We start from the raw sequence: 72,089 nt of genomic DNA, 5'->3' as shown, positions 1-72,089 counted from the left end.
TGACAAAATTCAACACTCATTTATGATTAAAACTCTCCAAAAAGCAGGAATAGAAGGAACATACCTCAACAAAATAAAAGCTATATATGACAAACCCACAGCAAGCATCACCCTCAATGGTGAAAAATTGAAGGCATTTCCCCTGAAATCAGGAACAAGACAAGGGTGCCCACTCTCACCATTACTATTCAACATAGTGTTGGAAGTTTTGGCCACAGCAATCAGAGCAGAAAAAGAAGTAAAAGGAATCCAGATAGGAAAAGAAGAAGTGAAACTCTCGCTGTTTGCAGATGACATGATCCTCTACATAGAAAACCCTAAAGACTCTAACAGAAAATTACTAGAGCTAATCAATGAATATAGTAAAGTTGCAGGATATAAAATTAACACACAGAAATCCCTTGCATTCCTATATACTAACAATGAAAAAACAGAAAGAGAAATTAAGGAAACAATACCATTCACCTTTGCAACAAAAAGAATAAAATACTTAGGAGTATATCTACCTAAAGAAACAAAAGACCTATACATAGAAAACTATAAAACACTGATGAAAGAAATCAAAGAGGACACAAACAGATGGAGAAACATACCGTGTTCATGGATTGGAAGAATCAATATTGTCAAATGGCTATTCTACCCAAAGCAATCTATAGATTCAATGCAATCCCTATCAAGCTACCAACGGTATTTTTCACAGAACTAGACAAAGAATTTCACAATTTGTATGGAAATACAAAAAACCTCGAATAGCCAAAGTAATCTTGAGAAAGAAGAATGGAACTGGAGGAATCAACCTGCCTGACTTCAGACTCTTACTACAAAGCCACAGTCATCAAGACAGTATGGTACGGGCACAAAGACAGAAATATAGATCAATGGAACAGAATAGAAAGCCCAGAGATAAATCCACGAACCTATGGACACCTTATCTTTGACAAAGGAGGCAAGAATATACAATGGAAAAAGACAACCTCTTTAACAAGTGGTGCTGGGAAAACTGGTCAACCACTTGTAAAAGATGAAACTAGAACGTCTTCTAACACCATACACAAAAATAAGCTCGAAATGGGTTAAAGATCTAAATGTAAGACCAGAAACTATAAAACTCCTAGAGGAGAACATAGGCAAAACACTCTCCGACATAAATCACAGCAGAATCCTCTATGACCCACCTCCCAGAATATTGGAAATAAAAGCAAAAATAAACAAATGGGACCTAATTAAACTTAAAAGCTTTTGCACAACAAAGGAAACTATAAGCAAGGTGAAAAGACAGCCCTCAGATTGGGAGAAAATAAATAGGCAAATGAAAGAAACAGACCAAAAGGATTAATCTCAAAAAATATACTAAGCACGTCCCTGCAGCTCATTCCAAAAAATTAATGAACCCAATCAAAAATGGGCCAAAGAACTAAACAGACCATTTCTTCTTCCAAAGAAGACATATCAGATGGCTAACAAAACACATGAAAAAGATGCTCAACCATCACTCAATTATCAGAGAAATGCAAATCAAAACCACAATGAGGTACCACCACACGCCAGTCAGGATGGCTGCTATCCAAAAGTCCACAAGCAATAAATGCTGGAGAGGGTGTGGAGAAAAGGGGACCCTCTTACACTGTTGGTGGGAATGCAAACTAGTACAGCCACTATGGAGAACAGCGTGGAGATTCCTTAAAAACTGGAAACAGAACTGCCATGTGACCCAGCAATCCCACTCCTGGGCATACACACTGAGGAAACCAGATCTGAAAGAGACACGTGCACTCCAATGTTCATCGCAGCACTGTTTATAATAGCCAGGACATGGAAGCAACCTAGATGCCCATCAGCAGATGAATGGATAAGGAAGCTGTGGTACATATACACCATGGAATATTACTCAGCCATTAAAAAGAATTCATTTGAATCAGTTCTAATGAGATGGATGAAACTGGAGCCCATTATACAGAGTGAAGTACAAAAGCCAGAAAAGATAAAGAACATTACAGCATACTAACACATATATATGGAATTTAGAAAGATGGTAACGACAACCCTATATGCAAAACAGAAAAAGAGACACAGAAGTACTGAACAGACTTTTGAACTCTGTGGGAGAAGGTGAGGGTGGGATGTTTAGAAAGAACAGCATGTATACTATCTATGGTGAAACAGATCACCAGCCCAGGTGGGATGCATGAGACAAGTGCTCGGGCCTGGTGCACTGGGAAGACCCAGAGGAATCGGGTGGAGAGGGAGGTGGGAGGGGGGATCGGGATTGGGAATACATGTAAATCCATGGCTGATTCATATCAATGTATGACAAAACCCACTGGAAAAAAAAATAATAATAATAAAAAAAAAAAAAGAATAGATGTCTCATCAATAGCACATTTCTTACTATGGTCAGCAGTCAATTTCATTGGTAAATATATAATGCTACTTTAGACATACAAAATCTAATTCTTTCAACAGAGTAAACCTCCTATAAGGGAGAAATTGCATTTGACATGAAAAATCAATTTTCAGATTATATCACAGATGTGCTGATTGTGAGGCTGACACACAAAATGAGTCTTCTTTATACTTTTTCTACAGTGTTTTGAATTGGAGAAAATGGTGTCAGTAATGGTAGTGAATAATTTATTTGGCATTATTAATATTTGCATAAATACCAACAATTTGTTTTCCTTGAAGAACTTCACAATCTCTTCAGTAACTTCAGAAACTCTTATACACTGATTTTTGTTCATGCATCATTTGCCTACAAAATTAATTTCACTTAAAATATTGTTTGTGCAAACCAAATGTTTAAAGCAAATTTTTAAAATATACCTACTTTTCTTTACAGAATCTTTATAAATACATCAACAATTTCTAAAAGGCCGGTAGAAGAGTATCCTCTAAAGAGTATTCTGTGGCACAAAGGCATCAAGTCAACTTTCTCATTGCTGCTTTGACAATGGCTGCAGACTCATGCAGACAAATATATATTTTAGGATACTTTCATATATGTTCACCCTAAAAAGTATTTTAAATGTGTCAGAACCACTATAGGTTTTTACCTTACCAAATTTAGACAATGCACAGAACAAGAAGTGTAAAATATATTTATGTATTTTGTGTGTCTCCTATACATTCTCTTTTCCAAGTGTATGTGCAGTGTTTTTGTATCTCTTACACCTCAATTTTTTATGCCTAGATTTAGGTTGTCTTTTTTTTCCCTTAAGAACTCTTCCAAAAATATGTATGATTGTTCTTTGACTATGTGTTTTGCTAGATTAAAAAATCAAACAGAACAAAATATAACAAAAAGCCTCAAAACATTCATTTTTATATAGTTTCTGCAATAGCAAAATATCCCATGATAGATCATAGAGTTTCTTGGATTATCCTCTGAGCACTAGCTATTGCCTTGGCAAAATCTAACATAATTCACTCAACAAAATCTTGCCCATATTTTCTTGTGTTCATTTTTAATCTCTGTTTGGAAAGCTTCAATAGTTTATCAAATTTCAATTTTGAACACAATTCTATTTACTCTTTCATTTTTGTCAAGAGTATTTGATAAATGTTGTCTATATTGTGCCCCTTCTCATTCTTCAGTTGAACATTTTACACCCCTACCTAATTTGCGAGATAGAAAAAGATATATAGAATCCTTTGGTTTTTAATGAAATAAGTATCTAGTATAATGTTAGCAGTTTGGAAGACTTCTGAATTCTGTTCTGTCATTTGGTAATCTTCAAAATTTCCATTGTTTAATATTCAGATTACATCATCAAGTATCCAGATCTCCAGAAAACATATTTTGTTTATTGAATCTTTATATACATTTTATCCCAGCTTTTCTTGAAATTTATCAATTTTGGTTGACATGGAAGTAGAAGCTAAGTTCATATGCTTCTTCATTAATGACATATTAGTACTACACTATACTAAGACTGTTAGCTCTGAAGTCTTCTCCTTTTTATAGCATTATGTCTATTTTCTCTAAAAATGTATCTAAGTAATGCAAAATATTTTCTTTTATTTATGTCTCTGATGGCTTTCCATTTTGTTTTCTAAAACCTATATTTTTATCCTGACATGTGGGAAAAATAATAGCAAAATAACTTAGAAATTATTTTTAAATGTGTAACAGTTTGAAATAATATGAACATGATAAGCCCATAAAATTTTAACAGCAGATAATTTTTACATTGACAACATTTTCATGACAGTACAACATTTGCTCAAAAATAATTGGCCAATTAGCTGATAATTATAAGTACTTATAATTTGTATCTATGCAATGTTTATTTTGTGATTTAAGTATATTAGTCAGGGGTCTCCAGAGAAATGGATGCAAAGAATATACACAAAAAGACTTAGTATAACATATTGGTTCAAGTAATGACGGAAGCTGAGCAGGCCTGTGATGTGCAGTCTCCGAGCTGGAGACCCGGGAAGGTCAATGACAGAGTTAGTAGGCCTGAGAGCTAGAGAATGGTGTAGATTTCAGTCCAAGTCTGAAGGCCTGAGAACAAGAAATGCCAAGAGCAGGACTTAATGAATGCCCACGCTCAGCAGTCAGGTAGAGCATGAGGGAAAGAAAGAGAGAGCCAGAGAGAGAAAGACGTCCTTTCCTCCATCTTCCTGTTCTCTTCAGGCCCTCAACCCACTGGATGAAGCCTGGGTCATTTGCCCCCACTCAGTCCATGGATCCAAATGCTTAACCTCTTCTGGAAACACCCACACAGACACACCCAGAAGTAATGTTTAACTATATATCTGGCAGCCCACGATCCAGTCAAATTGACACATAAAATTAACTATCACAATAAGTGATAATTAGTTATTACAGAGTGGTTCATGTAATAATGAAGATACTTGTACATTTATATTGTGAATTCAGCTGTATCATCTTTGTTCTACAAATATATGGCAGATGATATAAAGGAAAATACTATATATCAGCTTAACTAATCTGCTTACAATGCAGAATCTTTTTTCTTTTAATTTCAAAAAATAAACAATAAGATCACCACATTGAAACAAAGTTAATTTTAAATTCTGCTGGATCAACAAGCTCTTTTAGTTATCAAACTCATTCCTCTTTCATAAATCAAAGGAGAATGATATGTTAATACATAAATTCTGCACCCCCCTCACTGTTACCTGCTTTTCTTTCTCTGGAAATATTTATAAAATCAACTTTTGTTATCAAGAAACAGTATAAAATTTAAAGGGCAAATTTCAGCAAAATAAAACACTTTACTTCCATCTTTGGGAAAGTGACTATAAAATAATGAACAGTTGACTGCCCGAGATGTTAGAAGTGCCTGTTTAAATCAGCACAGCTAGAGTTTGCTATCTCTTTACTTTTCACAGATTGAATGCCTGCATCTGTTGCTGCTTTTCTGTCCAGATTATTGCCCAGATATTTCCAGTTCTCCCCAAATGATTGCCCAGAAGCTCTTGATATATCCATACACTATAGGGGCCATAGTGTAAACCTGTTAACTGCTAATTGTTTTCCCTATCAGGATACATATAAGACCCCTCACCAAGGGAAACTCTCATAGTTGTTGCCCAGAGTGCTTTCTTTTCTGTTGTCATCTCTGATGACAACTTGGCTTAGGATAAACAATTGGATTTATCCTCACTTTAACTAAGGTGCACCTTCTGTAGCCTTGTGATGAATGTCTATTTCCTAAGGTAAGGAAAAATCCACTTCTGTCATAAGTCTTTGGTTCCTTCCTAAAAATGCCGCTTTAGAGGCATGAGATCCACCCAACAAGCTATATTAATTCTGATTGTGGCAGCTGGCTATTCAGTTCAGATCCTAACACCACATAAGTTTTCTCTCCACAAACTTCCCAGGTATCAGTCTGTGAATCCCTAATGGGTCCTTAAAACACAGGTTTAATTCAATCTTTGCATTTTACTCTGTAGAAAAAGGTCTCAATGGAATTCAATAAATTTATCCAATTTACAAAAGCATTTAGTAGTTAAACTGTTCTAGAGTAGTCAGTGTGGCCTCACACTTCTTGTTATGGTGAAATTATGAACTTGTAACTCATAATTATCAGCATTATTGATATTTGTAAAGAAGGCCATTTTGTTTGAACCAGACTACTACGTATCTGAATGATGAGTTAATTTCCAACTTATCCAATTCTCCCCAGAACCCAAAATGTCCTCTCTAAAATTCTAGACCTTCATCTCAATATTATTCCTAATGGTCTGTTACATTTTTAAAAGTATGCCAGTGGCCTTAACACATTACTACTGCGTCATCCAATCCCCCTTGCTAGAGATAGGTTTGACTATATGAAATCTTCTGGATAAAAAATAAAACATTCTTATTTTAAAAATGCTAGCAGCATAAAAAGTTATGTCATAAATGAAAGAAATATAGTATTTAATGCAAGATAATGAATTAAGGCAATTCTACCATGTGGCATAAATTCTACTGCTGAGTTCTTATTTCCTATTTTGCTTTCACATTATATTCTGAGTAAGATGCATCAGATTTCATTTTTCAAAATCCTCCATTGTAATAAAAATGTACTAAAAAGCCCCAATATTTTCAGGCTTGTTAGCACAATTTCAAAGATAGCATTAGATGTACAGCCCCAAGTGGGAATATTAAAACAACATACATATCAAGCTATAGGACTTGGAAGGAAAATAAGTTTGTGGTATGTTTTTATTTGCCCTGATTTACAGTTAGAACATAACTTTCAGTCATGCATTATTAACTGGAGACAGGACAGGAAAAGGGTTTTATGGTCCCAAGATTAATTAATGGCCCTTCTTCAGTAAACATTTGCTTCAGAGGCAGAGTTAGCTAGAATAATTTCCTCTCCTATTTTGGGGAACTTGCTACTCAATACCTGATAACTCAACTTCATAGAATTCTAATACCCCAAGGAAAAGTAAAAAATACCCACGACAAAGCTAAAACTACCACAGAAGACAAGCCAGAGTTTAACTCAAAGGAGCAGTCTGTTTGCTGGCTTTTGGTCTGATGGGAAAGCCTCTCACAGTTCAGGCTCCTTTTGAACCTTAAAAGTGCAGATAGACACTTCCTCACTCTGTCCCCAAATAACCAGTTACATGGGGCAAATTTACCTATGACTTCTTCAAAGGCATTTGCTTGAATTTTGGTAGTAAGAGACAGTAATTTTGGTAGACAGAGACTCATAAATTAATATACATGTATTAAAGCCCTACTCTATGTCAGGCACTGTTTAAGTGGGGGAAAATAGGAATAGAAGTGAACAAAATGCTAATCCTGGTGAGTTTACCTTATCTCAGCTTCTCCTCACAACCTTGAGAAAAGAAAAAAATAACAGGCCCCTGCCTGTGTTATAGAAAAAGAAGAGCATCTGGAAGATCATTTTTATTAGAAATACTTCCTGGATCCAGGTTGCACCTTATTAGCAGAGATCAGTCACTTGAGTTAATCCTCTCTCTTTTAAATATATTCAATATTTCATTAAATAAAGGGGATTCCCTGGTGGCTGAGATGGTAAAGAATCTATCTACGATGCAGGAGACCCAGGTTCAATCCGTGGGTCAGGAAGATCCCCTGGAGAAGGGAATGTCAACCCAACCTAGGATTCTCACCTGGAGAATTCCATGGATAGAGGAGACTGGTGAGCTTTGAATGACATAATAAGTAACAAAAGCTTTCCAGTGAATCTACCTGGCAGATGCCTTTCTTTGAGTTTGAAGAGTAGTGATATTTAGAGGATGAAAGAGTGCTTAAGGACAGAAAAACCTACACAGATAGAGGACAAAATAAAGAAGCACTCCCCACTTCAAAATTTCACTTCAGGCATCAACACATGTCATGATAAGTATGCATTTAGATGTACAAAACATTAAGTAAAAACCTTATCAAAAGTTACAATTTCACCCTAGTATATTTAGATGATGAGCTCATTTTCCAACCATTACACTACAGACCTTCCTTGGTTTAGGGTGGGGTTATGTCCCAGTAAGTCCATCATAAGTTGAAAACATCATTGTCAAAAATGCATTTAATACACCTAACCTACTGAACATCATAGTTGAGCATAGCCTACCACGAATGTGCTCAGAACACTTACATTAGCTCTGCATTAGCCTATAATTGGGCAAAATCACCTAACACAACGCCTATCCTATAATAAAGTACTGAATGCCTCATCTAATTTATGGAATATAGTACTGATCGTTTGAAACATAATGGTTGTATGAATACAGAATGCTTTAAGCACGCCAGTTGTTTACCCTCGTGATCCTGCAGCTGACTGGGAGCTGAAGTTTGCTGTCACTGCCCACTTCATGAGAGAATATCATACTGTACATCTCTAGCTCCCAGAAAAGATAAAATTTGAAAATTCTTAGTACAGTTTCTACTGAACTGAATCACTTTCACACTACTGTAAAGTAGTAAATCAAACTATCACAAGTAGGGGACCATTCTATGTCAAATAAAACTAACTTTATGTGATGCAGGTCAATTCTGTATGTATGATCGATCAACCTCACATTACCCCCTTTCTCAACATCTGAAACAAATACTCTTGAATCTTAGTTCAAGGAAATGTTTCTCCCCTCCTCCATGCCTGCCTTGGAATTGCTGGAATTGTTAAATTCAGTAGGTAAAGAGATTATACATGTAAATAATGGGATGTGACATGGGAGATTTCAAATCTGGGGCTTCCCAGGGGGGTGCTGGTAGTAAAGATCCCGTCTGCTAATGCAAGAGATGACTAAAAGGACAGGGGTATGCAGGTTCTATCCCTGGGTTGGGAAGATTCCCCCGAAGCAGGAAATGGCAACCCACTCTAGTATTATTATCTGGAGAATTCCATGGACAGAGCAGCCTAGTGGGCTACGGTCCATGTGGTCACAGAGTCGGACATGACTGAACGACTGAGCACCATTCAGTTTGCTGTTTCCCTCCTGTTTCTGTCAGAGGAAATGGTGTGAAAAAACCGTATTGTCTCCTATCAGCAGTCAGAGCCCTAGGCTAGGACTTTTATTCAAATTTAAAGAGCCCACAAAGCTGTTTAAAGCCATTCTCAGAAACTGAATGCTTCATATAAAAATTCCAAAGTGGTATTTATATAAGGTGAGCTTGTATTCTTAATTATTAAATCTCTTATCTTCCTAATGGGAAAATATAATAGCCATTATTTCTTTGAATTTGCAGAATTTTATGTACTTATGTATTTATCATCTCTCCCATTCATTATGATAAAAATTACAAGTGAATACTGTAAATACTGAAAATTAATCATTTCTGTCTGAACTGGTTAAACAATGTCTGAACTTCTGTTAGCTATATATGTATAGAGATTAATAGAAATTTTAGCCTCTAACACTTAAATCTTATTTAGTCCATGACCCTCATTTTACAGAAGAGAAAACTGAAACCTACAAAGGTTATGGAAATCCACTGCTGACATAGAAAAACAACTCAAGTGTACTGTCCCTTGAAGATGGGTCAGCATTGTCAGCCTTATATAGACAGCTACTAAGCACAATGCTTTTAAATTAAAGAATTGGGTTGCATTTTAACATCAGATCTAAATGGAATGAATGGGTTTTGAATTAGTTCTAAAGATAGATAGCAAATAAAAATTAACAAGGGTCAAAATCTATTTTTTGACATACTAGTTAAAATTTCCACTGAGTATAGTTAATTACACTTATCAATGCAGGGCCAGTAGCCCAACCAAGCCATTACTAAGGGAAGCAAATAGTTTATTTGTTAAGTAAAGGAAGCAAATATTTTTATTCTGTTTTGAAAATGGGTTTACTTCTGTTCAATTAGTTATCCTGAGGGAGGGTAAAAACTAATTCAGGGCTTGTTTATCTATTCAGAGGGATGCATTCTCATTCTGCCTGCACTGCAGAAATTTGAAGAAACTCGGGTCCAAGGCACTAATGCTGAAACTTTAAATCTGTTCATTGACTCCTTACAGGATTAACTTTCTAAGTATGCTTAAGTTCTGAGGCATTTGTTTGCCATGGAAGTCAGACTCCTTAAGCCTAATCAGGAGCTGTTGCTGCAGTTTATTTATAGTTCAGAAGGTCAAACTGATTCATTTAATTGGAAAACACTACTTCGCAGCCTGTGTGCCTATTGATGTACTGTACATTTGAAGCGATTCCTTACCAGGGTGAGATTCTAATATGACCTTGGTTAATAAGGTGCATTCTCCATAATGGGCTGTCTGCAGTTTCTAAGAGCAGTTTACATGATGTGCTTGGTAATCAGTTACACAGTGCAACTCCCATGGTAGAGAGAAAGATCCACTTTAATTGGAATAGTGCAGAAGACTCACATCTGAGAAAATTTTCGTAGGCTGAGACTGATTTCTTACAGAGTTCCACATATGCTTTTAAAATGGAAAAGGCATGCTTCTACAACTATCCTGACATCATGCACTTTCCATTTGGAAAGTTGCAGTAAAGGATATGAAAACAACACGAGGGGAAGAGTACATGCTAACAGAATGGAAAATTATTCGCCCATTTAGACAAATACTGCTCATAGCATCACCATCCCTCATTCACTCTGCAGCACAGAACACACGTGTGTGTGGGCGCGTGCACACACACACGATAGTGGTACTTTAAGAGTTCTTAGAATTTCTATTTAAAAGAGAACTACCATCAAATCATCTGACTAAACTGATTTTAAAGAATACCATTTGTGGATTTTCTCATGGGGAATAGAAGGCAAGAGTGTCCATTTTAAAGAAAAACAAAAAAGTACACTCTTCCAAGTGAGTAGTCAGTTCCTTGGAAATGAAGCCAGGCAGCCTGAAATCTGTGTTGGATTTACCACCTATTTGCTGTGTGACTTTGGTCAAGTTAATTAGCCTCTTTGAGGCTCTGTTCATTTTTCTATTAAATGAGAAAAAAATGGGTCTCTCATAGGTGTATTGGAGAAGGCAATGGCAAGCCATTCCAGTACTCTTGCCTGGAAAATCCCATGGACGGAGGAGCCTGGTGGGCTGCAGTCCATGGGGTCGCGAAGAGTCAGACACGAGTGAGCAACTTCACTTTCACTTTTCACTCTCATGCATTGGAGAAGGAAATGGCAACCCACTCAAGTGCTCTTGCCTGGAGAATCCCAGGAATGACGAGCCTGCCATCTATGGGGTCGCACAGAGTCAGACACAACTGAAGCGACTTAGCAGCAGCAGCAATATAGGTGTATGAGTATTAAAGAAACGAGTACACAGCCTTCTCTGCTATAGTATGTTTCTCAGAGAATTCAAATCAAAATACTCATATAATAGTTTTATTATGTTTATGTTCTAATAAAACTAGTTTAAAAAGAAAGAGTTAAGGACAAGGGAACTTTGGGTCAGAAAAAAATGCTATTTTTACAGCAATAGTTAAAATATAAAAATGCTTTTATGACCACAAAAGCTGTAAACACTAAACATCTGATCTGAAAGCTAAACATTCCTATATCACCCAAATTTAAGTTTCTTTCATTTACTCAAGAGCAATAGCTGCTCTTTTCTCACTACCAGAGTGCTTCTTCAGTTCAGTTCAGTCACGTCCGACTCTCTACGACCCCATGGACTGCACCATCCCAGGCTTCCCTGTCCATCACCAACTCCCGGAGCCTACTCAACTCATGTCCATCACGGCGGTGATGCCATCCAACCATCTCATCCTCTGTCATCCCCTTCTCCTCCTGCCTTCAATCTTCCCCAGCATCAAGGTCTTTCCCAGAGTCGGTTCTTTGCATCCGGTAGCCAAAGTACTGGAGTTTCAGCTTCAGCATCAGTTCTTCCAATGAATATTCAGGACTGATCTTCTTTAGGATGGACTAGTTGGATCTCCTTGCAGTCCAAGGGACTCTCAAGAGTCTTCTCCAACACCACAGTTCAAAGGCATCAATTCTTCGGCGCCCAGCTTTCTTTATAGTCCAACACTCACATAATACATGACTGCTGGAAAAACCGTAGCTTTGACTAGATGGGCCTTTGTTGCTAAAGTAATGTCTCTGCTTTTTAATATGCTGTCTAGTTTGGTCATAACCCGCAGTCATATTCCAATAAACACAAAGTCATTAAAATAAAATATCTCTGCTGCAAAACACTACCTTATTTTTTCATAATCCAGTTACTATCAAAAGTGGCCTGTTTAGTGCAGATGTTCCCACACCTACATGATTCCAAGAATCACTTGGTAAGATTCTTAAGAATCTAGATTTCAGAACCCATAAGAGACTTTCTGCATCAGCTCCTCTCTTATGGGGCCAAAGAATCTGCATTTCAATACGTATTTCTTTGTTTAACCCAAAACAAAAGCCTCCAGCAACAATAATACTTAAGAAGCAAATCTGAATCATGTTGACATTGCCTATGAATTTTAAGCTTTATCTTGAGAACTGGGGTTTCTGAGGTGGTTAAGCAGTAAAGAAGCTGCCTGCCAATTCAGGAGATGAGAGAGATGTGGGTTCAAATCCCTGGTTTGGGAAGATCCCCTGGAGAAGGAAATGGCAGCCCACTCCAGTATTCTGGAAAATTCCATGCCTAGAAAATTCCATGGACAGGGAAGTATGGTGAGCTACAGCATATGGGGTTGCACAGTGTTGGACAGGACTGAGCCACAGAACAGTCACACAAATCCTGAAAATTAATGATGGCATGAGAGTTGGATAAGATTTTAGAATCTTAGAATTTTTAAAACAAAACTGTAAGAGGAAATATCAGTTACTTGGGCATAACTAATAATTTATCTTAGTAGTTATGTGGCAAAAATATGCAACGAAATAGGTGCAAGTCTCACAAGTCCTCTGTGCTATTACCTGCAGATACAGAACTTGATGTGATTTCTAGACTCTTTTTATTTTCCTGGTTTTCACAATCATCTCACAAAACCTTTTTTTTTAAGATGTTGTATTTGTCATTTTATTTGATAGACTAACAGATGCTTCATGCCTCGTGTTTCCTCACCCTCTGTGCTAAGTGTATATTGCTTCCACCTCTATTTTTTTATCATGTGTAACACTGAAACATTTCTTTATGTGTAAAACTAAATTATAAGCCAACTTTTGTAAAAATTGTTTGGTTTTGGTTTTTTCACAGAATCTGCAGAGCAAGACGCCTCTCCATTTTTCTTTAATTGAACATTCACATGTTTTCAGAATGGAGCAAACAGATTTCAAGATTTGAGAGCAGAGCCATGCTGACACATATTAATAGCTGGCCAAGTACCAGAAGGCCTCATTATGAGTGACGGCATCAGCCACTGCACACACCCTGGAGCTGGCTCCATTCCTCTGGTAGCACAGTAAGACAAAGGATATATGTGTGTTGGTGACCGAATAGAGATGGAAAGCTTTGGTAATCAACCTTCTGTGATATTTCTGTAACCTTGTGAAAAATCTCTACAATTAACATATTAGAATGAGACACTGAAGTTACAAAAGTGGATATAATAATGTGGTAGGATTACAGAAAGAAGACAGTCTTTAAAATCAGAGTACAGGATTTAGTTTCATCCATGGTACTTGCAAAATGGTGACCATAAATAGTAATGTGCTTCCTCTAGATCTTTGTGTTCTTAGCTTTAAATTGAAAACCATAGCAGAGTTAACCATGGTGGGTGGGAGGAATGTGCAAGATAAAGTATGTGAGAAGAAATCAATTAATAGTCCTAGTTTCCAGTATAAAAAGCCCAGAAATAAACCCATGTGTATATGATTGATTAATTTATCACAGAGGAGTCAAGAATATACAAGGGAGAAAGGACAGTTTCTTCAGTAAGTGGTGATGGGAAAATTGGACAGGTAAAAAGTTTGCAGGCAAAAGAATGAAACTGGACTCTTCACTTACACCATATACAAAAATTAATTCAAACTGGATTAATAATTTGAATGTAAGATCTGATACCATAAAACTCTTAGAAAAAATATAGGCAGGAAGCTCCTGGACATAGGTCTTAACAGTATTTTTTTTAATCTGACAGTATATGCAAAAGCAACAAAAGCAAAAATAAAATGTGGAGCTATATCATGCTTAAAAGCTTCTGCACAGCAAAGGAAACTGTCAATAAAATGAAAAGGCAACTTACTGAATGGGAGAAAATATTTGTAAATTTTATATCTAAAAAGGGGATATATTCAAAATATATTTAAAAATTCATACAACTCAATAGTAAGAAAACAAACAATCTGGTTAAAAATGGGCAGAATATCTGAACAGACATATTCTTAGAAAAGATATACATTTGGTTAGCAGGTACATGAAAAGATGCTCAACATCACTCATCATCAGAGAAATGCAAATAAAAACCAGAATGGGGTATCCCCTCACACCAGTAAGAATGGCTATTATAAAGAAGAATATGTTGGTGTAGATGTACAGAAAAGGAAACCAAGATAGACTGTTGGTGGGAATGTAAATTAATACAGCCACTCTGGAAAATTGTACAATAAGTCCCCTGCCTATGAACCTTCAAGTTTCAAACATTCAAAGATTTGAATGTGCATTCTATCAATGTGAAACACGGGTGAAACTGCAGCCTGCCCTCCTTCTATCGCTGATGATCCTTCAGCTCTACAATCTCCCACCCCCTCCCTCCCCAAGTCAGTAACTCTTTTTACCTGCTCACTCGATGCCAGCAAGCAAGCTGTTGTACTGTACTACTGTACATTTTTTTATTTGATCTTAATTTCATTGAAGCAGCTTTAAATTCTTTCTCTACTCACAAAGACTTATTATAAAAGGTTTCATTCTTCTGATATAAAGACCTGGCAATTCATATAATGGTCCTCTGTTGATTTGGAAGCAAAGACAGCTTTACCCTATAGTCTGTTCATCGATAGTATATGTTTTAACAGAAAGGAAGTGCATTACTTTTCTTATTGGAATTATTTTTCCTGTTTGAGGGTTTTGTCCACTTTTTTTCAGACTCTGAATTTCTTCTAAATCTACACTGAACCAATGACATGCTTGGGTACATTTCTTCTGAGGTCCAGTCTCTGATGAGAAAGTTCAGTTCCAACTGGAGAAAGGAGGTATACCTGAACCCAAGCCTTTTCAGCCAAACATTACACCTATTGCCTAGAAAAACAAATCAAATACCCAAGAACCCATCTTGGGTCAAAGGGAAAAAGTTATTTATGCTCTTACAAAAAGCAGAGCTATAAGAATGTGAAACACCATAAACTCAGATGGAGCTGCATAAAGCATTTTCACTTCTTCTTCCTAGGAGAAAGGAGCAATATGGAAACTTTCCTCCTTTTTTTTCCCACTCCTCTGTGTTCATAGTTGAGGCAGGTCATACTGGAAGGTCCATCACATCCTCTGAACAGAAAATCCACTTGTGCCACTTCTCTTCCAGCCTTAACAGCATGTAAAACCAAGTCTCAAGTGCTATATGCTGCCGCTGCTAAGTCACATCAGCCGTGTCCAACTCTGTGTGACCCCATAGACGGCAGCCCACCAGGCTCCCCCGTCCCTGGGATTCTCCAGGCAAAAACACTGGAGTGGGTTGCCATTTCCTTCTCCAATGCATGAAAGTGAATATTGAAAGTGAAGTCGCTCAGTCGTGTCCAACACTTCGAGACCCCACGAACTGTAGCCTACCAGGCTTCTCTGTCCATGGGATTTTCCTGGCAAGAGTACTGGAGTGGGTTGCCATTTCTTTCTCCACAAGTGCTATATAAGACTCCACAAAAAAGAATGAAGCAATTTATAATACAGTAGGTCTCTCATGCTACCGAGGTGAAGAGGGTTCCATCACCAGAGTCAAAACTGCTGTTTCCTTTTTACCAATATTTCACTAAACCCAAGTATGCATTCATAGGGTTAGCATCTTCACAATGTGGTCATTCCTTAGATGAATGAAAAAAGCATTTAAAAATACCAAATATCCAAAGATTTCTGAGAATGAAGTCAACCACAGCTTCCTTCTTCAGGAGAAAAATTCCTCTTATTATCCCAAACTGTGGACTTACATATGTAAAAATAGGTATTTATATGTTTGTGATGGCTTATTCACATATGAAAGTAACCTTGTGATATCTTGTCTTTTTGCTTCTTTATCACATCAAAGGTTTTATTGCAAAATGGGACCTTTGTTCTTATCTAGTAAATTCATGTCAAAGGATGAGCCAGGATTTAGATACATATGTCACTTTTAAAGCATCTCTTTCACTTCAAATTAGAACATATATCTGGAATTTATTGCTGCAAGTCTCAAATGTGCTTGTCATGATAGTGGTTAAAACTGGAAGATGTTAAAAAAAAAACCAAAACCCTGATGTCATACCGATATCTGCTATTTATATTTAGTCTTCTTGTTTGGAACAAAAGGTAAAGAAGTCACAAATATCACCATCAAAGCATCTGTTTCAAACCAGACATCTGCCTTCAGCTTTTGAAATAGTTCTTTCGTGATTAAGCAAACAGCAGTTGAAGATACATGTCAATTGCTTCTTTCTTCCAAGGGAAGTTGGCAGGATGACTGCACCCCAGAAGCTTCTCTGTGTTGAATCTGAGTGGTGAAACAAACAATCAAACAAAAAAGCAGCCTTTTCCAATCCAAATCATGGAGGTAAAGTGTCGAGAAGAGATATCCACATTTCAAGAATAGGGAAGGTGACCAGATAGAAGAAGTAGGACTAACCCACTCCAAGAGATGACATAGAAATACGTGACAAATCCCAAGTTCAGCATTTTGTCTTCTTTTTGAGATGAATATAAAAGCACCTAAATGGCAAGGAAACTGTTCTTCCTTGCAAACGGGCCAGTGGAAGCACTTCAGCCCCCGGGGGCCAGCCTGTCCCCTGGCCCAAAGGCCAGCAAGCCTCAGCGCGCCTCACTCTGCCAGCTTTGCTCCTTGTTCTACTGTACTTTTCAAGGTACTGTATTGTAAGATTAAAAATGTCTTCTTTATTTTTTGTGTTCATTTTTTGATGTATTATTTGTGTGGAAAGTATTATAAACCTGTTACAGTAAAGTACTACATAGGAGACTGTGTTAGTTGAGTACCTAGCCTAATTTTGTTGGGTGTCTGAACAAACTGGACTTATGAATGCACTCTCAGAAGGAAACCCATTTGTATGTAAGGAACTTACTGTATGGCATTTCCTCAAAAAATTCGAAATAGAACCTCTGTATTATCCAGCAATTCCACTTCTAGGTATTTATCCAAAGAAAATGAAAATACTAACTTGAAAAGATATATCTACCCCCATGCTCACTGCAGCATTATTTGCAATAGCCAAGAGAAGGAAACAACTAATGTCCTTGGATGAATTAACAGATTAATGGATAAAGAAAATGCATATATATATATATACGTAAAATTTGGCTAAATCTTAAGGGCATTATGCTCAGTGAAATAAATCAGACAGAGAAAGACAAATACTATATAATCTCTCAGAGAACAGATTGGTAGTCTCCAGAAAAAAGGGGCAGGGGTGGAAGAAATTGGTGAACTGCTTTTGTAGGTTTTTTGTTTTTGTTTAGAGAAATTAAAAGTTTTAAAAATGAAAATAATACAAGTTAAAATAAAATTATTTGGAAATCTTTGACTATCTGTATAATATACTGCCCTCCATATTATATTCATTCTATAGTTCTTTCTTAGAACACATATTTTTGTTTGTTAACTTATTCAAGATAAAAATTTTTAATGATCTGGCACCTCTATGCAACTAATTTTTCAGGTTATATTTTTTTTTTGTCATATAAATTGTTAGTTTTTGCCAATAGACATTTTCTGCTGTTTCTTACTTGGCAATTTTTTAAGATTGCATAGTGACCAGCACTAAGGGATAATCATAATTGATTTAAGCCAGTCATGATAACCCTGTCCTCTTTTTATAGATACTAATTCTTCCAGCCTCTTATTCACAACAAGAGATGACCCAACCCTTGTTTTGGCTGATTAAATAAAAATAAGTATACAGTGGCGTGGCTTCCCAGGTGGTGTGGTGGTAAAGGATTCACTTGCCAGTGCAGGAGACACAAGAGACACGGGTTCAATCCCCGGGTCTGGAAGATCCCCTGGAGAAGGAAATGACAACCTAATCCATTCTCACCCGGATAAGCCCATGGACAGAGGATCTTGGCAGGTTCCAGCCTGCAGGGTCACCAAGAGTCGGGCATGCCTGAGCGTACAAGCACGCGCTGTGGTGTAGGAAAGTGCCGGTCCCTTCCTACAAGTAACAGATGGAAATAACAGATACACAAGGAGAGTTTACTCACATCACCCCTTCTCCTGCTTCATACCTTGATAATGTTGTGAGAATATGATGCTCGGGGGCGAGAAGCCATCTTGTGACCTTGAAAAAAGAGGCAAGTGAAATGAAAACCAACACCAACAGCAAACGGCCTATTTTTGCTTTCATACATGGAAGAAGTATATATCCTGCATTTAATCTACTATTAACAGAGCCAAAATTGACCCTATACATTTATATGGATCTAAGAAAATATAGACAAAAATTTGTATATTATAGGAAACCTAGAGGAGCTATGAATGTGTGTCTGGGCTATTCACCTTTTCTTCTCTGGCTTCTTATCTTTTCTTTTCTTTCTTCATCTCAATTCCCATTACCACATATGTCTAAATTTGCACTGTATTCTATGTACTGCTTTCATTTTTGATTGATGGTTAAGTTGTTTTCCATGAAAGCAGAGTCTTGCCTAATGTAACAAGACCTTTGGCCAACATTAGCAATTCCCTTTCTTCATGACAATTTCCAATCTCATTTTGTTTTGAACTTTTCAGACTATATTGATTTATATTCTTCAAATCCCAGTCTCATTTTTAAGGTAAACATTTTGGATAGGTAAATTGAGATTTTATCCAACAATATCTTCATTCATTCACATTAATAAGATTCATTATATATGCAAAACTGACTTTTGTATATATTCATACACACATTTTGAGAATAGATTTAATGAATTATAGCAATCATTATTCCAACACTGGCAATGTTTCTTATCAGGTCTTTGACCATTGAGGTCTCATGGTACTTGCTCTTCCTGAAAGTATGTATCTATGTCTGCTTCCACAGTTGGCCCATTCTGCTGCACATAAGTAACAGCTATAAAACTACTCTAAAAATTACCCTGCTATAAGAAATTGCCAATTAAAACATATTAAAGAAAGAATAAAGAAACCTCAACTTGTTATAAAGAAGTGGATGGGGGACTTTGGAAGTTATTCATATGTAACTGTTTCAATAGACATGTCAGACCCAAAACCCAGTATCTAATTTGTCTTAAATTACAAAGCTTAATGCCTTGACAGCAAAATTAATCTTTAAACCAAGCATTCAACAACACAGAAGTTGTGATGTGATTGTGCATATGCTTGTTTAAACAGAATAATTATCTCCCTTATTCTAAATGTCAATTCTTCTCCATTTGTATCATTTTAATAAAAACGCCTGTCAAATAAGATAGTGCTACATAAATATATATTATATATGGAAATATATTGTCCATATAATTGCAAGATATTTTTAAAGACTATTTGCAGTTTCACCTAAAGGAACCTAATATCTTTAAGGTTGGGACTTCTCTAAACCAGTTGCGGAGGAAGTGCGTTCTGACATGCAACAGTGTGGGAAATTTTCCCAGAAGGAAAGCGGCAGTAAAATAATTAGAGATGTAAAATACAGGGCACATTTTTGGATTGTACAGTTAAGCTAAAGCATCAGGGACATGGGCTGGAATAACAAAAGACAAACTGCAAAGAGAGATAGATCCCAAACCATGTAAGGTCTTGAATGACATTAGAAATTCAGTACTGATAGCCAGTATGGACGCTGTTGAAGTTTTTTTATTTTTAATATTTATCCGTTTCTTATGCTTGACATAAGAAATAGATCAGCTTACCTATTTCATTCCCTTGGACACCTCATGCATTTGTGAATCTGCTTGCATCCAATGGTCAGTCTCCAAATACATCATGTTTTAAGTTGCTTCCAAACCACCAAGACTTTTACAAGTGGGTTCTTCAATAGATGGCATGAGAAAAGGACTTTTCTTTTTTTTTTGAAAAGGACTTTTCTTAACCCACTTCACTCCAACTAAAAAATTCTGCTTTCTGATGTGCATTGTTTGCAACAGTGCATTCCAAAGTGCAGGGAGGTAGTTAATCTTAGGAAGAAGTAAGGGCTTAGTCATACCCATCACATGCAGGGTCAAGAAATAAGATAAAATGATTACTGGTCACTTCTTATCTGCCAGAGAAAGATATCATTTTTGTACCATCATAAAAATATTACCATGCACAAGTCATACCAGTAAATGCATACTGATCGATGCATAAAGAATGAGTGATCTTATCATTTTGTAACACCCCTTCATAGATGAGACCTAATAAAAGCTACTGAGGATATATACTCACAGCAATATTGCCATAGAATTTCAGTTTTTCTCTTGTGATCTATTTTATGTCATTTTGTTGTATGCTGCAAGACTAAGTTTTATAGACCAAAGAAGATTAGGACTAAGACTGAACATAATTGGGAAATCTAGGTCTTTCACCTAGAATAACTTGTGTGAGAGGTAGACACTCAAAATTTCTAATTTATGGGATTTATTAACCTATATTACAAAATTGATCCTCCAAATGACATTAGCAGTGGCAAAATTCAGTGGTGCCTATCAGTAATTACTATCTTTGGATTCATATATGATGCCAATAACAGTTTTCTATGTTAACACGAAGTGTTTCGAAGTACCTATTCTGTCTTGAAAATCATTCAAGTTCTTAGCAATCCATTAACTTAACAGAAGGTATGATGAATCATAATGGGTCTAGTTTCATTTGCAGAAAATCTGCCTATCTATGGCTACCAGCATGATTCTGTAACACCTGATACAGAAAATATACTCCAGCCATGCCATTTCTTGGTTTCTTGGTTCCCAAAGGAAATTAATGTAAATTTTCAGACATACTTAAAGCATAGTTTAAAGCAGTGATATTTCTAATAAATGTGATTTCCAAATTTATTAGGTAAATAAAAGATGTGCCTTATAGTCCTTTAAAATAAGTCAGCAAGAATATACCTATTTATGTAGACCTAACCACAATAGCTATTATAGTTATTAGAGTAATGATTCTATATAAAAATTATAGCTTTTAATCTTATCCTAGCCAGCACAGATGAGGATGTATACAATAGGTAAAGAAAGGAGAAAAACAGACCAGAACAAGACAAAAATTGCAAACGGCCTTCTGCAGCTGTAACATAATAGGGATCTTGGAAATTGAAATTTGCAAGGTTTCATAATAATACTGACAAAAGGATTTGTTTGTATTTGTCAATAATGTTGAGGAAATGTTCCTTAAAATACATTTTTCAAAGAAATACAAGGAGGCTCATCTTGTAGAAATACACAGCATGTGTTTGGAAACAGTTGGAAAAGATTGTGGGAAAAAAAATGGAATTCTTATGGCTTTAAGATGGTGTCAATGTGTGAAAATAAATATGCACATGTATTATGTGTCCCAAAATACATTTTTTGAAGCTATTTTTGAAAACAGTAAGCCAAAGTCAAGAGAGTATTTAATGAGAAACCTTGACATTTTTCATAATCAAGAAATTAATAAAAATATATTATTTTCATAAGCAATGTTGAGAATATAAACTACTGAATTACTCACTACCTTTGTTTTTAAAATAAAGGTGTTATTAGAAGGGTATGTACATACCAGTTACCATAAAAACACCATGAATAAAGAACATTCAGCTTATGAGGTTAAGGCCCCTTTTACACAAATATATATATACCCTATCTTATCATAATGAAATAGAATTTGGGCTATTTTATTTGCTGAAAGATAAAAGCTCTCCTGTAGTATTCTACTTTTGTTATTTTTTATTTTCTACAGTTTTTTTTTTAACTACAGTTTTTCCTACAATTCTTAAATGGGAAATTTTATTTGCTTACTACATTTTTAATAGAAAATGCAATTTGTTAGAAACATTAATAGGAAATGACATATACATACCTAAATTTTTTGTATACATAACAATATGCTAATTAACTCACTATCTGTTCTCTACCTAAAGTTAGTCTGTAACTCCACTGCTTGGTAGTCAAAAAGCCTTAAGATCTTCTGACTTTGTTTTCTTGTTTGAGTCTTGCTTATGAAAAAGAACTGTTACACTAACAAATTCTTTTCTGACAAAAATATGAAATTCATTTCTTCTACCATACTGTTAAAAATCAAATTTAGATTCAGGATCAAGGATGTGAGTCCTATATATCGAAACAGTGGCAGTTACTTGAATGCCTAACATCTAAAAAGAGAATCTAGAGGATAGATAATAAAGAAGAAAGACAGGGATGAAACCATGTTAAGATTTAATCACCCATTTTATGGATGGCTAACAAACACATGAAAAGATGCTCAACATCACTCATTATCATAGAAATGCAAATCAAAACCTCAGTGAGGTACCATTACACGCCAGTCAGGATGGCTGCTATCCAAAAGTCTACAAGCAATAAATGCTGGACAGGGTGTGGAGAAAAGGGAACCCTCTTACACTGTTGGTGGGAATGCAAACTAGTACAGCCACTATGGAGAACAGTGTGGAGATTTCTTAAAAAACTGGAAATAGAACTGCCACACGACCCAGCAATCCCACTCCTGGGCATACACACTGAGGAAACCAGATCTGAAAGAGACACGTGCACCCCAATGTTCATCACAGCACTGTTTATAATAGCCAGGACATGGAAGCAACCTAGATGCCCAACAGCAGACGAATGGATAAGGAAGCTGTGGTACATATACACAATGGAATATTACTCAGCCGTTAAAAAGAATTCATTTGAATCAGTTCTAATGAGTTGGATGAAACTGGAGCCCATTATACAGAGTGAAGTAAGCTAGAAAGATAAACACCAATACAGTATACTAATGCATATATATGGAATTTAGAAACATGGTAACGATAACCCTATATGCAAAACAGAAAAAGAGACACAGATGTACAGAACAGACTTTTAGACTCTGTGAGAGAAGGCGAGGGTGGGATGTTCTGAGAGAACAGCATTGAAACAAGAATACTATCAAGGGTGAAACAGATCATCAGCCCAGGCTGGATGCATGAGACAAGTGCTCAGGGCTGGTGCACTGGGAAGACCCAGAGGAATGGGATGGAGAGGGAGGCAGGAGGGGGGATCGGGATGGGGAACACACGTAAACCCATGGCTGATTCATGTCAATGTATGTCAAAAACCACTACAATATTGTAAAGTAATTAGCCTCCAATTAATAAAAATAAATGAAAAAAAAAAAGATTTAATCACCCATTTTAAATGCTGTGGATATAAAGCTGGGTGGAGGTAAGAGATTGAAAATGAGAACATTCAATCTGGTAACAAAACTGTTCTTCACTCCTCTTTCAGATTTCGAAGAAGTTTGCCTTTCTCTTTTATAAGATGATTATTTCATACCTTAATTGATCTCCATACATTTCCCGAAACCCATGAGTTTGGGGCATTGACTGTCTCATACTAAGAGAGATCATTAGGCAAGAACATCATTCTCTTCCAACTGCAAATCTACACAGTAATTTGCATCTACCGCCATATTTTGGCTTGCCTCATAGCTCAGTTGGTAAAGACTCTGCCTGCAATGCAGGAGACCTGGGTTCGATCCCTGGGTAGGGAAGCTCCCCTGGAGAAAGAAATGGCAACCCACTCCAGTATTCTTGCCTGGAGAAGCCCATGGGCAGAGGAGCCTGGCAGGCCACAGTCCACATGGTCGCAAGAGTCAGACACGACTTTGCAACTAAACCACTGTTGCCGCCGCCATATTTTTCTTTCCTCCTATTACAACTGACCTAATCTTTTTTGGGGAGAGTCCAATTTTTGTACAAGTGTTTTGGACTCTGTCCCTCATCAGCTTTTAAATGAACACTGTTTATTTATTCAGTCAAAATATCTTCACTGAGCCTTATTCTTTGTTACACACCATGGAAGATCCTGGAAGTAAAACAGTGGCCACAGAGAGGCATAATCCCTCTACTCATAGAGCTTCCAGTATGCTGGGAGACCAAGACTTTAATCAAATCATCACAGAAACAAACATTAACTTATAAATGTGCTGTTATAAAATAACCAAATAATGCAATAAAAGTTCTTCAGAGAAATCAGGGGAGAAGATCCTGAAGAAGTAGGATTTTGGTTGACATATGGATAATCTGTACATATTAACTGGACCGAGAGAGAAGTAAGGTCTAGAAAGGAAAACAGAAAAATTATTCTAAGGTGCTGAAAATAAGCAGTGTTACTAGAGCAAACATAATAAGAGGAAAAAACAAAATAAATTAGGTTAAGAAGTAAGAAGACACCAGATAATACAGAATTTTGTGAGACATGTTTAGGAAATGTGTATATATCCTAAAGTAAATCAGAAATTATTGCAGGATTTTAAATAGGTAGGTGGCAAAATCACTCCATCAGCAATGTGAGTTCATAATCCAGGAAGAATAATAGATTATGTGGAGATCGCTAACAAATAACTTCTGTGGTATTCTAGACAAAAATTCCTTTCATGAGTCACAGCCTTGTCATGGTGAAGGAGCTTGCATAACTCAATGAATCTATGAGCTATGCCATGCCGAGCCACCCAAGACGGATGAGTCATAATGAAGAGTTCTGACAAAATGTGGTCCACTGAGGAGCGAACACCAAAAAAAAAAAAAAACACCTCCAGTATTCTTGCTGCAAGAACCCCATGAACAGTATAAAAAGGCAGAAAGATATGACACTGGAGCCCCTCCAGGTCTGAAGGTGTTCAATATGCTACTGGGGAAGAGCAGAGGGCAATTGCAAAGAGCTCCAGAAAGAATGAAGAGGCTAGGCCAATCAGAAATGACTCTCAGCTGTGTATGTGTCTGGTGGTGAAAGTAATGTCTGATGCTGTAAGAACAATACTGCATAGGAACCTGGAATGTTAGGTCCATGAATCAACTGGACATGGTCAAGCAGGAGATGGCAAAAGTAAACATCAACATCTTAGGAATCAGTGAACTAAAATGGATGGAAATGGGCGAATGGAATTCAGATGACCGTTACATCTACTACTGAAGAGGAGAAGTTAAAAGTTTACATAACCTCCTGCTCCTTCTACCTCTGTAACTAGCTTGCTCCTTGCAAAGTTTGGATCATGTAGGTCACATGGTCTCAGAAAGTGGGGACTCACAATATTAGGAACTGGAGCTTATCTCACCCACCCTTGTCCTGCTCTTTGCTATCGCCCAGCCCCTGTAAACCTGGACATGCCTGTGCACGTATAAAAACTCTGTAACCCCTTTGTTCAGGGCTCGGAGCTTGGAGTGTTAACTCCTCTGGGCCTGCCAGCATAATAAACATGAGTTTTCCAACTTTCCAAGTGTGGTGCTTATTTTCTGAAAACTGGTTTCTGCAACACTACCATGGGCAAGAATCCCTTAGAAGAAATGTAGTAGCCCTCATAGTCAACAAAAGAGTCAGAAATGCGGTATTTGGATGAAATCTCAAAAATGACAGAATGATCTTGATTTGTTTCCAAGGCAAACCATTCCACATCACAGTAATTCAAATCTATACCCCCAATCACTAAGGCTGAAGAAGCCGAAGTTGACAGGTTCCATGAAGATCTATAAGACCTTCTGGAACCAACACCAAAAAAAAACAACAACAACCCTGTCCTTTTCATCCTTTCATCAAAAGTCCCCTTTTCATAGGGGACTAAAATACAAAAGTAGGAAGTTAAGAGATACTTGGAGTAACAGGCAAGTTTGTCCTTGGCGTACAAAATAAAACAGGGGAAAGACTAACAAAGTTTTGTCAAGAGAACTCTCTGGTCATAGCAAATAGCCTTTTCTAACAATACAAGTGATGTCTCTACGAGTGGTCAATACCAAAATCAGATTGGTAATACTCTTTGCAGCCAAAGGTGGAAAAGCTCTATACAGTCAGCAAAAACAAGACCTGAAGCTAACTGTGGCTCAGATAATAAAGAAGGCTGAGCAGTGAAGAGCTAATACTTTTGAAGTGTGGTGCTGGATAAGGCTCTTGAGAGTTCCTTGGACTATAAGGAGATCAAATCAGTCAATCCAAGGAAATCAACCCTAAACATTCATTGGAAGGATTGATGCTGAAGCAGAAGCTCCAATACTTTGGCCACCTAATCAAAGAGTCAACTCATTGGAAAAGACACTGATGCTCAGAAAGATTAAAGACAACAGGAGAAGGGAGTAACCAAGGAGGAGACGGTTAGATAGCATCACCAACTCAATGGACATAAATTTGAGCAAATTCTGGGAGTGGAGGACAGAGGAGCCTGGTGTGCTGCAGTCTATGGGGTCACAAAGAGTTGGACACGACTTAGGGAATGAACAACAGGCAAAACATTGTAAGAGTTTGATACATGTTTGGGGGAAAGATTAAGAATTTTGTTCTTTTATCTCATCACTCTGTTTATATATTGTTCTTTTTTTTTTTTTTAGGTTGGAAATAATGTGTATTTTCTCATATGAAGTTCATGTGCAAGAGGAATTAACAATTCTGGTGTGGTTTGATGTATTAACTACAGACATTCATTAAAATTTCCTAGTTCAGAATCCAAATTCTGCTAGTGAGCTTCTGCTAATGGCCCCAACAATTAAGAACATTTTTGGAGGAAGAAAAAAAGAACAGTTTGGAATTTATTATTAGCTCTGTTTTGATCAGTCTACTTTCTATAGGCCAAGAGAATTAAATGTAAACCTGTGAAAATTTTATAACTTTATCTTTCTTTCTTTTCTTTTTTTTTTTTTTTTTGCCTTTAAATAATTTTTTTTAAATTGGAGTCTAACTACTATACAATATTGTAGTGGTTTTGCCGTACATTGACATGAATCAGCCATGGGTGTACATGTGTTCCCCATCCTGAACCCCCCTCCCACCTCCCTCCTCATCCCATCCCTCAGGGTCATCCCAGTGCACCAGCCCTGAGCACCCTGTCTCATGCATCAAACCTGGACTGGCGATCTGTTTCACATAGGATAATATACATGTTTCAATGCTATTATCTCAGATCATCCCACCCTTGCCTTCTCCCCCAGAGTCCAAAAGACTGTTCTACACATCTGTGTCTCTTTTGCTGTCTCACATAACACAAAAAAAGAAAAAACTACAGGCCAATATCACTGATGAACATATATATTGTTCTAATCTGACTCCAAAGGATATTCAGGGTTGATTTACTTTGATTGACTGTTTTGATCTCCTTGCAGTTCAAGGGACTCTCAAGACAACTAGGTACATCTCATAAAAAGCATTCCATAAATAGGTGACATTCATTCTAGCAAAGATCGTTTGGTTTATTTGACAATTTGTCATCAGTTTGTATACAAGGTGATTAGACCCAATCTCTTGCCTCCAACTCAGAACTGCCTCCCAAGCCACTTGCCACAGTTAGTGAATCGATCACATCATGTTGTTTAACGATTTTATGTCTCAATATTAATGGAGTTGGGGATAGGCATGGCTTCACTTCAATATTACCAATAAAGTGAATTTTAAAAATCATACTTCTGATTATTTTTATACTTTTTTGTTTTTCCATCATCAAAAGCTAAAATAGAAACTCCAGAGTGTACCATCAATGGCCCTCTAGAATCTGTTGATAACCATTCTCTGGTGTGCATAGCCACTCAGTCAAGTCCGACCTTTGTGACCCCAAGGTGTTAAGAGTGTTTTGAACTCTTAACAGGACTATAGCCTGCCAGGCTCCTCTGTCCTTGGGGATTCTCCTGGCAAGAATACTGGAGTGGGTTGCCATGCCCTCCTCCAGGTAACCACTCTATACAGCCTCAATTTCTGCTTCGTTCAAGCACATTGTGATTTTGCTATTCTGAACTCCTATTCAAAGCCCAGCAAGTCCTTTCATGTAGTTTCTCTTGTTTTCTGTCTTGTCCTGACATAGTAGGCCCTCAGTAATGGTTGACCACCTTGAGTTTGGCTGCTTATCTATAAAGGTGAGAGTCCCTCTTGGCTCAGATGGTAAAGAATCTGCCAGCAATGTAGGAAACCCAGGTTCGATCCTCAGGTTGGGAAGATCCCCTGGAGAAGGGAATGGCTACCCACTTTAGTATTCTTGCCTGGAGAATTCCACCAACAAAGCCTGGTGGGCTACAGTCCATGGGGTCACAGAGAGTCTGACATGACTGAGTGACTAACACTTTCACTACAATAAGGCAAGAACTATATTCACATTTAGTAAACCAGAGAAATAAAACTATATCTTAAAGAGTTCCAGGGAACAAAAATACACTGTTAACAAGCCTGAAATATTATCAAATTTACCTTGCTAGTAACTGGAAGAAAAGTGAATTAAGCTGATGACTTTAATTGAAAATGAAACCAGACCAAACCTAATTATACTGTGTTACAACACAGACCCTCTACACAATGAAAACATTTGTCCTACTGTTGCAGACCTTGTAAACACTGCCAGTACACTGGTAATGCCTCATTTCCCTCAGGCTTTTCCAAATACAGCACAATTTATCGATGCATCCAGTGAGGTCAGGTAATGAATTTTCAAGGTCATTTTGCAAATAGGAGTAAACAGTTGCTTTGAAGTCCTCCTAGATGTCTCTGCATAATGGGTTGCTTCTACTGAATTCATTAGTTTTCTCACTATGCTGTAAACCAACTAATTTTTCTGCCTACCCTTATTATAATCTACATTTACATAACCCATATTCAGTGTTCAAAACACTCTTAAGAATATTGCCTCACTAATCCATAAAACAACATTTTGAAGAAAATAGAGCTGTCACTTGTCCCTGTTTATCCTTGAGGTTGAAGAGGTGTGGATAAGTTTGCTTCAGTTCTATAAAATGAATCCAGGACCCAAGTTCCTGAAATAGAGTTAGCTACTCCTTTACTGGGGTCTAGAATTTTACATAAACCCTTACAAAATATTTTCCCTTTCCCTTACCATGGGAACTGCTAGCTTAAACAACAAAAATAAAGGAATAACCACATTGTATGCACAACATGTAAACCCATCAGAATTGACATTGTGAAGACAAGTGTTGCCTTTGATATCCAATCTTTCCAGGCAAGTTTGCAGAGAGAGGTTGTAGCAGATCCTAAGAGTCTGTGTTCTAGTGCAGAGTCCAAAATTTATTTTAGGAACATTAACAAGTTTTGCAGAGTTTAGAAGATGAATTCTATAGTTAAAATTCGGTGGTGATGTGAAGGAGTGGCTGAAAGAATGGAAGAAACTGAAAATCAAGTTGAGAGAGAATGTTACTAAAATGGCCTCGGTGAGAAACAGAGAAGGCTCAATGATACATAATAACATTAAAAGGATAGTCTGAGACACAGCTCATAGAGAAGACTAGTTATTGTCTTCCTCATCTTGGTGCTGTCTCCATTGCCTTCCTCCAAAGCAAAGGAAAATATTACTATGGACAAGTTACTGTGTGATCTCACTTCTTTTTCCAGTTTTCTTCAGAAAATATTCCATAATAACAAAAATCAGACAGAATAAAATTTGGGTAAGATATTCCCCATAATACTTCAGAAAAGTCTTCATAAAGCAAAATGTAAATTTAAAACTTTTTACAGGAAGAAATGTTAAAACAACCATAGACACAGACCTCTCAAAAGTGTTTTCACTGTATACCCATCTCAGGTTTTATACCTGAGATATCCTCCCTCTCCCTTTTTTTCCCCTTCAAGTCTGTTTCAAGTTTCAAAATAGTATAGCTATAAATAACCCAAATACCTGTTTACAACCCTAAGCAATCCTTGACTTTAAAACAATGATATTAATTAGAAGTGACCATTTTTAGCAACGGAACACTCTGAATACACATTAAAAATCCAGAATCAATAGCCAAGAGCTAAAAATTAAATTTTCTATAATAGTGACTGTAAAACATTGATGTTATTCAAAGTATTGACTATGCTGTGTAAAGTGCATTCTTGTTTGATTTTATATCAACCACATCCAGAAAATTGCACAGATTAAGAATGCCATTCTTAGCCTCAAAGAGAATAGATTTGGCCTCAAGTGTAAGCTCTGGCTTACCTTCCCTCATTAAAAAGATTGGAGCTTAACGGTTTTGCTCAATTAGCAGCCTTTTTGTCTATTTAAAATACAGCATCTAGAATCTGATCTTCAGGTTAACCAAATAACCATGTGTTAAAAAACTGTCAGCACAAAAATGTTAAAAATTCCTGTTTCACTTTCAAATTTTTCTAGAAATTAACAGTCTTCTGATGATTGACTATATTTGAGTTTGGTTCATTAACTTTCCTTTGAAAAGTCAACAACAAACTTTCAGTTCAGTTCAGTTCAGTCATTCAGTCGTGTCCAATTCTTTGCGACCCCATGGACTGCAGCATGCCAGGCCTCCCTGTCCATCACCAACTCCCAGAGTTTACCCAAACTCGTGTCCACTGAGTTGGTGATGCCATCCAACCATCTCATCCTCTGTTGTCCCCTTCTCCTCCTGCCCCCAATCCCTCCCAGCATCAAGGTCTTTTCAAATGAGTCAGCTCTTCGCAACAGGTGGCCAAAGTATTGGAGTTTCAGCTTCAGCATCAGTCCTTCCAATGAACACCCAGGACGGATCTCCTTTAGGATGGACTGGTTGGATCTCCTTGCAGTCCAAGGGACTCTCAAGACTCTTCTCTAACACCACAGTTCAAAAGCATCAATCCTTCAGGGCTCAGCTTTCTTCACCATCCAACTCTCACATCCATACATGACCACTGGAAAAGCCATAGCCTTGACTAGACTGACCTTTGTTGCTAAAGTAATGTCTCTGCTTTTTAATATGCTATCTAGGTTGGTCATAACTTTCCTTCCAAGGAGTAAGTGTCTTTTAATTTAAGGACTGCAGTCACCAGCTGCAGTGATTTTGGAACCCAAAAAAATTAAGTCTGTCCCTGTTTCCACAGTTTCCCCATCTATTTGCCATGAAGTGATGGGAACGGGAGCCATGATCTTAGTTTTCTGAATGTTGAGCTTTAAGCCAAAGTTTTCACTCTCCTCTTTCACTTTCACCAAGATGCTCTTTAGTTCTTCACTTTCTGCCATAAGGGTGGTGTCATCTGCATATTTGAGTTGTTTGATATTTCTCTCAGCAATCCTGATGCCAGCTTGTGCTTCATCCAGCCCAGTGTTTCTCATGATGTACTCTGCATATAAGTTAAATAAGCAGGGTGGCAATATACAGCCTTGATGTACTCCTTTTCCTATTTGGAACCAGTCTGTTGTTCTATGTCCAGTTCTAACTGCTGCTTCCTGAACTGCATAGATTTCAAAAACATTAACACAGCCCATTTTCTAAACTCTCTTGCTCTCTCACACCACACATGACCCACACATTACCCCTTTCTGTCCCTCTCTCCTCTTCACTTTGTTCTAGCCACACTGGGCTCCCGTCTTATTTTCAAACATACAGACACGTTGCCATTTATGACACTTTGTCCTTGCTGTTCCCTGTGATGTGGATGGATCTTCTCCCATTTGTCCTTAAGCTCTTTTCTCAAATGACGCGTTTTCATTGATAGCTTCTCCAGTCACCTTCATTAAAAACTGAAACCCATCCTCAGCTATCTTGACTCCTGCTCTATCTTTCTTAATAGAAAGTGTCAACATCTATTATACCAAATAGATTACGTTTCTCAGCTTATTGTGTGAATCCCTTTTCTATAATTTAAACTATAAAGGCAGGGATTTGGGTTGTTTGTGCTCCCTGGATCTTCAGTACCCATGATGGTGTCTGGTACACTGCAAGCACTCAATAAACACATGCGCTAAATGAATGGAAGCACTTCCGTGGATTCCTTTTTTCTGAATTCACTTTTACTCTAGCAACACAAGCTAAAGTTGCCTTCAATCTAAACCAAAGTAATGACTACTGTAAATCCCCTACATATGAACAAGCTCCATTTCAAAAAGTGCATTCGTAAGTCCAATCTGTTCATAAGTCCAACAAAGTTAGCCTAGGTACCCAACTAACACAGTCACCTATATAGGACTGTACTATAATAGGTTTGTAATAATTTTCACACAAATAATACATAACAAACAAACACAAAAAATAAAGAAAACATTTTTAATCGTACAGTCCCTTGAAAAGGACAGTGGCCCAGTACAACACCTGGCATACAGGGGCTGGCATCAAGTGAACAGGCAAGAAGAGTTACTTACTGGAGGATGGGGAAGAGGTAGAAGATGGTAGAGCTGATGGGTCATCACCAATAAAGATGGAGGGCAAGCCACAATTTCACCCACACCTGGCATTGCTGGCACAGGTTCTGGTTCTTTGTGGGTTCAGTTCTATCTGCTCTCTGGAAAAAGTGACCCAGTGATGTTTGGGTAGAAGCTCTTTTTTTGTCATCATAGATGACACAGTAGCACTGGAATGTGTTCTGAGCAGCTGCTGCAAATGTTGTGTACCATTCTACGTTCAGATTCTGTGCCACAGAAATTAACAGTGCCTCCTCAAATAAAGAAAGTTTACCCTTGTCATTTCCACGTAGTGAATCTCTTTGACTCTTCAGTTACTTTTTCTTCCTTTTGTCCTTGTTTATCTTCTCTCTGAGCCTCAAATGCCATCCTTATCCCTTGGTGCTTCTTAGCAGTACAAGCTCATCACCGCTGCTTTAACACTTGCTTCTAGACGTGCTGGACTTGAAATAAAGCTACTGTACTACTGAAGTCTATACAGTAAGTACACAAAAGCATAGCCACTCATAGAGGATGGACACACGTGACAATGTACACCAGACATGTGAATAACTTACGTGGGACTGGACATGAAAACCATGTTTGAATCTTGGTAGGTTCACGTGTAGGGGACTTATTGTACTGAAGTCTCAGAGCCAAATGACTTTACTTTGAAACAAAGTATCAAAGTTATCAGCTGGCCTCTGTAAGTTATTTTATTTGTGCCCTTACAATGACTGTAATATATCACCAGAAAAATTGTAAGATTACAGTTAACATGTCACAGGCTTTCTTGGTCAGCTCAAGGTGCCATAATACAATACTAGAGATGGGATTACTTTAACAACAGGAGCTTATTTTCTCACGGTTCTAGAGGCCAGAAGTCTAAGATCAAGGCGCCAGGATAAGCAGGTGGTAGTGAGAGCTCTCGCTGACTTATAGACAGTCAGCCATCCTCTTCCTGTCTTCTCACATGGTAGGTAGACAGCAAGCTCTCTCCTGTCTCTCCTTATAAGTACACTGATACCATCATGAGTTTCTGACCATCCTGACCTCATCTAAAATCTTAAAGGTCCCATCACCAAACACCATCACTTCCTGGACTTCAACAAATGAATTTTCAACAAATGAATCTTCCCTGGTGGCTCAGAGGGTAAAGCATCTGCCTGCAAGGTGGGAGACCTGGGTTCAATCCCTGGGTCGGGATGATCCCCTGGAGAAGGAAATGGCAACCCACTCCAGAACTCTTGCCTGGAGAATTCCATGGACAGAGAAGCCTGGTAGGCTACAGTCCATGGGGTCGCAAAGAGTCAGACACGACTGAGCGACTTCAATTTCACTTTCACACAACTCAGTTCCTAGCATTTACACACATAGAATATAGAAGATGGTGCAAACATTTCCTAACTTCTTTCGTCAAATTGTCTTTCACAGTTGGCTTCAGACAAGTGTCCCTTTTCTCTTTTCCTCCCATTTCTTTTGTCTTCTCCATTCCCCAGGTGCCACACAAAGTTACTTTGTTTTTGTTTTCTAATCAACTATCCTGTTCCCATCCATTTTGAATTCTTTCTCTAAAGTTAAGATTATTAAGATCTTTATGGTTTCATCTATTTATTTATGGTGACATGAATCCATACACTTCTTAGATTTTCACTATCTTTGCAGTGAAAGACCCTTAATAAAAACAAAGACTTTGGGGACTCATGTTGACCACGTCTAACAGCTGAACATGATGAACTATCATGCTAAGTTGATAGTCATATTTTACTCAATTTTATTTCACAAATTTTACTCATCTTGTTAAGAGAGAATGAATGTTGGAGACTAGGGGACAGAACAATTTATCCTGGTGAATGGGTTTGATTTCCTATTTATAGACCTTAAATCAAAAAGTAAGAACATAAAAAATGTAATTGAAGTCACTAAAAATAAGAATATATGAAGGAAAAAAGAAATGAGGACAAGTTAGAAAACTTCTGGGTCAACAGTAAGAGTACTGACATTCACATTGTAGATGTCCCAGAAGAGAGAAAGGGTCAGAGAACATATTTGAAAATAAAATATCTAAAAACTTACCTAATCTGGGAAAGCAAATAGACATATAAGTACAAGGAGCATAGAGAGTCCCAACTAGAATCAATCCAAAGAGCAACCACAAAAAGAGATGCTGTAATTAAAATGGCAAAAATTTTAAGATAAAGAGAGAATAGTGAAAGCAACAAGGGAAAAGCAAAGGAAAATCTTATGAGGTTATCAGGTGCCTTTTTTTCAGCAGAAATCCTGCAGATCAGATGGGAGAGGCATGATAATTTAAAGAGACAAAAGGGAAAAATCCTACCACCAATAATACTCTTCCTGACAAGGATTTCATTTAACGGAGAGATCAAAAGACTTACAGACACGCAAAAGCTAAAAGAATTCAACACCACCATCCAGCTTTACAAGAAATGTTAAAAGGGACTTCACTAAGAGGTCAGGACTAGAAACATGAAAATTACAGGAAGAAAAATCATGAACATGTAGAGCTAAAGGATATGCCTCTAAAGAAACAATGGATCACTGGAGAAACCAAATATGGAATAAAAATAACTGGACACAACTGAAAACATAAACATAATGATCCAAAATATATGGGATGCTCCAAAGCAGTTCTAGGAGGGAAGTTTATAGCAATTCAAGCCAACTCAGGCAACAAAACAAAACAAAATCTCAGATAAACAACCTACTCTAACACCTAAAGAAACTAGAAAAAGAAGGAAAAAAAAAACAACTCAAAGCTAGTAGAAGGAAAGAAATTATAAAGAACAAAGTTGAAATAAATGAAATAGAGATTAATAAAGTAATAGAAGAAATCAATGAATCTAAGAAGTGCTTCTTTGAAAAATAAACATTTAGCAAGCCTCATCAAAGAAAAAGGGGCTCAAATTAATAAGATCAGAAATGAAAAAGGAGAAGTTACAACCAACATCACAGAAATATAAAGGATCATAAAAGATTACCAGCTATATGCCAATAAAATGGACAACCTAGAAGAAATAAACAATTCTTACAAGAAATTAACAATTCCTAGAAATGGACAATCTCCCGACTCAACCAGAAAAAAAATAAAGATAAAAAAACAGAAAATATGAACAGACCAATTAGCAGAAATGAAATTGAATTGGTAATAAAAAAAAAAAAAAACTCCCAGCAGATGAAACTGAAGGACCAGATAACTTTGTGTATGAACTCTACCATGCATTTAGAGAAAAGTGAATAATTATCCAAGTACTATTCCAAAAAACTGAACAGGAAGAAACCATTCCAAACTGATTTTATAAGTCCACCATCACCCTGATACTAAAGCCAATTAAAGATATTACACACAAAAAAAAATGTTACAGGCAGTATTACTAATGAATATTGATGGTACTGACACAGACACATAAGTAAATGGAACAGAATAGACAGCCGAGAAATAAAACCGCACTTCTATAGGCAATTAATTTACAACAAAAGAGGCAAGAATATACAGAGGAAAAGATAGCCTCTAAATAATGTTATTGGAAAAAACTGGACACCTACATGCAAAAGAATTAAGTTGGAATTCTCTCTCACAACATACACAAAAATAAAGACAAAATGGATTGAGACATAAATGTAAGATCAGAAACCATATGTCTTAGAAGAAAACCTAGGCAGTATGTTCTTTGACATCACCCTTAGTAATATTTTTTGTATGTCTCCTTAGGCAAAGGAAAAACCAAAATCAGCATATGGGACTATATCAAATTTAAAAGTTTGGTTCAGAAAAGCAAATCATCAACAAAGCAAAAGATCACCTATTGAATAGGAGAAGCTATTGACAAATGATATATCTGATAAGGAGTTAATATCTAAAATATACAAAGAACTCCTACATCTCAATATGAATTTTTTTAAATGGGCAGTGGATCTGAATAAATGTTTTCCAAAGAAGACACAGATGACCAATAGACACATGAAAAGATGCCCAGCATCACTAATCATCAGGGAAATGCAAATCAAAGCCACAGAAAGATTTTATCTCATACCTGTCAGAATAGCTATTATCAAAAAGATAATAATCTTTTGTTGTTTTTCTGACAGGTGTTGGAGAGGACATTGGAAAACAGGGAAAACTCAAGCAATGTTGAGGAAATGTATTTTGGTGTAGCCACTAAGGGAAGGACAACTGTATGGATATTTCTCAAAAAATTAAAAATAGGGCTACTGTACAATTCAGCAATTCTAATCCTTGATATTTGCCTGAAGAAAATGAAAACACTAATTAAAAAAGGATATACATCCCTATATTCATTGAAGCATTATTTACAAAAGCTAAGATATGAAAGCAACCTAAGAGCCCATCAATAAATGACTGGATAAAGAAGATGTGGTACATGTATGTATAAATGAATCTTAACTTTAAAAAAGGAGTGAAATTTTGCCATTTGCAACAATATACATTGACCTGGAGAGTACTATCTTAAGTGCAACAAATCTGACAGTGAAACACAAATATTATGAGACTTCACTTACATATGAAATCCACAATACAAAATAAATGAACAAACATAACAAAACAGAAACAGAGTTACAGGTACAGAGAGTTACAGGTCTGAGGGGAGAGGAGTAGGGGGAGAAGCAGGTGAGGGAGATTAAGAAATACAAACTTCCAGTTGCAGAATAAAAGAAGTGCCAGTAAGAAATGTAAAATGAGGAAAACATAGTAATAATTATGTACTATCTCTGTATGGTGAGATATTTTAACTAGACTTCTTGAAGTGATCATTTTCAAATGCATAGAAATATTGAACACTTCATTTTGTTACAGGAACTAACCTACTGTTGTTCACCAATTATATTCCAAAAACAAATAAAAAAACTCATAGAAAAAGAGATCATATTTGTGGTTACCAGAGGTTGCGGCTGGGGAGAGGTGGAGTTAGATAAAGTCAGCCAAAAGGTACAAACTTCCATTTATAAGACAAATAAGTAATTAGGATGTAATGTATAATATACTAAAAATAATTAACATTACTATATGTTATATAGGAAAGTTGTTAAAAGTAAATCCTGAGTTCTTACTACAAGGAAAATATTTTTTTCTCTTTCTTTAACTTTGTATCTATATGAGATGAACATTCACTAAACTTATAATGATAATTATTCAATGATGTATGTAAGCCAAGTCATTATGCTATACACCTGAAACTTACATAATGCTCTATGTCAATTATACCTCAATAAAGCTGGAAGAAAAATAAATAAGAACCCATGGCCCCAGTTCTATTTACCCAATCTCTCTACGGAAATCTATAAAATCATATATAGTGATTTAAATTTCTTTCCCTACTCTTCATTTCTACCTTGGCAAGATACAATCATAAGCTTCACATTATTTTATAACAATGGACCTGTTCCAAAGAATTGGAAAAAGTAACAATAAGTTGGAAGACTATTATGTGACTTTGAATTTTTAGGTTCTTATCAGTTTTGCTTATCTAAGATAGAAATAGTTTTGTTTTTATTGCTACCAGAGATTAATTCATGAAACAAGTAACTCAGTTTTTACAAAATTTGCTATTGCTTCTATGTATGCATTAAGCAGAGGTTATAGGAAAAAAGAAAAAGACCATCAGATAATTGTATTGTGTTTCCTAAGATGACTACATTTTAAATTTTTATGTCATTTTTGAGGTCCACATCAAGTCAAAATTTTCTATTCATAATGATATCTATTTTAAATAAAAAGTATGAATCAATGAATACTACAAAATGAGTTTCTTAGGAGGCCTATCTTTGCACTGTAACCTGGAGTCTGTTATTGCTAAAATTGCTTTATACTATTAAGAGAAGAGTAGAATTTAAGATAATTCAAAAAATTAAACATAATTCAAAAAAGTTTTTTCAGATAGCGTGTTAGCATTAGGGTTTCTAAGTGTTGATTGTGAGAATGGAATTTAAATTTATAACACAAGTAGAGATAAAGGCTCTTGGGAATTTATTATTTTTTATTAAAAAATAAAAATAATATATAAGGGAACAGGATGAAATGGAAATCACACACAGAAATTATACATAATTATTATGTAAAATTAGTCTGTTTTTTCCTCCAAGTTTTCCACTTGTGTTAAACTGTTTTAATAATACGTTGCTAAATATATCAGTAACAGATCATTAACAACTCTAAATATAGAAACAACAACAAAGACCATTCCTCCTTTTTTCCCTCATTAGTAAACTCTCCTGTTGATAAATCATAGTTGAAATTAAGACCAGTTTTGTTTATAAAGATTGCTGATCATTGTAAATATCTCTAGAGTTAAGACACATTATAAAAGAATTAGAGACCATAGTTCTACCTAGTATCTTTCATTGTTCACAAGGATTGATTTCCCAGTTGCTTTTTCAGTTCAGTTTAGTTCAGTCAGTCAGTTGTGTCTGATTCTTTGTGACCCCATAGACTGCAGCACTCCAGGCCTCCTTGTCCATCACCAACTCCCAGAGTCTACCCAAACCCATGTCCATTGAGTTGGTGATGCCATCCAACCATCTCATCCTCTATCATCCCCTTTTCCTCCTGCCCTCAGTCTTTTCCAGCATGAGGGTCTTTCCTAATGAGTCAACTCTTCGCATCAGGTGGCCAAAGTATTGGAGTTTCAGCTTCAGCATCAGTCCTTCCAATGAACACCCAGGACTGATCTCCTTTAGGATGGACTGGTTGGATCTCCTTGCAGTCCAAGGGACTCTCAAGAGTCTTCTCCAGCACCACAGTCCAAAAGCATCAATCCTTCAGCGCTCAGCTTCCTTCACCATCCAACTCTCACATCCATACATGACCACTGGAAAAGCCATAGCCTTGACTAGACGGACCTTTGTTGCTAAAGTAATGTCTGCTTTTTAATATGCTGTCTAGGTTGGTCATAACTTTCCTTCCACGGAGTAAGCATCTTTTAAATTCAGGGCTGCAGTTACCATCTGCAGTGATTTTGGAGCCCCCCAAAATAAAGTCTGACACTGTGTCCACTGTTTCCCCATCTATCTGCCATGAAGTGATGGGACCAGATGCCATGATGTTAGTTTTCTGAATGTTGAGTTTTAAGCCAACTTTTTCACTCTCCTCTTTCACTTTCATCAAGAGGCTGTTTAGTTCTTCACTCTCTGCCATAAGGGTGGTGTCATCTGCATATCTGAGGTTATTGATATTTCTCCCGGCAATCCTGATGCCAGCTTGTGCTTCATCCAGCCCTGTGTTTCTCATGATGTACTCTACATATAAGTTAAATAAGCAGGGTGACAATATACAGCCTTGATGTACTCCTTTTCCTATTTGAAACCAGTCTGTTTTTTCATGTCCAGTTCTAACTGTTGCTTCCTGACCTGCATACAGATTTCTCAAGAGACAGGTTAGATGGTCTGGTATTCCCATCTCTTTCAGAATTTTCCACAGTCTGTGGTGATCCACATAGTCAAAGGTTTGGGCATAGTCAGTAAAGCAGAAATAGATGTTTTTCTGCAACTCTCTTGCTTTTTCAATGATCCAGCGGATGTTGGCAATTTGATCTGTGGTTCCACTGCCTTTTCTAAAACCAGCTTGAACATCGGGAAGTTCATGGTTCATGTATTGTTGAAACCTGGCTTGGAGAATTTTGAGCATTACTTTACTAGTGTGTGAGATGAGTGCCATTGTGCAGTAGTTTGAGCATTCTTTGGCATTGCCTTTCTTTGGGATTGGAATGAAAACTGACCTTTTCCAGTCCTGTGGCCACTGCTGAGTTTTCCAAATTTGCTGGCATATTGAGTGCAGCACTTTCAGAGCATCATCTTTCAGAATTTGAAATAGCTCAACTGGAATTCCATCACATCCACTAGCTTTGTTTGTAGTGATGCTTCCTGAGGCCCACTTGACTTCACATTCCAGGATGTCTGGATCTAGGTGAGTGATCACACTATCGTGATTATCTGGGTCATGAAAATCTGTTTTGTACAGTCCTTCTGTGTATTCTTGCCACCTCTTCTTAATATCTTCTGCTTCTGTTAGGTCCATACAATTTCTGCCCTTTACCGAGCCCATCTTTGCATGAAATGTTCCTTTGGTATCTCTAATTTTCTTGAAGAGATCTCTAGTCTTTCCCATTCTATTGTTTTCCTCTATTTCTTTGCACTGATATTTGTTTTTTGGGGGGCACTGAAAAAAATCTAAATGTTAAATAATTAAAAATGCTGCTTGAAACTTTCAGTATCTTTATTTATCATAGGTTTTCATTGCAATTCAAGAATCATTGTAAGATTGATGAAAAGGCGTAAATGGCTGAATGGTACAGTAAATGTCATTGAGTTTATTCCATTTGGGGGTTTTAAGGTAATTAATCTTACATGGTTAACATCCACAGAGGAGTTGGACTAGTGAGTTTGTAGCTAAATGGGTAATGGAAGATGCAAAGATTTGGGAATCCAAAGGATAATTTGTTATGAAAATCACAATTTATCAAAAGTATTTGATTTGTTCCTAAAGCAACAAAGTCCAGTGGAATTCTTTGTTATAAATGATTTCTTTTTTTTCTCCTCTTTTCTTTGAATTTCTGGTGTTAGCCCATAATTAAATGTGCGTAAAATAAGCATAAAGGAAAACGTGACAGCATAACACAGTAAGAAATGCCTGTGAGAGAAATGCAAGAAAGAACAGAGTTGATCATTTCTCTCCTGAGAACAGGAGTGGTAGAAATATGCTCTGTACTACACATAGAGTCATCATAAGCCACCAGAGTATACCCATCTCTCCCTCTGCTTATTTTGCTCTCCTAATTACTAGGTAATCCCCTAATTACCTAGTTACTTCTTAGTTTATTGATGCCTTTGGCACTTACTCTATGATTTCCCCTTCTTTTACCCATACTTATAGTACTTTTTTTTGCAACAATATAGATACAATTTCTGGATATCCTTGCCATCATCTCTGGTACTCACTTCCTTTGAAAAAAAACCTACTCTTGCCACCACTACCAACTGCACCATTTCTGAAATCTCTACTCCAAGATTTTCTTCCTGCTAATTAACTGTATAAGTCTGACTACACACACACACACACACACACACACACACACACACACAGTTAACCTCATTAGATTCTCCAATCCATTGATTCCATCATTTTTTTTTTACCAATAAGAAGATTTTTAAATGTCAGAAGTTGACAGAGTAATAAAATTCAGGCTAATGGACTCATAAGTTATAAATTCTGGAAAATAAGTTAAATGACAAAAGAGTAGAGAAGGAGGGAGAATATTAAAAAATACATGCTTCTTAATTGCTTTCTAGGGAATAGCAATCCCTAACTGGTACTTCTGAAAACATCTGAACAACATCAAAGAAAGTCTGATCATGTAAATCTCATTTTAAATAGAGAAAATTACTTTCAAACACAATCTTGGAAGATGTAAAGGGAAAACATAGTGCAGATATGATTTTATGAGTAAAAAATAAAATAAGAATTAATGAAATATGTGGAGCTTACTTCAATTTCAGTTTCATACTAAGATACAGGGGCAGTTTAGCTATCAATATTATCCTACTACAATCTGTTCTGATTAGCAGAAGAATAATTTTTGCAATCATGGCCACTTGTATCTACTTTTTAAATTATCACCCAACTGTAAGATTCACAGTCCTTTGAATCTCTGTCAGGCAAAATTAACAGCTCTTTTGTTCAATCCACATTGTTAAATAGTTTGAAACTATTCTCATCATTTGGGATGGAACAGCAGTTAATTTTGCTAATGGGAAGCAAGAAGTGATGAATAATATAAGAAGTCATTGGTCATCCTAAGTGCTAATTCCAAAGGATGTAAATCTAGGTTCATTACAAATATTTTAGACAGATTAAGGCACTTTGATGAGCATTTAGTGGTATCAAGTCACAGAATGCAATGCCTGGGAACCTCTGTATTCAAATTATGAAGCTGTGCCATGAGACAAGCATTAAATCTAATGAAGCGCTATCTAATGAGGCTCTAGTTTGGATAGTCTTATATTTTATAGTTGACTGACTTGACGCTGGGATTCCTTGCCATAGTGACTGGGTCACATTAATGACAGTTAACATTAATGACAGGACAAAAGCTATTATTATCACTCTTCAAGAGAAAATGTTAATGAACTTGAAGAGAAATCAGTGCACTGGAGAACTAATATCAAGTTGAAGGGAATTTAAACCACCTTTTAAATAAAATCAGTTGGTCTCTATTTTTATAGTTTTGCCTTTTGTGCAAATTAAAAGCTGAAATTCATTTGGCAGATCAAGAATTATTAAAAAAGCAAATGTAGGCATGTCGATGATTTTCTAGCCTCTATCACAGAGAATTTAGACTAAGCACACATAGAAACGCTTCTCTCTTGACCCTAAAATATAGATTAGTTAATACAAATTTCTACACATTAGAAACCAAAGGGCTGGTCAATAATTCATTGAGAATCTCCAAGTCATAATCTTGAAAGTGTAGTCATGTTGAAATAGAACACTTCCCTAGGGCTTTCTGACCTATAAATACATGTTGTTCAATTGAATTTAAGCAGATCAAGCACTGCATTTGTAGGAAGTGGCAAAAGCATTAGAAATACATTACACATTTTGTCCTCTATAAATTCATGCCACCAAAAAGAAAAGGGCAAAATAAAAATAGGTAAGAGATTTAGATAGAAAAATTTTTGATGTTTATTTTGAACAATAAAATCATATACTTTTTAAAGAAACAAAATATTGTTCCTTTACTGCATCTACTTCAACATTCATCAGATCTGGGCTCATTTTAAATTTATTCTTTCTACATGTAAGAAATTCAAGAGTCTTAAACAAATGTGGTAGAAAGCTTCTAACATGGCTTCATTTCAAATTTTTTCTTTCTGTATGTAAGAAATTCAAGAGTCTTAATCAAGTGTGGTAGAACGCTTCTAACATGGCCTCTTACGATCCCCACCTCCTTGTATTCACAGATTTATGTAACCCTTTCCTGTAGAATATAAGCAAGTCTTAGTAATTCTCTTCCTTATTTTTAAAATTAATTAATTGTTTATTTGACCATGCCAAATCTCAGTTGTGTCATGAGGGGTCATTATGGAGGTACAGACTCTCTTGTTGCCCCTTGGTACGTGGGATCTTGGTTCTCAGACCAGGGATGGGACCTGCATCCCTTGCATTGCAAAGCAAATTATTAACCACTAGACCACCAGGGAGATCCAAGTAATTCTCTTCTAATGAATAAGACATAGCAAACATGGGATGTCACTTCCAAGGAGAAGTTATAAAATGATAGTGGCTTCCATTTTGCATTCCTCTCTTCCTTTCTTGTTTATTTGCTTTGATGGAGATTACCTGTCATATTATAAGCTCACCTATAGGGAGACCCATGTAGCAAGGGCTTTTGAAAGCCCTCTAGCCAACAGCAAGGAGGAATAGAGGCCCTTGGCCAAACGATCCTAGATGAGGAACTAAATCCTGCCAACTACCACATGAAGGAGCTTAAAAATAGATTCTATCACAGCCGGTCATTCAGACGAGAGCACAGCTCTGGTCAACAACTTAATTATGGGACTCTGAACCAGAAGTACTCAGCTAAGCTGAACTCAGATTCCTAATGCACAGAAACTATGAAATAATAATCTGTTGTTTGGGGTCCTTAAATTTGGAGTAGTTTGCTATATGACAACAAATGACTGACAGAACAAACAAACAAAAATCTACTTGAAAGAGATTGTCATTTGTCCCAAGATTTAGACTTTGATTTCAGCTGCATGTTAAAGTAAATTAAAATGTTTAAAGTAAAATGCAATGTTTTCCAAATTCCTTGAAAATAGCATTAGAAAATGAGTACCCATTAAAAATTCATCTTTAGTTAGTTAAACAGAATAATTCATAAAGGATTTATAACAATATAAGAAATCATATCCTTATAGCATTAAATGATATCTCTCACATCTTTAATCAGATTTGATAGGATTGCTTGAAGCTCAAGTATGTCTCTGAAAAGCAAGCAAAGATGCTTGCAATTCTTTTTGAAATATTACTTTGATTTTAATTTGTAAATGTGTTGAAATTTCTATGGTTATTACTGTGATATAGTATTCTGTAATACTTTTGCAAATACATAGCTATCATTTATGTAGCCCAACAAAGGTCCATCTAGTCAAACTATGGTTTTTCCAGTGGTCATGTATGGATGTGAGAGTTGGACTGTGAAGAAAGCTGAGAGCCAAAGAATTGATGCTTTTGAACTCTGGTGTTGGAGAAGACTCTTGAGAGTCCCTTGGACTGTGAGGAGATCCAACCAGTCTATCCTAAAGGAGATCAGCCCTGAGTGTTCATTGGAAGGATGGACGTTGAAGCTGACACTCCAATACTTTGGCCACCTGATGCGAAGAACTGACTCATTGGAAAAGACCCTGATGCTGGGAAAGATTAAAGGCAGGAGAAGATGGGGATGACAGAGGATAAGATGGTTGGATGGCATCACCAACTCAACGGACATGAGTTTGAGTGGACTCTGGGAGTTGGTAATGGACAGGGAGACCTGGCCTGCTGTGGTCCATGATGTCACAAAGAGTCAGACACGATTGAGCGACTGAACTGAACTGAGCCATATATTTCATAAACATGAAAATTATGTCAAATATATATTTAAGCTCTTTATAATAGATTTTTTAGAGGTTAAAAAGTAATGATTCTGAGATTAATGCCTTACTTTACAGTTCACATCTATTACCCAGTGCTAGAACTTTTACATTTACAGATTGATTCAGTAGATTGTAACTATGATATTTTAACATGTTATTTTTTAAAATTACATACTACCATATTTTTGTGTAAAAATCTAATTCATATCAACATTTCTGGAAACCTGAAAACTATAGACCATTTAAATTTACAGAATCATATTAAAACTGGCAATTTCTTAAAAGCAAGAAGAACAGTGTTTCCATCAAATAATGATGAAGCACAAAGATATTTTATAACTTTTTCCCTAATGATGAAGAACTGATAATAAAGAACACCAAAAAGAATATAGGTAACAGAAGATGACATGTTTTAGAAACAAAAATCAGATAATCAAAAAACATTTTTAGAAAATCTTTAGATAAAATTTGTCCTAACAGTCTTACATATATCAAGTATTTCAAAGTATATTGCCATTGGTATATGCAGGAAATGTAATTGGTAAGAGCTGTGCCCCATATCTATATAGTAGAAGATATATTTCACATGTTCTTTATTTCCATTTGAAAGTATACCTTTTGTGAGCAACTGAGAGATAGACTGACTTAAGCTGATCATCTAGAGCCTTTACATGGTTGATAGGATCTGTCTCTCCTTCACATGAGTGAATCCAACTGCTATGTGACATTTCATAATGGAGTGAAATGGTTCAACTCATTCAAGGGATAAACTGAGTTACCCAAAGTAAAATTAAAAGGTCCAGTAACTGGACTCCTTCCTATGGTGATACCTCTTATGACTTAAAAAATAAAAGACTCTATAATAATGCTATGTGTGTATGACAAATGGGTCACAGTGCTAAATAGTAATAAAATCACTAGTTCTTTAAAAATATTTCTCAGGACTATACAGGTGTCCCTCTCCTTTATTAGCACATTTTGACTTAGTCTTCCAAAGGCAAACTATCATGCTTTCTAATAAAAACATCTTTTGCATCTGCTGCCAGAAGTAGAGTACTAAGTTAGAAAGATGTCTTCAAGTTCCGATGAAAAGTGAAAGTGAAGTCACTCAGCCGTGTCCGACTCTTTGCCAGCCCCTGGTGTGTAGCCAACCAGGCTCCTCCATCCATGGGATTTTCCTGGTAGGAATACTGGAGTGGGTTGCCGTTTCCTTCTCCAGGTGATCTTCCCGACCCAGGTATTGAACCCAGGTCTCCCGCATTGCGGGCAAACTCTTTACTGTCTGAGCCACCAGGGGATTGCTAAGTTCAGATAAGTAAACATTGAAAATTATAAGAAAAAATAATGTAGCTTATATAAATCCTAATAGATTATATCAACCAGTCTCAAGGTGTGATTCTGGAGTTCCCAGAGGACCCCAAGACAACTTTAGAGAATTTATAAGGTTAACAGTGCTAAAGGTAAATATAAAAATGCATGTTTCTTATTTTTAGTCACTCTACAGTGTAGTGGATTGTTTATGTAAACAAATAGTAACAATACACTGAATATTTTAAGAATGCATACGGCTAAAATGTATGAATAAAATGTGTTTTTTGTTTCCTATTATGCACATCATTTTTAAGAAATACATGTTATTTTAAAAACCATAAAAGAAAATCACGAAAAGTGAGAGGAAAGAATAGACAGCAAATGGTTATAAGGTGCTTAGACTACATGTGAAGTTGTATTATCATTTGAAGATGGATTACAATTAGTTGCATTTCTATTGTACACTTCAGAGCAACCACTAAAATGGAAACACAACTTTTTAAAAGAAGTACAAATAAAAAAAAAAATAGTAGACCTAAACTGGAATCATAAGGAATACTTAAATAATCCAACTGCAAGCAAGAAAAAAATTTAAGATGAGAGGAACAAATAACAAACAAAACAAATAGCAACTAGAAAAAAGAATGTAGACTTTAATCCAACTTTAATCCAAATATTTAATCAATATTTACATTAAATATAAATACTCTGAACATGTCAATTAAAGACAGACTGGATAAAAAGTAAGACAAGTATCTGTGATCTATTAAGAATCTCATTTTAAGTAGAAAGCAATAAATACATTAAAAGGACAAAAAGAAATATATCATGAAAACAGTAATCAAAAGAAAACCTAGGTGGTTATATTAACATCAAAGTAAACTTCAAGAAGGATGGCATCACTGAGTCAATGGACATGAACTTGGGCGAACTCTGGGAGATGGTGAGAGACAGGGAGGCCAGGTGTGCTGCAGTCCATAGGGTTGCAAAGAGTCGGATATAACTTAGTGATTGAACAACAACAACAAATTTCAAAAAGAGAGTATTATTGGAAACAAAAGGAGACATTTTCTAATGGCAAAGTGTTAATACACCAAAAAGCCATAATAATCCTAAACGTACATGTATAAAACAATAAAAATTCAAAATACACAAAACAAAAACTGATAGAACTAAAAATAGAAATGGACAAGTCTACAATTATGGTTGGAGATTTTAACACTTCTTTCTCAGTAATAGATAAAACAAATAGAAAATCAATACAACATAGAGGGCCAGGCCGACATCATCAACCTATTTTTCCAACTGATACTTATTGACATGTGTAGAATAATTCACATAACAACAATAGAATATATAATCTTTTCAGGTTCACATGGAATATTCACCAAGATAAACTGTAATCTGTACTATAAATCAATTTACATTAAAAAATAAGTCAGTATATTTTTCCATGTATTAGACTAAAGAAGAAAATCATATAAAAATGAGTTAAAGAAAAAGTTTAACCAAATTCAACTTACAAGCAGGATAACAATTCTCAGAAAAATCAGTATTGGAAAAGAATTTTCTTAACTGTGAAAAAGCATCTACAAATAGATCCTACAGTAATATCGTACCTGGTAAGAGAATGAAAACTCTCTAAGTTCAGGAATAAAGCCAGAAAGTTCACTCTCACTACTCCTATTATTGAACAAAGACTGGAGGCCCTAGCCAGTGCAAGACAACAAAACTTTTAAAAGATATGTCAGGTCTGGGGGGAAGGGGTGGATAAAATTGTGTCTGTTGGCAAGATAATTATCCACATAGAAAAAACTTCAGATGTAAGAAGGAACTGTGAGTAAAAACATATACATAAAATGGAAATAAATCTAAAAATATTTATTTTAAAAAAAGCAGTAATCAAATGTAATATGTACTTCCGGTTATTTAGCCACATTATCCTCTGTGTTCAGATCACTCTTACTGAAGTCTCTTAATGAAAACTCTATCACATTCTTTTAGTCGAGTGTAAAATTTCTTGATGGCATGGATCACATGCTTTTCATCTGTTATCCCTAATGCGTAGTACACTGCATGATAAAAGGTTTAATAAATTCTATGACACAGGCAATGAGAAATTAGTAGAATGGACAGCTGGATTCAAGGATTGTAAACAACTCTAAAGTGTGAGGCTGAAAAATAGAGATAAAATACTAAAAGAATCATAACTGTGAAGCCTAATGAGAGTTCATGAGTTAAAAGTAATATTAGGATTTTCACTTCACTTTGTGGTGAGAGGAAACGACTGATTAACTTCTGTTGCTGTTGTTCTGCCGCTAAGTCGTGTGCAACTCTGTGACCCCGTGGACTACAGCATTGCAGGCTCCTCTGTCCTCCTCTGTCTCCCGGAGTTTGAGACTTTGAAATTAAATATTTATGGTAAAAATTTAAGAGTAGTAATAAAGATTACAATAAGAGGGTACATAAATTTTTATCTAGTTGAAGGAAACATATAAGAATAAAAATAATCTATCCTATAAGAAGAGGGAAGAAAACAAACATAGATAAATGATATACATAGAGAGCATGGAACAATATGGTAAAAATGATCCATATATATAATATAGATAGGCAAAATTCACCAGTTAAAGTACAAAGATTTCCAGATAGAATATTCGTGTGTTGCAAGCATGCATGCTAAGGCACGTCAGTCGTGTCTGACTCTTTGCAAACCTATGGAATTTTACCTGCCAGGCTCCTCTCTCTGTCCATGGGATTCTCCAGGCAAGAATACTGGAATGGGTTTCCACACTCTCCTCCTGGGGATCGTCTCAACCCAGGAATCGAACCCAGGTCTCTTACATTGCAGGAAGATTCTTTACCAGCTGGGCCACCAAGGAAATATTTATACCTAGATATGGCTTTCAACAAACAAGTGAAACGTGAAGAAACTAAAACAGTGGAAACCAAAAGACTAGAAAAAGCAAACGAACTGAACAACCAAGAGATATGTCAATATTTTGAGAGAACAGTTTGCTACTACAAACATTTTAGCAAATGTAGTTGTCGATAGAAAGAAAACCTTAAAAAAAATTTGATTTCAACTTTACAAAGCAACATTTTTTGAAATCATTATACATGATCAATTTAACAGAAAAAATAATCTTTATCTTTTTGAGCATAGAGCTTTACACAGATCCAATTTTATGCTAAGAAGTAGAATAAAGATTTGACTTACATTTTGTAATCACAACTATGTAAAAATATTTGTCTGTTTAACAAGATGAAAATTTCCCCACCGTTTGGCTTTTGAAAACACCTGTGTTAACAGATTCCCTTTCTAGCAAGGCTCTTCTTCAGTTGTGACTGACACCTGTTTTCACTTCTCCATTTTCTGTTTAAGGCTAAATTGAAACATTTGTTTTAGCCTCCCTACCCCACACTGGTCATCCTGCCAAAATAAATTATTTTCAAAGTGTATCTTTGTGTAATTAAACAGGTTACAATTCTTTATGGAATTATGGGTTATGCTATAATCAAATTCTGTGTGATGTCAGCTACAAATAATTATTTTGTCCATTTTTACAAGTAATTGATTTTTACCAATAATTTTTCATATTCTTGCCTGGGGAATCCCACGGACAGAGGAGCAATTTAATAAATCCTTCAATAAAGTCATGCTTAGTTCACTATTTAAAAATTCATGGCCCATGTATGCAGATCATGCAGTTGAACCAAAATTACTTCAAAATATTTACATAAAAGGCAAAAGGAAGAGGATCCAAACACAGCTGTATTTTATTACACTCTTTGAAATTATTTGCTTTATCATGAAAACATTCTAACTTACCCTTATTTTCATAACTCTAGTAAGACACAATTCTGCATAGCTATCAGTCACCAAGGGCCTAGTCCATGACACTGCAATGTAGGCCAAACTGATTCTTATCTAAAGTCAGAGTCTGAGCCAAAGAAAGCCATATTCTGTACAACATGTTTAAAAGTGTGAGCATGAACATGGTCAAGAGAGGAATCGCACTGGCCAAAGTCTATTTCCATTATGCAAAATATTCTGTGTGAAGATATTATTTTACAAATAGAGTATAAGACCACTAGTAAAAATAAGCATTTTTAGTTATAGGGGGAACAAGCAAACTTCCCTTACCACTGTTATCTGTAAAAGTCAAGGACTTTAAATTTGATGGGAATGTTTATAAATCCAAAAAATTAGAATCACAGAGAAACAAGCAGGAAAGTCTTTTGAATGAGAAGACAGTTGTCAGGAAGCATTTAACAAAAGGCTTCCTGTGTGCTGTTTTGGATCTGTTAGAAACCCTCTGGCCCTTATTGATTCCTGAATATTCAGGAATTAAGAGGAGAGACACACCTTTCCAGGGGCTGAGGAATCCAGGCATTTCTCATTACAGTGATAAGTACCCTCTTCCTTTTTATGAGCCAAATGGTAAAAGGTGATTGTTTGCAACTCACTCTCTTTGATAGGGATCATCTTATGTTTTGTAAGTCTGGAATTTTAATCTTTGTCTTTGCTGAGAATAACCACCTTGTAAGACAGTGGTTATTGCCACTGTGGGTTATATTGCGTGGGTTATATGCCCACGCCCTGTTGATTAAAACACCTTTGCTCCATCAGAGCTTGGGTCCCCCTGTCTTTCTTTCTTTGTTTCTATTTCTTCTTTCTGTCTTTCTCTCTCTGTCTATTTCCGGCTAATTCCTTGGAGCGCGGAGGCCCGCTGAGCTCACTTTCTTGCCCGGGCTTCTAAGACCCTCTGGAGAAGGCGCCTGTGCCTTCACCCACTCGAGGGGCGCCCGGTGCCCACGTGCAGCAGCGCGAGCCCTAAGCACAGGACTCTATTGGCTTTCCGCCTAAACCAGGGATATCAGCCTCTTTCTCTCTCTTACTCTCGGAACCACCAGTTTCCAGTCCATTCAAGGACCAACAAGCGCTATCAGCCTCTTTCTCTCTCTTACTTTCTTATCGTCTACTCCGGACCACCAGTTCCGGTCCATTAAAGGACCAACAGACAATAACTATTTACGTAATGATTTATGGAGTATTGGCTATGGCCTATGCCAGGTCCTTCATGAGCATTTTTGAAATCTTCACTACAAACTAGTGAGGTGGGAATTGTTATCCTCATGCTGCTGATGAAGACTGTGCCTCCAAAAGCTTAAGTATCTTGCCAAAAATTCACCTGGTTGATAGAGCCAGAAGTCAAGCATGCCAGACGTTAGAGCCAGTGTTAGCTCCTCTAAACTACACTCTCTCCATAGCTACCATACTATGGATGATGATGGTAACAACCGCCACCGCCACAATAATAACCAATCTTCAGAGGCCACTTATTATTAACTACTGTCCTGACTTTGTAAACGTACAATTCCAGTAATTCCTAACTGTTTTATTGGCCCCTCAAAACTGCCAGACAGATCACTTCAGTTCAAAACAGTTCAAAGGCTCTAATTCCTAGAGCAACCATCTCCAAACATTTTGGTTGCACAACCATCCCATCTTCAAACAACTTTTAAACATGCTCCCAACATGGTAAATTTGTTTACATATAAGTCAGACATATATCTAATGAAGCATACTTTAAAATAAAAATTAAAGGGTGATGTTACATTATAGTACAAATTATGATGGAATATATTAAGCAACCACCTGCATTCCCACACATGTGTGTGTTAGCAACTCAGTCGTGTCCAACTCTTTGTGACCCCATTCTCTGGGCAAGAATATTGGAGTGGGTTGCCATTTCCTTCTCCAACTCCCACACATAAGAGATTTCTATTTTAGATGATCAAATCCAAACTCCTCCACATGGGAGGTACTCTGCACATTCCACTTGAACTGAATTATTGTTGTTTTCCAAGTACATTCAGCAGCTTCACACCTAAGTTTACTGCTCACATATGTTGTGCCCGGAATGGCTTTCTTGCACATGACACAAGTCCACTCATCTTTCACCCCGTTACAGAATTACTGCATTTACACTTATTTATGTGTCTGCCTCCTCCTACTTCACTGAGAGCACTCTGGTGGGGTGAATTGAAAGCAGGTCTCTTTGGGTCTCTAATATCCTGTGCAGTGCTTAGCATGTCATAAGCAATCACTTGGGAATGAATGAGTGAATAAAATCCATTTATTGTTTCACTGTGTAGACTCTGATTTTTTGATCATGCTATATGTTCTTGAAAAATTAGTAGACCAGGAAAAAATAAAAATGGAATCTAAAATTACCTCCCCCTCCATGGGCTGGAAATATATAAATACAGCTGATTTGTGCAGAACAGAAATAGAATCACAGGATCAAAGAATTTTACTCCTAAAAGGGGCTTAATCCAACTTAGAGCTGAGGTCAAAAACAGGTCAAGGAAGAGAATGGAGTTAGACAGACCAAAAACAGAGAAGCCGCTACATTGAACAAGAGAAGCAACTGAAAACTATTTTGAGGCAGGTGTGTGTGTGTGTGTGTGTGTGTGTGAGAGAGAGAGAGAGAGAGAGAGAGAGAGAGAGAAAGAGAGAGAATGGTTTTCTTAACCAAAAACAAAAAAGTTAATTTTGTCACCCATGAAAATCATTAAAACTATTCACTACTACTTAGTATTATTGGATAGTATTTGCATATTCTGTTTTTTCCTCTTGTTTATCTGAAAGAGTATAAATGCTGTACCCTGATTTTCCTCTATTATTCATTACACATTCCCCATTGTTATTTTTAACCCAGTCTTCTCAGTATCACTGCAGTTTCTTGGAATATTAAATTGGATATGCAAACAAAGGTCATGTGATTTATGAAGTACCTTTCAAAGGCTGTCTCAAGGAAACATTCAGTGTTTTTATAATTGATTATAAAACATATTTCTAAAGGACCTCCTTGTGAAGTTATTTGTCCTTCTAGAAAAAGAACTGAGTAAAAAAGTATCTAGGGCTGATATCTAGAAACTGCTTTGAAATAACCTTTCCCTTTGAAATTAAAAAGTAAATTCTGTCCAGAGTATCTCATCCCTATGAGGAGAAACAAAGTAATTGCGTTTCTTATATATGTGCAAGTAGATGTATTTAGTTTAAAGAAATCCTAATCATGGTACTTTGCAAATGGCAAAAAATATTCTTTGTAATTGCAAAGTGGTATTAAAAGATTATTTATTTATTGACTCTAAACTTTCTCTTAATAATTTATAAATACTTTAAGATTTTCATTGATTGAGTCAATATTTTTAATAGTGTTTACTAAATATAGGCTTCTCATTGCCTATGTGAAAGTAAATAATCAAACAAAAAATAAGGATTCAAAGCAATTTCACTGTCAGTTTTGCATATTAGCTAACATAAATGGTGCTCATAAAAGTTGGAACTGAATACATTTCCTCACTTTGCTGTTCTTCCTACCATTAAAATAGTGTTCTGTCATTATGTGAAACAGAATCTCAATGAAAGACTTCCTTATCTCTGCCTATGATACAATCTCTACTGCAGAGTTTAAGACACACCAGTTTATATAACTTTTAGAATTTTAATTGTTTTATACGTTTAATTAAAGTTCCAGTGAATTTTACATACACAAAAAGTATATAAACCAAATCCCCATGTAAACATCAGGCCATAAAATAAGAAACAGAAGAATGTATTACATGGAATGCACCAGCTGCATCCAGGGTGAAGGACAGTAGGACAGAGGAAAGATTTTAGGGATGATACTGATAAACAGGGTCAACAGTTTCTTATTAGTCTGTGATATATAAAGAAAAATCATTCCCCTTGGTACAGGTATGGTTACATTCATAGGAAGCATGCAAATTTAGAACAGGAAAATGGTCAAGAGTCTTAGAAAACTCTTGATCTGGAAAATAAACTAATTACTCTTCAGTCTTACAAGGTACATCAAGCAGGCACCAAAGGTGTTTCCTCTAAAGCTGAGTTACACCAAACTCCATAGGAAGATACACATTTTCTCACAGCATGTATCCCAAGCAAGTACATAAACCGTGATATGAATTCATCTTTCATTTAAGCTAAAAACCAATTAACTGTAACTAATACTTAGTCATTTGGTATTCTTTCAGGCATTCTCATTAATCACCACTGTAATCTTACCAGGTAGGTACTATTTTCATTTTTATTTTACAACTGAGTAAATACAGACATGGAGAACATATAAATTGAGCAAGTTTATATTATCAGCAACTAAAGGAGCCACATTTTGACCAGTAGATACAAAAGTTCCCTAAAAAAGAAATCAAAATTGTATTCTAATGATTTACCAAAGTTATTAGATAAATTAAAGATTTAAGGCATTCTTAGTCTTGTCCCTTAAATAATTAAAGGAAGCTATTTTCTATACCAGTTCATGCAAATACACTTGTCCTGAATCCCACACATTCTTAATTGTTATAGCACCTTTAAGAAGAGCATTTTTTTTTCCATTTATTTTTATTAGTTGGAGGCTAATTACTTTACAATATTGTAGTGGTTTTTGACATACATTGACATGAATCAGCCATGGATTTACATGTGTTCCCCATCCCAATCCCCCTTCCCGCCTCTCTCTCCATCCCATCCCTCTGGGTCTTCCCAGTGCACCAGCCCTGAGCACTTGTCTCATGCATCCAACCTGGGCTGGTGATCTGATTCACCCTTGATATTATACTTGTTTCAATGCTGTTCTCTCTGAACATCCCACCCTCGCCTTCTCCCACAGAGTGTAAAAGTCTGTTTAAGAAGAGCATTTTAAACACAAAGAGAAAAGACGACTTCATTGTATTTTGTATTATCTGATACTTCTATCTAAAATTTAAAGTTCAATTATATCATATTTGAAAATATGTGTGCTAAATTTTAAATTATACTATATTCTTAAGGAGTGATTCCTTATGAAAATAGTCATTTTAATAATAATTAAAAGGTTAATTTATCATATACATATCTATCCTACATTATTAAACAGCATTTAACACATCAAATGTAAACTGACACATATACACAATCACATACACATCCTGTTTGTTCATTTTATATATCAATGAATCCCAAACTAATAATAGTTAATATGATACATTTTTTAAAAATTCTGCCTACTATTAGCAACCAGCCAAGTGTATAGATCAAAAACAATTAATTCCTTTTTTTTCTCTCAAATTTTTTACTCCCTTAATTTGAGTAACAGCTTCTCTTTGGTTCCAAAACTCTAGAAAGTTGACGGAAGTGGAACTTGGAGGGAAAAAAAAAAATCACAAAGTCACTTCAAAGGTATCAACAGACTGCAGACAGCAAGTAAGTTTCTTTTCATATGACTCAAGGTAAATTTCTACACAGAAGTCATTGAATTTAAGAGAATTTGCAAAGACTTTTTACCGCTCAATGTTCTATCATGTGGCTTCTTGTGTTCTCAAAGAAAGCACTGCTGATATCTTTAACCACCCCAGGAAGACATTCCAGAAAGATGAAATATTGGAAGGTTTTCTTTACATTCTTCTAAGCTTCTGCATCTGCCATTGTCAAGAGTTTCTCTAAATTGATGTCAAGATGGCCCTGATATACTAATCAGAAAAAAAGTCCCCATTCCTACATGAACAAAGCCAAATGAACTATCTCAAATTACCATTTCTTAGCAACTTCTTGGTACGCACACCTCTAGGACTTCGAAGGATGACAGCTGATTTGGTTCCTTATCTGAATGTCCCTGCATATGCTCTTTTGTTCCCTGTCTTTATCTGCTCTGTTCCTTGCCCTTTAATCTTTGGCTTAAATGTGCTTTATTCTTTGCTCCTTCTTTCTCATGTCAAATTTATGCCAGCTTGCAATATAATATGTTTAGGAATAAGAATGAAAATAAATAATAAATGAATAAACAAGCAAAAAAAGTCACTGAGGTAACCAACCATGAAGCAAAGTGGAGAAGCGTCATGCCTTTCCTTTCAGATCCACCAGAAACTCATTAAGAACCTGAAGGCCTGAATCTGTGTAATACTTTCATATGTGGTAGTGCATTTCTATCTTTGGCTTGGAAATAATGATAGTTAGAAAGACGGTTCTCAGAACATCTAAAAAGATGACTAGAAGCATATGCTTTATCTTATTTTGAAATATTCACTGGAAAATTTTTACATTGGCAATTCTTTGGCCCAGTGATTAGAAAATAATTCTAATAATTATATTAGAAAATAATTCTAATTAGTGTTTAATTGCTCTTACTCAAACCTAAAGAACTAATATATTTAACATACAACCATTAAGAAAACATTTAGGGGAAATATTTTTAATCTTCCCTTTTCCAGAAGCCCTGCTCATGAAAAAATGAAAGGCCCACATTGGTAAAATACAGTCTAAAAAAGATGGTAGTAAATATTTATCATTCACCAGAGGAGAAAATTCAAATGTACTGTGAATATAGCAATGTCTATCTTTGTGGGTATATGTTGACCATATTTTTAAAATATTATAAGTATTTCTAAATGTACATCTTAAATGATACCCAAGATAGTGTCTATGTATCTGCTAACTTAACATGGCTAAAGTGGAATTAGAAAGAAAAACTATGGAATATTTGGGTCTGCTGAAGGGCAAGACAAGCAGAGATACTTTGTTTCACCAGAATCATTAACAAGTCTCTGCATATGAAGACATGTCCCAAAGACAAGTTAGGGGAATTGAGCTAAGTAGGATGAGAGAAACTAAGCTGAAGGAGAGAAGCCTGGTCTTAAGCAATGTTGCCAAAGGTAAACACCAAAAACTAGAAAGGGGTAAAAGGGGGAACAGTAAGGAATGCAGGACGCTGCAGCGTTGCTTTACAATAACCTACCAGGAAATCACAGCCAGTGAAAAACTCCCGGTAGCAAACAGACAAAGGCTTTTCAGAATAAGATAATTTGCAGAGACGCAACATAAAATGCCTTCTCATTATTGTTCAGTTGCTCAGTCATGTCTGACTCTGTGACCCCATGGATTGCAGCACGCAAGTCTTCCCTGTCCTTCACCATCTCTTGGAGTTTGCTCAGACTCATGTCCATTAAGTTGGTGATGCCATCCAACCATCTTATCCTCAGGAAGAATCTGACTTTGAAGGTCAGCGGGCTTTGATTACAGAACTTCCACAGGACTGGGGAAACAAAGACCCTTGGAGGGCACAAACAAAACCTTGTGTACACCAGGACTCAGGAGAATGGGGCAGTGACCCCACAAGAGACTGAGCTAGACTAGCCTATGAGTGTTGGGGAGTCTAAGGTGGAGGTGCACTTCAGCAGGGGCCTGCTGTGGGGTCAGGGGGACTAGCAGGAGTGTTCTGGGAGGTGCAGCATATTGACATAAGTCCTCTTGGAGGAGGTCATCATTAGGCCCAGCACAGAAGCTATACCCTTGCATAGAGAATACCAGACTCCAGGACTGGGCTGCCTCAGGCAAAACTACAGAGAGGAAGCACAGCCCCATCCATCAGCAGAAAATTGGGTTAAAGATTTGCTGAGCATGGCCCTGCCCACAGAGCAAGACCCAGCTTACCCCACAGCCAGTCCCTCCCATCAGAAAGCTTGCACAAACCTCTTATCCTCCTCCACAGAGGGAAGACAGAAAGAAAGTCACAATCACAGAAAACTAACCAAAATGAGCGCATGGATCACAGCCTGTATGAGCCTGTCGGGCCACCCAACACGGACGAATCATGGTGGAGAGTTCTGACGAAATGTGGTCTACTGGGGAAGGCAATGGCAAACCACATCGGCATTCTTGCCTTGAGAACCTCGTGAACAGTATGGAAAGACAAAAACGATATGACACTGAAAGATGAGCCCTCCAGGTTGGTAGGTGTCCAATATGCTACTGGAGAAGACTGGAGAAATAGCTCCAGAAAGAATGAAGAGGCTGAGCCAAAGCAGAAATGATGCCCAGCTGTGGACATATCTGGTGGTGAAAGTAAAGTCTGATGCTGTAAAATCCTTTCTATTCCCCTAAAATCTCAGTAAAGCCTATTATATGTAGAAATTATTTATCTGGGTGGTTTGTAGAAAATTAAGGGTAAGAAATTGTCTTAGATATGGGGACAGTTTAGTGTGATATAAACAAGGGAACAGAAATGAAAATAAGAGGACAGTATAAGTAGGAACTCAAAGCCAGAAGGAACCACAGACTGTAATCCCCCAGAAACCCACAGAAACTTAGAGAAAGTCTGTGTTGTATGCAGCCTGGACATTCCTGATTTTTGCTTATATCTCAACCAACTGAGTGAATTCAGCTAACATCCAGTTGACAAAAAAAAAAAAAAAAAAAAAACTAAAGAATTATCTTTTAAACAGAGGGGATGTAAAGTTTAAAAGAAACCATGGAAATAGTTTGAATGTCCACATGTTTTTAAAAGTCAGTGTTCCCTGAAGGGACAGAACTAACTGGAAACCACTTGCGATCCTTCTCTAACCTCAAGCTCCAAAGAGAAAATTCAGCTGTTTCCAACTTGAATCAGAAAGGTTTTATTATATTATGAATATCATTTGAAATATTTTCACAGGTCCTACAGCATTTAAACTTTTCATAAAAGTGGGAACTGTGAGCTCTGAGGACTGGAGTCTGAGTGCCTGATTTCCAAGGCGATGCAATGTCTCAGGTTTGAGAGCCTGCTAGTTGTCAGGACCCTAGTGCTAACATATCACAGGTAATAAAGTAAATATTACATGTTGCCACAGAAAACTGATACGGGTCCCCACAAAACATAAAGGTGTCCAAAGCACGACTTTTGCTGTAGTTGTCATTGTTACTTTACTTTATTAGGACTCCAAAGAACCAGGTCAATATTAGAAGATTGGATATCAGCCCAATCATTACATTTTGTTGACAGCTTAGCTGTGCCAGAACTTGAATCTCAGTTCTTCACATTTAGCAGACAGAATGGATTTCTGTTTCCAATAAACTCTTGACAAAAAGAATCTATGAAGTTTATGGAAGTCTCTGCAGTGTGAGGAGAAAAATATGAGAGTATCTGACAAACTGCAGACCCTCTGAACGTGTTCTACATGCTGGATTTCATTAAGCTTTCTGAATAAAGCAAGAATATGAAAGGTACACAATTTAGGAATACTGATGAAGAGTTATTCTTGCTGCAAATTTTAATTTTTAGATAGCGTTTATGTTTCCAACTTAATGCTTTTAAGAACTATATAAGCTCTCAAACAAAGCATGTATTATCAATGAATGTATTGACCTTATTGCAGAGATGCACTAAAATTTCTATAACTGCACACTGACCATATCTCAATGTATGGCTTTATGAGACTAAATGAGAGGCATCACAAAGTTGTATATCTTTAGAAGCATTTTAATGTTTTACAACTGAGGATAAATGAATTATGTGCTAACAAAGTTCTGATTTAATGTTGCATCCTGAAAATATTTTATTCACTATTCTCTCCTATTTATATTACTTAAGCTTTTAACTCCCAGACTTCTATACTTACAGAGACATCTTATGTCTCAAAACATTACCCTTTAGATGTGAGAGTTAACAAAATTGTCTTCTGAATTGCACTAGGTCTGCTTATCGTCATTAAATTGATTTACCCAAGCAAGTTCCACTTGGGATAGGAAATAAAATGTGGGTTCCATTTTGAATGACAGTCATCAGAAGCACTGACTCCTTCATTTTATTCCCTTTTGGAGAGTGAAACAGGATCACATTCATACTTTAAAAGACTATTTATAAAATCTTTTCCCCATTGACTTTTTATCAAAATTTAATGTTTTCTAAAATAAGAAAATGAAATTCAAAGTGATATTGTTCTCCAAATGGTTTGGGCTTCTTAGAATGTATGATCATAAATCTGAAATTTTACAAGACTGTGTTAGTTGAAAGAAATTCAGAGATTCTTAGAAATGGGATACAGACATAGCAAACTCTAAAGGATATGAAACATACAGTACCAATCTTAAACTGAGATTCTTCCTCATTTGGTTTCAGCTGAAGGCCTCAAAGGGCAAGTAAAAAATAATAGGCAATAGTTCAAACTAGATTTGAGATACCATCTAAGCAAGACTTGTAAAGGAGACATATTATTTTTCTTGGGCCGCCATAACAAAGTGCCGCAAACTGGGAGGTTTAAACAATAAATAGAAACTTATTTTTTTACAATTCTGGAAGCAAGTTTCCAAGAACAAGGTGCTGGTAGGATTGGTTTCTTCTGAGGTCATTCTCCTCAACTTGTAACTGGTGTATACAAAGAACTCTTAAACTTTAATAATAAAAAGACAGAAAAATAAACATGTAAAGTCACTTTAGAAAAGACGAAAGTACATATATATATATATATATATATATATATACACCAAAAATATTAATACATGAGAGGATGTTCAACATAATTGGTTATCAGAGAAAAATGCAAATTAAAATCACAGTATAATACTAATGGTTAAAATTAATTCTTAAAAATTAAAACTACTCTCCACCTGATCCAGACATTACAATCCTAGCTATTTAACCAAAAGATACAAAACATATGTCCACACAACAATTGCACAAAGTGTTTACAGCAATTTAGTTGTAACAACCAAAAAATTGAAATCTGTGATTGGGTATACCCAATTCTATGGAACACTACTCAGCAATGGAAAACAACAACACAGAAAAATCTCAAAGACATTATGCTGAGTAAAATGAGTCAGATTTTTTTTTGAGTGTATTACATTTATGTAAAAGTATAAAACTAAAGTATACATTAAAAAAAAACAATTTGGAGATTATCTAGGACTGGATGGATTGCAAAGGAGCACAAGCATACCTTAGATTGCAATGAAAATGCTCTTCACCTTGAGGATATGAGTATGTATTTAAACTAATCAATTTGTATACTTTAAATATAAGATCAATTCTTGTTATTCATGATAGCTGTGGTCTGTAATATTGTTGGAAACACTGAGAGAATATGCATCTGTTGCTCCTAGGGAAATGCAGTGTTAGGTTCCTATGAGCCCCTCTGCTTAACAACATTTTCATCAGTCAAAATGCCACTTGCATTATACAAGTTAACTTGCCAATATTCTTGTAAAATAAGCCTGTCTCAGGGGCACTGAAAACCTATTCTCTCACATAGCATGCTTCCTGTGTAAAACTTAGTGGGTAATTCTAAAAATTCTTCTGCAGTCTCTTGATCTGCAGAACTTACGCACAAATTTAACATTTTTCACGTGTGTTAAATATCTAGCCCCAAGATGGAGACACTCCTTCTGTGGGTATCACATCAGCAAATTGAAACTTCAGTTTCATTTCCCTGTTAATGCTCCTTCTTTAGGCCAGAAACTCAGTATCACCAGTCAGTCAGTCAGTCGGCAAACAACCAAGCCTACTTGAGGTTCTATACTTACTTTCCTGTTCCTTAATCTATGCAAATAAGGTCAGATATGAAACCCAAATGAATTCATTGAACCCCAGTACTTTCCGATTTCTGCTTGCGTAACCGCAGAACCAGTCCAAATCTGATCCTATCCTGTTTATAACAAGATACCAATTGTTTTATAGAGACCACAGAACAAAAGCGCAAATCCTGTAGCCCAAGCATGCGCAGAGGAGAAAACCTTAACTTCTAATATCCTGAACCAAAGTTTCTTCCCTGCCACGGAACCAGCAGACTGGAAGGTGACCTGAACGTGACCAGAACCTGAACCCCGGAGCTCTTTCCTAAAGCAAGGGTCCATTGTCCAGGAAGATTAGGTGCTGAAGCCCTTTTACCACGGCTTACCATAGATGGGGACTTCCCTGGTGGCTCAGACGGTAAAGAATCTGCCTGCAAGCAGGAGACCTGGCTAGGATCCCTGGGTCTGGTGGATGCCCTAGAGAAGGGCATGGCGACCCAATCCCGTATTCTTGCCTGGAGAATTCTATGGACAGCGAAGCCTGGCGGGCTACAGTGTATGGGGTCGCAAAGCGTCAAAACAACTGAAAGACTAACACTTTCCTCTCTTCTCGCTAACCAACCTCGCAAGAAAAAAAGCTGTTTTCTCAAAAGCCAGTGCCATAGTCCTGGCTTCTATGCAGGTCCTCCCATGAGGGACGTAACACTTGCCTCCTTCTAGAAAAGCCTGCAGCCCTTTCCCCTTACTGTGCAGTTCTCTGAACTCTTCAGAGTGGAAACTGCTGCTTCATGAAGTGTTAAAATTTGTATCACCTGAGTTGTTTTCTTTAATCGTTTAAACACATGATACCACCTTTTAAACGTGGGAGTCAGCCAGCACCAATTAAGGAGGGTTTAACATTTCCTGACCTTTCGGTAATATAAACATACATTTCTTTGGCTTTCAGCTGTGCCGTAATTCTCTCCACTATGCTTTTTAAAAAATCAGTCATCATCTCATGAATCCACAAGTTTAGCCACTTTTCCATGTTTTCCATAGTTTCATTTATAAATGTTACTTTAGGACTTACCAGGGCAGCCTCACTCCAGGATTGGCAAATTTTCTCTTCCTTTTCTGGATTGTTGATTCACTAACATTGAACTCAGAGCTAGAAACACTAAAACTCAAGCCTGAATGAAGTTTATCTAAACCACATCTCTTCTTCATTAGGCGCATCACAGTCTTTTTATACTTATGAATACCAGATAGCACTTCAGCACTAGCCTGGGGATATCGTTTTAAACAGCAAAAGTGAAAATGTCAGTCACTTCAGTCGTGTCCACCTCTTTGCAACCCATGGACTGTAGCTCGCCAGTCTCCTCTGCCCATGGGTTCTCCAGGCAAGGATACTGCAGTGGGTTGCCATTCCCTCCTCTGGGGGATCTTCCTGACCCAGGGATCGAACCCAGGTCTCTTGCATTGCAGGCAGATTCTTTACTGTCCGAGCCACCATGGAAGCCAAATCACCAACAAAAAAGCACAGAAAGAATATGAACAATGTGCCACTGTCTGCATCACCAATAGGGCACTTGTTTACAATCTGAGAAGTGAAATGGGAAGGCAGGGCAAATTTTTAATGTTTTGCTGTTCTGATCATGTAAAGAATCTGCCTACAATACAGGAGACCGGGGTTCGATCCCTGGGTCAGGAATATCCCCTGGAGAAGGAAATGGCAACCTACTCCAGTATTCTTGCCTGGAAAATCCCATGGACAGAGGAGCCTCACAGCCTATAGCCCATGGGGTCACAAGGAGTCGTACATGACTGAACAGCTAAGCACACACATGTCTGTGAAGGACTGAAAAAGCGTCATGAGTATTGATTTCAGGGTTACAAATACATTTCAGCAAGCAGGCTTATGCACAAATATGAGATGTGCACATTAGAATCAACTGTGTGCAATTTGCTGGACTTCAATTATACTTCAAAAGTCTGTGATGAGGAGTGTTGGTGCATGTTCAACTGAATGAATGAGGGAATTTGAGTAACTGCAGAACAAAGCCTTCAGTTATGCAGGTATACAACAGCTAGCCTGAGGCTCTTGGAAAATACGTTGTCCTCTCTGCTGATTTCTTTTACACCACTCCGGGGACAAAACCGGGAACACATGAAACTGATTATAGTACACACTCTGCAAGCTTTGTGACATTGATACTTTCCTGTAGTCACACTCACACTTCAGGCACAAAGTGTATGCAAAAAATAGAGATGCTATCATGTGGTTCTCCATCCAGCACAGTTTCTACAGGTGTTCCCTAGTTCTGGAGAGGGAACCAAAACGTTTTCTCCATAGATGTTTTTAGAGGTCTACTCGTTCCCAAGTTTCCAACTGCCACTGTGAACTGAAGGAAGTCTGCACATTTTTTCTTCTGGTTTAAATGAGCACATTAGGGTGTCACTGGAAAGACTTTGGGGCAGGGAATTTAGAGACTAGAGCTCAGCCAGTTCTGTCCTTGAGATTTCCCAGGCAAAAATACTGGAGTGGGTTGCCATTTCCTTCTCCAGGGCATCTTCCCCACTCAGGGATTGATGGGGAAGAATTGAAGGATTGAATCCAGGTCTCCTGCATTTATGACAGACTCTTTACCATCTGAGCCACCACACACCAAGCAGTAACTTAAAAAAAAATCTAGGGTCTCCAAACAAACAACCAATATTGTCATTATTTCTTGAATGTGTCACTGGCCTTTTACTGTTGCTAAGCTACTCATTTTAACATTCTTTCTCCACATTTCATTTTAAATTATTCATCACTTTTATTCATAGATCATATTTTTCTAAATATAAAATCATTTATCTGTGATTAGTTGTTTCAACCTAACAGTTGTTTCATTTGCTTAGCTGTTTTAATGAATTTAAAATACCTCAGCTTTTACTCCTGATGATTTTCAATTCAGAAAAAAATAACTATACACCTCACAAATAGGCAGGATATTGAATGTAAATTTTTATAACCTTGAATGCCTTAGCTTCTGTGCTATCTTTTTGACATTATTTTCTCTGTTTCTGCCTCTCTGAGTGTGTGTATTTCAGCCTATCACTCTCCATTCCACTCACTCTCATTTTCTTCTGATTACTGTTATTCTGTGTCACTCTTCATCTTTGCAAGTCTTTTTCTTAAGCTGTCTTTCAGTTTTTGTCATTGCCTATAGCTGATTCTTTTCCTTCCGTTTTCTCTTTTTCATTCTGCTGTCTTGGAGGACAGCATAGTGCAGAGCTTAAGAGTGTGGTTTCTAGACCCAGACTTCTGAGACCTCAGTACTGATTTTGCTGCTTATTAGCTATAACAGGTAAATAACCTAAAGTTTCTGGGGTTCAGTTTTCTCATCTGTGAAATGGAGATAATGATAGCATCCTTACACAGTTTCTATTAGTTTTATTAGACCTATTATCCTGGAAAATAATTTTTGAAAATACTAGAGCACAGTAATCACTACCTCTATTTGGTAAATAAATTAAATAGTGAGTGTAATTTATTATCAAAAAAATTACCCTGACAAGGGGACAGTGATATTGAATTAAGTGGGAACAATGACACAAACAGGCTATATGGGTGAGAGGTGATGAAAAGGAAAGATTTGGGGCAGGGCAATGTTACCGACTAGGGATGAAAACATCTTTACATAGAACTGGGGACTTTATGGTCTTTCTGTTATGAATTAAGATGAGGAACAGCCTATACTCTTAAAAGAAATGGTAAGAAGCCAGGAAGCTTTTGAGAAGATTTAGAGGTGCATGATTGAGGGAATATGGGAAAGGAGGATTCTAGGGGTGAAAATAAGAAAAAGTGGCTTTAACAACTCAGATAATTAAGGATAAAGTTGTTAGGCTAGGAAGAAAGGAAAGATGAAGTTAGCCTTGGCTCCATCAGGCTCAGCATGGGGGCCTATGGGATGATGTTTTGAATAAGGCAGAGGCAGTGCCAAGCTCTCTTTGGCTACACGCTGGGGTCTTCTCACTGATATCAGTATTAGTTCCAGTATTTAGTCTATTGATCTGAATGATAACTTCCACTACCACACACACTAACGGGGGGCTAGGATTTCAGCATATCATTTTTGGGAGACACTATTCAGTCGGACTCTTTGTGATGCTATGGGCTGGGTCCCCCAGGCTCTCTGTCGCTGGGATTCTCCGGGCAAGAATACTGGCGTGGACTGCCATGCCCACCTCCAGGGGATCTTCCCGACCCAGGAATTGAACCTGTGTCTCTTAGGTCTCCTGTATTGGCAGGCAGGTTCTTTACCATGAGTTTCACCTGGAGAGCCCATATTTCACTCTAAATAAGATTCTTTTCCCACTATGTCATAACACCAGTCAAATGGTGGTGAGGGGCAGAGTGTTACACACAAAGAAAACAGCAAGTACAAATCACTTGAACTTGGAAAGAAAGCATGAAAACATGCTTTCTGTGACTGGAAAAGAGAGACTGAAAACAGCAGTACCGTGTGAGATGTCCCAGGGCAGAGGACATAGGGCAGTGAGAGTCAGAGCAAGTAGTTTGCAATGGGGAGTCACCCACCTGTTTCAAAAAGGAAAAAGAAATTATTTTATTTGTATTTTTAAAAGATGACTCCAAATGTTAGATCTTGAATGGGCTGCAAGAGTGGGGTATAAAAATTTATATAAAAAAAAAAACTTATAAAGCAAAAGACACTATAAATAATCAAAAGAAAACAAATAAACAAATTTAAGTGGTAAATAAACAAAATTTAAGTGGAAGATTAGGAAAAATATTGACAGCATATATAATACACAGAGTTAGCATACTGTATGTATGAAAGTCATAAAATCAACATGAACAAGATGAATAGTCTAATGGAAATAATCAAGGATGGAAAATGAGCAATTCACAGATAAAATATACTTATTGTCAATTATGTATGAAAACAGGTTGAAGACTACTAGAATTTGAGAAAACAGAAGCAATGAATTGAAAAATGTCATCAAATATTTTTTAAAGTTTTATAATGATATAATTATATGTTTACTTGTATTAACAAGGGTGAAATGAAATAGATATTAGCAAGCACTACTATTGGGAATGTGAGTAGATATAAGCACTTCAAAATTGAAAACTCAATTGTTCTGTACCTGCCCTACAGAATATATTCCCAGAGGGGCATGTACATTGATGTTCCTTATACTGTTATTATTTTATATAGTATATATGTTACATACATTAAAACATATTCAAACAATAGTGTGTACTTTCTATGGGTACATAGACATAGAAATACATAGAAACATATATGAAAATTAAAAAAACTAAATTGATTATAATAATTATCTCTAGTTGAGTGGCTGAACTTTTAAAATTGGTATATCAAAGGAGAATTTAACCATATTTTATTGTTTCAATTGTTTTAGAACAAGAAAATGCATTCCTCATAGACACAGTGCAATACAGTAGTTAGAAGTACAGACTCTGGAGCCAGACTGCCTGCTTTAAATTCCAACTCCATTAATTACACATGTATGCTCTTGGGTGAGTTACTTAACCTTTTTGCTCCTTTGCTTTTCATTTGTAAAATGGATATAAAGACTGAGCCTACTTATACCTCATTTTGGATATATTTGATGACTGAGTTAAAATACCATGTGTATATATATACACATATATATATACACATATGTGTGTGTGGTTATATGTGTATACATACATACGTATGTGTGTCTGTGTATAAGGAGTTCAGTACCAGCCCTAATTCATATTAATGTAATTCCTATAACTTGAGTAATTTTAAATATTTTAAAAGTTCATATGAACCCAAGAAAAAGATTACTGCCAGTTGTGGGAAATACATGCAGAACAATAAGTACAAATCTACATTTTTTTATATATTTCAGAAGTGTTCCCTTTTATTGTTTGAATGATAAGAGAAACTTTAACAGGTGGGAGATTTTAAATCTCAGATTTAGATAAGTGTATGTGAAAAAACACGCATCAGTGAAGACAATATCTCTGGTTGGATTAAGGAGTTCACCTAAGGATGCTGTGAGGAAAGAGCATGAAGCATGAAAGGCTTTGAGTTTGGTGCTCAGAAGTTTGAACTTTATCTCTGTAGCAAAGAAGAGTCCCTGATGCTTTGTGAGCAGAGGAATGATATGGTATGTTAGCTCTTTTAGATTAACTGTTCTATTCTTAGTACATAGGATTGACCAAAGCAAGCATTGCCTGTCATGGCTATAGCAACAGTTTTTATGGTAATGGGGACATAAACTAGAGTGATTAGAAAAGGAAAGAAAAGTAAGATAGTAAGATTCTTAACAATACCTGAGAATCCCTTGCTTTCCAGCAATATGTCACCTTACACCAAATTAGAGTTGCCAGATTTATAAAATAAAAACATAGGAAACCCAGTTAAATTTGAACTTCAGATAAATAGCAAACAATTATTTAATGTAAGTATCTCCTTAATATTGCCTTTATTGTTTCCCTGAAGTTCAAATTTAACCAGATAGCCTAAACTTTTATCTAGCACTCCTAACCCCAATAAACATATTTTATCTTTATAGTCATTGTAGACATTAGTTTAACTCCTTTGACTTTTCATTCAATGACATGAAAAGACAAAAGTGTTTACGTGGCAATCACAACTTCTCTTTCTATGGGACTGTGGATATGTTTTCTAGTGGGAACCCTCCATGTTTAAGGCAGCAGAGCCCAACGTCATGGGAACTGAACACAAAAAGCATGTGAGTAGGTTATCAATGACAGGAGATGGCCCCATTCCCACACCACACCAGTCACTGGATCTGAGCATATGGTTCTTCTTTTCAACTGTATCCCAACATTGCACTTTGTTATCACCTAGCTAGAACTGTCACTGGTGTCTTCAATAGGTCCTTCTTCCCCATTAAATCATTCATCCTTTACAATGGCTGATTTTATACATAATAAAACCAGATAAAACCAGTAAATCCTCCATGTTAAGCCATTTATCATTACTTTTGGACTTCCCTAGTGGCTCAGATGGTAAAGAGTCTGCCTGCAATGGGGGAGACCCAGGGTCAAGCCCTGAGTTGGGAAGATCCCCTGGAGGGGGAAATGGCAATCCACTCCAGCATTCTTGCCTGGTAAATCCCATGGACAGAGGAGCCTTCCAGGCTACAGTCCATGGAGTCACACAGAGTCAGACACAACTGAGTAGCTAATACTTTCACTACTTTCCTTTCATCATTACTTTTGCAGTAAAAACATTACTTAGCCAAACACAGCAGTAGACATAGCATTGGAAAGTCTATAAATGGTGGTGCTAGTAGAAGCTAGCGCAAGGATAAGGCAAATCCATTTGCAGACTGTTATTCCAAAAAGGACAAATCATTGTCTCTTTCAAAATAGAAAGGGTCAAAAGTAATGAACTTGACATCTGGAGACTGGCTGGTCTCCTCAGGAAAGTATGGCATATCAGGAACTCAGCATTAGCCTCCACCATTGGCAAATTGGTCGTTTATTAGTTATTATAGCAAACTTGGTAAGTGGATGTGTATTTTATTTACCTACAGCTCTCTCCACTTCCTATCATCATAGAACTTTTGTTAATGAACCCATTGAGCAAGCACAAGGATTACTGAGGAAAGAGATTGCTTGACATTTGCTGAATGAGTCATCTTGTCTACCTGAATAATGTGTGCCTCCATCAAGAAGATGCCCTCTGGAGAGCATCTCTATGCAATAGCATTATCTTTACCCTCAGAATTTCATCCATGTATCTCTTCTCCATACTTGTTTTGGAAAAAATTCTCCAGCCAGTCAGCCAAATTAACCCTTACCCCAAAACAAGTATAAACCCATACTTCTGGTCATTGTTCCTTCAACACAAACTGAACATACAGATAAATATTCAGTCCCTAGGAGTATTTCCATTTTTCCTATACCCAAGTATTTCATGGCCATCTGAGTAGGATAATGACCAACAGAGTTCTGATAACATGGATTATCATTCATTACAGGTTTCATTCAATCAACCAAAAAGACAGTAAGATTCACTACTAGTTCTTTCATCTAAAACCTTTCATCAAAGTCAGTGATACTCAAAACTGCCAAAAAAATTCTATGAAGAGTGAACCTATATAATTAAGCTCAGCCCAATCCAATATTATGCTCATTTCTCTTTGCTTAAATAACTGCACTATCCTTCCTCTACATATACTCTTGGAATTCACTGATATAAACATAAAATTCTACAACTATTTAGGTTTGAAAATTATCTTCCCCTGTGTGTGCTTGGTCATGTCCAGCTCTTTGCCAACCCCTGAAGGAGCCAGGCTCCTCTGTCCATGAAATTTTGCACGCAAGAATACTGGGATGGGTTGCCATTTCCTACTCCAGGGGATCTCCCTGACCCAGTGATTGCACCTGTGTCTCTTGTGTCTCCTGTATTAGCAGGCAGATTCTTAACTACTGCTCCACCAGGGAAGGCCTTGTCTTCCCCTAGATCATTCATTAGGCCAGTCTCCCATTAGGTGTGCTCAGACCCTTTTCTGTAGATTTGGAAGCCCAGAGGATTAATGGAGTGTCTTAAAGAGACACTTGAAAGTTGCTTGCCTTAGGTAAAAGTATTACAGGCTTTTTCTGGTGACAAGAGAGATTCAGTGAAATTTGAACAGTCAAAGATATTGGAATATATACATCATTCCTATCTTAATACTTAAAGAGTTCCACCCTTCTTTAACCAATTCCCTAACATATGAGATTTGGCTAGCCAGGTGAATTTAATTGTGTTGTGATTCTGTTTCTCACCAGGTAAATTTGAGTTAGATTATAAATGCCATTAGCCCTATCATTATAAAAGATAAGAAATTATTTTAGAATACTCATAAAGACTTTCTGGTTCTCTAACTGTGCCATGACTTGACAACCTAAAGTTTTAATTTCCTTTTCCTTTTCTGTAGATTCTCTAGTTCAGTAAAAATCTGCTGTCCCTCCCCACTTCCTGTAATGATTATGTATTTCTAAGTGTAACTAGTTGCTATAATAGAAATACTCCCATATTCCCAGTGACTTAAAATGATAAAAATTGTGTGTGTTTTCTCATCTAGCTCCTGTGAACGTTTACAGTTAGAGAGTTTTCCATGTAGTCATTCAATTGACTCAGGCCCTTCTTTTATATGCCTTGGAACTCTCTAACAATTCTAACAATGTACCCAATGGACTGAGAAAGAAAAGGCAAGGAGATTTATGCAAGAGATCTCTATGGGATTTCTGCAGGAGATTTCTGTTCCAGGAAATAGCTTACACCCTTTCCATGAACCAGAATTTCATCATATGGTCACAGCTAACTGCAAGGAAGATTGAAGAACTTAGTGTAGCTGTGCATCCAGGAGAAAACTGTTCTGATAATACAAACTTGCTAATACTCTCTATCCTCTTATTCTTATTAATATGTAAGCATCAGATAAATATTCCTTTATAAGTAATACTCTTATTCTCACACATAGAACTCATTCATCCTTTCCCAATATCTCATTCATTCATGAATTCAATTGAATGCCAAAAAACTGCAAAATTATGCACATATTTTTGTCATCAGGTTCAGATGCATCTCCCCATGCTCCAGTAATCTAGGAACCACACTATCATGTGTGGAGTGGTGAAGCAGGAAAAGAAGACTCTAATAAAATCTCCTCTTTGGAATACAAGGGAATGGATGACAAGCAGTCACTGGTCCATAAAAAGTATGAAATTCTGCTTGGCGGTCATTGTGAAGGCCCCTTTCTTGGGGATAGGTAATAATATTCTTATTCATATTCTAAATCTCTCTGGGGAAAACTGTTCTCTGAGAACTCTATTTTTGCCCTCTTTCAAGTACTTCCTTGTTGAATATCCATTATTACCTAGCTAATTACCTAGCTAATATCCATTAGCACCTAGCCTTCCTTGGGAGCTGGACAAATTTTGCATTGACTTTTGGTTCCAGGGCTTCTTGGTTTTGATTTTTCAAAGATTACAAAATATCAGATTGACAAATAAGTTCACTCGGGTTTTTCCATATGATGCAACAGAAAAATCTAAATGAACATTCGGCCAACCCAATATTAACAAAATCTATTTGTTTTTAGTTAGTTTCTTCTTCCCAGCAACTATACACAAAGTTATTTCATAGACTATGTCTTAAAGTTTGCCTATTTCATTCCTTCTCAAAGTACTGGTGATGTTATTGGGCCACCTGAAATAATAAGAGTTTGGTAAGGAAAAAAAAACATTTTTAATCTGATAGTTACCACATAAGTGAAATTCACATTCTTAATACACCCCACAGGGTGGGAGAAAATATTTGCAGGTAATGTGACCGACAAGGGATTAGTTAGTCCCCAAAATTTATACACAGTTCATGACACTTAACAGCATCGAAACAAACACCCCAGTTAACAAATGGGCTAGAGGACCTAAATAGACATTTCTCCAAAGAAGACATATAGATGGCCAACAACACATGAAAAGAGGCTCAACATTGCTTATTATTAGAGAAATGCAAATGAAAACTACAATGAGATATCACCTGACACCATCCAG

At 36.6% G+C, this 72,089-nt stretch overlaps 1 long non-coding RNA gene across 1 annotated transcript; it reads right to left on the bottom strand.

Moving 5' to 3' along the window:
- Window positions 1-15,767: 15,767 nt before the first annotated feature.
- LOC122428457 lies at window positions 15,768-50,102 on the bottom strand. Its single transcript, XR_006265717.1, has 3 exons — window positions 50,033-50,102; window positions 18,246-18,298; window positions 15,768-16,503 (listed from the first exon to the last, which is right to left on the bottom strand). It is a non-coding gene; the product is annotated as an uncharacterized LOC122428457 (long non-coding RNA).
- Window positions 50,103-72,089: the final 21,987 nt, after the last annotated feature.

The sequence above is a fragment of the Cervus canadensis genome, chromosome 26 (assembly GCF_019320065.1).
Source record: "Cervus canadensis isolate Bull #8, Minnesota chromosome 26, ASM1932006v1, whole genome shotgun sequence".
Taxonomy (NCBI): domain Eukaryota; kingdom Metazoa; phylum Chordata; class Mammalia; order Artiodactyla; family Cervidae; genus Cervus; species Cervus canadensis.
This window is presented reverse-complemented; position numbering and strand designations above follow the sequence as displayed.